This window comes from Setaria viridis, chromosome 3 (assembly GCF_005286985.2).
Source record: "Setaria viridis chromosome 3, Setaria_viridis_v4.0, whole genome shotgun sequence".
Classification (NCBI taxonomy): Eukaryota; Viridiplantae; Streptophyta; class Magnoliopsida; order Poales; family Poaceae; genus Setaria; species Setaria viridis.
In genome coordinates, this window is record NC_048265.2 from 35,874,503 (window position 1) to 35,946,340 (window position 71,838).

General features: G+C 44.2%; 4 protein-coding genes and 1 long non-coding RNA gene across 6 annotated transcripts; 3 read left to right on the forward strand and 2 right to left on the reverse strand.

The window, feature by feature from the left end:
• Positions 1-14,186: 14,186 nt before the first annotated feature.
• Positions 14,187-14,717, forward strand: LOC140222252 (uncharacterized). Its single transcript, XM_072292421.1, has one exon. It carries the CDS (start codon positions 14,187-14,189, stop codon positions 14,715-14,717), a length of 531 nt encoding a protein of 176 aa, XP_072148522.1.
• Positions 14,718-18,438: 3,721 nt separating this feature from the next.
• On the forward strand, positions 18,439-25,924 carry LOC117847424 (uncharacterized). The gene is made up of 4 exons (XR_004638627.2): positions 18,439-20,181; positions 20,752-24,734; positions 25,249-25,299; positions 25,398-25,924. It is a non-coding gene; the product is annotated as an uncharacterized lncRNA (long non-coding RNA).
• A 2,175-nt stretch (positions 25,925-28,099) lies between these two features.
• On the reverse strand, positions 28,100-31,906 carry LOC117848203 (15-cis-zeta-carotene isomerase, chloroplastic). Of its 2 annotated transcripts, none has more exons than XM_034729534.2 (4): positions 31,331-31,892; positions 28,894-29,040; positions 28,595-28,804; positions 28,100-28,508 (listed from the first exon to the last, which is right to left on the reverse strand). In XM_034729534.2, the coding sequence occupies exons 1-4, from the start codon at positions 31,757-31,759 to the stop codon at positions 28,173-28,175; spliced, it is 1,122 nt and encodes a 373-aa protein (XP_034585425.1). In that variant the 5' UTR covers positions 31,760-31,892; the 3' UTR covers positions 28,100-28,172. The 2 variants fall into 2 exon arrangements, with proteins under 2 accessions (XP_034585425.1, XP_072148945.1); XM_072292844.1 differs by having other exon boundaries at positions 28,216-28,530; positions 31,331-31,906.
• A 786-nt stretch (positions 31,907-32,692) lies between these two features.
• Positions 32,693-40,571, reverse strand: LOC117848202 (zinc finger CCCH domain-containing protein 66). The gene is made up of 7 exons (XM_034729533.2): positions 40,320-40,571; positions 38,490-38,647; positions 37,167-37,229; positions 35,948-36,067; positions 35,531-35,821; positions 34,449-34,775; positions 32,693-33,522 (listed from the first exon to the last, which is right to left on the reverse strand). The coding sequence occupies exons 1-7, from the start codon at positions 40,432-40,434 to the stop codon at positions 33,253-33,255; spliced, it is 1,344 nt and encodes a 447-aa protein (XP_034585424.1). The 5' UTR covers positions 40,435-40,571; the 3' UTR covers positions 32,693-33,252.
• A 19,044-nt stretch (positions 40,572-59,615) lies between these two features.
• On the forward strand, positions 59,616-60,059 carry LOC140222253 (uncharacterized). The gene has a single exon (XM_072292422.1). The coding sequence runs from the start codon at positions 59,616-59,618 to the stop codon at positions 60,057-60,059; it is 444 nt and encodes a 147-aa protein (XP_072148523.1).
• Positions 60,060-71,838: the final 11,779 nt, after the last annotated feature.

Below are 71,838 nucleotides of genomic sequence, written 5' to 3' on the forward strand. Positions count from 1 at the left end.
ACGCTCGTAGCCGGCGTGGGCGTTGCGGTAGGTGTGGAGCACGTCGCGGATGGTGACAGCCATTGTTGATTGAACGAAGCTGCGCGAGCACGACAGCTAGCAGGAGGTATGGGGCAATGAATAGCCGATGGCTGGATGGAAGGGAAGAGCTCCGGAGGCCGGGTATTTGTAGGCCGGCCGCGTCTCTGGAACTAGAGTGATTAACTGCCTGCTAGTTATTTGGTTAATCGTTGTTTTCTTTTGGGAAAATTATTTAGTTATAATTTGGTTAATCGCTTTCTCACTCTTTTTGGGGCAAAACCAGCCGCAGCCCGGCCACAATTGCAAGCGAAAATTAGGAAAGAAAAGCGCGGGAAAACAGGTGGAAAGCAACCGTTTCAAACGGACGCCATGGCTGGGCCAATGGCGGAGCTCCACGTTCTGCAAGCTACGCAATAAACTCTTTTCCTCATATTGTTTAGATTGGCTGGCAATTATTACTGCCTAAAAATTACGACGTATTGCCTAGCTGCTTCGCTTAAAATTGGACTGGAGTAATGAACATCTAATGCATCTCCGCTTCATATCTTCTTTTGGCTGTCTTCTTATTTCTTGGCATGCAGTCAATGCTTGCCAAATTTTATCGAGTGAACTTAGTTTTAGATATATAGGGTAGTCATCGATGAAAAACCCCATCCATACAGGCCATATATATGGCAACAAATTATAACTGGCTAGCTTTGCCATCTACATTCAAATTTAGTATATATTTATCTATTGCCTTACATACGCATAGAGCGCGCCTTTATGCACTGCCTACAAATCCACGACACATATTATACACTACTTAATTAACCACCATTTTTACAAGCAATTCTAACTACGAATTGGATGGTGAGATCAAACAGAATGGACGGTGTTGATCCTCTAGGGAAATTGAGTGCGATAAACTATGTACGGGTCGTGTCTTTTTGTTTCTTTTCCACGCATTCTTACACAGAGATCCGTGAGAAACATACGAAATAACATCTAGGTTTGAGCAGGTCCTCAACACATCCATCTCCAATCTATGTATGACACTACCAAGCTGTTGCATGGACCGCAAAGGTCGTAGAAGCAAGATCTCCTTCCAGATCTGGAGTAGGACTTCAATTTACCGACCAGCAACAATACCCTGTACTTTACAACAAGAAACATGAAAACCTTTCAATGATCATTATTAATCTTGTTGTCGGAAAATTATTAATAGAGAAACTACAACACTACCTCTTGAGTGAATCAAATGGACACTCACAAACCAAAGGCCCGAATAAGGGAAGAAAACCGCAATAGTGTTGTATAAATAAAGACATACCTTCATAGAAGGAAATCTCACAAAAGGGACTTATTCGAACATACATACTAACTAGATCTAGGAATACGGAGTCCCCTTTCCTCCTCGCCACCGTCAATGTGCTCGGATCAGGAGGAGGAGATGGATATGAGGCACCTGGAATCCAAGTTACAAGAGCCATCAGGTGAAGGAGTAGAATTTGAGACTTTGGTTCACATAGCTAGGTTGGTTCTTATATATAGGACGCAACCTCGTAACCGCTTGCGGACCATCCGCCAATGCCTATAGTAACCGTAGACTTTATGGAAGCCCAGCATTAACAAAAAGAGCAGCATGAAAAGCACAACCTGTAATATGGGACAAAATGCCCAACATAATCATCTTGTGTTGATATATACATACCTTTATGGAAGCCCAGCATTAACAAAAAGAGCGGCATGAAAAGCACAACCCTGTAATATGGGACATAATGCCGAACATAATCATCTTGTGTTGATATATACATACCTTCCTAGCTCATTGGATACATCATTAGAGCTAATGATGTCATTTGGACTACCTAGAAATAGGAAACCATAATCATCCACCAAATCTAACAAGCATTGAAGAAAATTTCACAGAGGAGATTATTTAAAGACACCTACTAGATATATGAATATGCATATGGGGAGTCCCCTCTACTTCATACTACAAGCTAGGTTACCAAATCACGAGAAGGGAGGCTGATATGAGGCGCCTAGCTAGGACTCGAGTCAAAAGAACAATTATGTGGAGTAGAACTAAGACTTCGATTTGCATAGATTGGTTGAAATTTATATGACGCATCTCTATAACTGCAATAGTAGTCTATTAGTCGGTGCCGATATCATAGGCTTTCAAGAATCATAACATTAAACAAAAAAGATAGCACAAAAAACACAACCCTAAAACGGGGAACAAAAAATATCTAACATAATATTTTTGGGTGGATAAACACCCAGGTCAAAACCCTAGCCCCTAGACTTGGGTTGAGATTCATAGATGAAGGAAGCCAACCACACTAGAGCCCTTTTGTTGTCCAAGGTTAGCTTATGCTACCACCTAACCATCATCATCTCCCTGCAATGCTGAATCATGCTTGAGTTCTGAAGATGATCATTCATTGCCAATGTATATATGGTGATGATCTAGTATGATCTTTAATTAACAATGTTCATCTCGTTTATTCAACCATTTTGCAACTCAATGTCCTCCTATATTGCTTATATATGCCTATTGGTTATTTTATCCAAGATAATTGATGGTAAGGTATATGGCATATTACCATGATCATGGTGACTAGGATTTTCATGTGGATCCGCGCATAGATAGGTTGGCCCCATATACTAGCAAGGTCTATGTGTGACCTTCCAAACACATGCACTGATAGCTCGGGTCATGATAGGACCACGGGTGTATAACGCAATCAATAGTCAGGAGAGTGACGACTGACGATGATAGGTTAAACAACTTTAGAGATTTCAGATGTAACATGCTCTATGGTTGGAAGTACAAGTTATAGCTATATGGTTAAGTCTCCTAGGTCTTTTATCTGTTTATTTCCCTCCTCCATACTTTGCTCTTATATTTCTTGTCCTTGTCGTTATATCATAGTCATCAATTTTTAAACATCATAAAACAACCTTACTAGATGTGTTGGTTAGATTAGATGATTTCATTTTCCAGACTACGTGGATTTACATTAACCACCTTGGAAAACCCTAGAGAAAGATTATATGATGATCAGTGTGTTTGCTATAATTATATTCATATAAAATTTGTATTTACAGAGGTCACCAACAACTATACTATCCGATTCCATATGATTCTATTTGCCAACGGTCTAGAAATTTACAATGATAAACGTATGATGATGTGGGGCATGTTCCAGATCAAGATAGATGTTGTAGTTGAGTATGCAATACGCGAATTATACAATATATATAGGTCCATTGCCTCATTCGCGTTAGATAATAACCACATATATGCCATGTGTTTTTTAATTGTGTTGAGGTTTTTCATACAATGGGGTACCTAAGCATAATAGTTACAAGGATCACGGAGCTTTTGCTAGGCTAGACCAAAGCACTCAAAGAAATTAGGGTGGTTGATCGCAATGAACTTTAGGACTTCTACTTGATGTTAGAGTCGTTACTCCTTCAGGTGTTAGTACGTACCCCTCGCCTATATGGGCCATCTAACCACCTTAGATTTGGCATATCTCAATATGAGTCCTTCTATCTGCCAACTCTCTAGATGCTTCTTTGGTCGTCTTTGGTTCAAGTCTCGCATGAGTAAGGAAACTTGTGCATACTCACCTAAACCCCATGTATATATTATGGGATTCACTAGTGAACTTACTAAGATATCATTATATCCCTTTGCAGATATTGACTTACAAGAAATGTGCCGATCTATGACACAAATTTTATGACACAGTTGTTCTCGTCATAGATCTATGACATTTCTGGCTTAAAACGTCTTAAAGTTTCACATCCGAACAAATTTAGTGACAGTTATGGAACGTCATAAAAGCTGCCACCCAAGCCAAAAATAAAATTTCACTCACTGTTACATGGATATGAGCTCTGCAAAAACATCATAAACCAACCAGGATCCCACATGTAAGTTTAAGCTGATAAATAGGGTAGTAAAATAAAAAGGAAAATGTGCTCATCTCGTGGGTCGAACATGTTACCGATCGAATGGGGAATCTTTACCACAACCGGGTCCCACATGAAAGTTTTAGGTGAGTTGGTGGCAGAAGTTTTGGTAAGTTATGCTAGTCTGAGATGAAAAAAGGGAAGGAAAATAAAAAGGAAAAATTGTCCATAGCAAGGCTCGAACCTGTGACCTCTTGAAAGTGTTAAGATAGCACTACCACTGAGACATGAACTATGTATTTTTTTTAGAAAGGATACATTTTATATATTTTCTTCTAATAAGTGTGGTCCACATGCCAGTTGCAGGCCCAAGCATTGGCTACATATATCTCATTTCTCGACACGCTGTACACTACTGCAAGAGACTCGCCGGCACCATGCTCCTGTTGGTTGTGGCAAAGACAGCTAGCATCGGTGCACATATCTGCAACGGCCTGCGGCGGGAATGATGCATCCTAGCGGCGACGAGAAGAGGAGGAGGTACGGCCAGATCAGTCCCCTAGTTTGTGCCGCTACTTTCCCCTATCGTCCTATGGAAGGAGATTTCTGGAGTTGGGGATCTAGGTTGAAGATACCAGATTCCACTGTTGCAAATAGCCCGCTATAGCTTTTTTAGATAGGTGCCACGACGATATTGCAAATATTACCGCTAATGCCATTAACTCCTCTATTGCATGAAATAGCACCGCTAAATTTAATAGCGTAGCACTGCTAACTCCGCTATGACTGAGTTACGAACTTATATACTTGTGATTTATGAACTGTGAGTGATGACTTATGACTTATCTTGTGAGTTGTGACTTTTTTATGTTTGCACATACGCCTAGACATGTACTTATGAAATATGAGCTGAAATTCGTGAAATTACTAATGTTTGGGTCTAAATTTTGTTGGTTTTTTGCATAACACTAAATGCCATAGCTGCCGCTATAGCTCATATAGCTTTTCCAAGACCACTCCGCTAAATTCTATAGCCCACGATTTGCAACATTGGTAGATTCCGATTTCGTCATACCCTTAGATTTGCATTCCGATTGGTGTTAGAAGTTGATAGGTTACATTTTATGAAGTGCAAAGCTAAACATTAAACATTGATTTCAAATTACGATGACTTTGGTGATGCAGTTAGTTTATAGTTTGATAGGTTGTTGTATTTTATTGGCTTCCATAGGTGCTTGGAGTCACTGATAGCACCAGATCGACGTCACCTGATATTATCGCTGTGCATCCTGAAAACAAGTGCGAGTATGGGTTTGCTCTCCATGTGAAGTATGATTGGATATTTGATAACCCTGGGCAACAGTATGCATCCTGTTGTGAGGTAAACGATAACTTGTTTTAATTCTAATAAACCTTGCTTGTACTCTTGATGTTAGTGTTGTAAATGGCGAATTGTATGAATGTAATCGATGTCTGCAACGTGAAGGGGAGAAATGCTCGACGTTTAAGTGGGTTGATCATGAATGGGATGCTAGGACTAAAGGTATTCTGGTGAAGCTAATGAAGAGGAAGGCAAAAGCTGAAGAGGAAGCAAGGTCGTGGGAAGAAGCATGGAGAATTGTTAAGAAGGAGGTCAATGACACAATCTATGAGATGCACATGATGAAGCGATGCTTTGGGGAGACAACCATTGACCTGATGAACACGAGGAAGAAAATTAGAAATGATGCAGTGAGGAAGGAGCTAGGAATGGGAAATAGCAATAGCAATCTGAAAGCTGAAAGTGATGCAACGATGTGGAAGGAAGAATGCGCAAAGGATAACATGGAGCTTGAAGCGACTATCGTTGAGCTACAGAAGGTGAAGGGACACCTAGAATAGGCCACCAATGTGGTGAGGAGGGTCAAGGAATCGGTGCTGCAGGCCAAATATATAAGGTTATTCAAGGATGATTAAAAGCATAATGTGATGTTTGGTGTTATTGCTAGGTAGGCGGTTAAAAGGTGGGATCATGCTTATATTTTATTAGTTGATGATACTATCTGGCAAATTATGAAAGCTATTCATGATGATTATGAACTTTGTAATGATGAATGGCTATGACATGCCATCTTATGAAACTTGTTGCTGTTGTGATGTTTGTTGCTTGTTGTTGCTGCGATGTTTGTTGTTATTGCTAAGGTAGATGGTTGAGAAGTGGGATCGTGCTTTGATTTTGGCAGCTGATGGTACTATCCGGTAAATTAGGATAAGTAAGAATGGTGGTTATGAACTTTGTAGTGATGAATGACTATGACATTCCATATGATTCCAGCATATTTACCATTCATAATTCACATATGCTGCATAATTGAGGAACACTAATAATATAGTTATTGGTAGTATATATACAAATGCGTTGTCTGATAATACAATGGGCAGCTACAAAATGAAAGATTACTAATCTACTCATAGCTAGGCAACAAACATGTTCCTCGCGACCAAATCCAGTTCCCAGGAACCTACATAATGCGGATCGCAAGATCATTGTTGACGCCTGCCATATTTATTAGTCCCTGTTGGTACATCCAGTATTGCTCCTTCATGCTGATCAGTTCCTAGGAAGTAAATGTGATTTCCCTTCAGGTTAGGCAAGCCACAAATGGCATGCTCTTATACAGCAATGCACTTGCTAAGTCCAAATAGGATGATCTTATTCTGGAACTCTAGAGCTGTCTCCCAAGGAGTAGGTTGCCAAATGTCACCGATGAATGAATGTAGAGTAAATTCCACGACCTCAACATCTCTCTGCTTGCTATGCATCCTCTCCTCCCGAACAACAAAGAACAATCGGTCTTGACCTTAGAGTAGAGAAGAGTTGCTCATGTTAAGAACCCATGATAACCAGAATTCAACGGCTTGAGGAGGTCCTGGAAGATGATGCCCCAAGTAGATCTGCATGTGTTCAGAAGAACTGCACCAGAAATCTTCTGAAGGTATTGTAGTCCAGTCGGATTGGCTTCCCAAATGCCAGATGCAGACAGGCAATGACCCTAGTGATGAAGAAGATCTCAGGGGCCAAAAGTTGGTTATCACAAGAAATGACTCTGCACCAGTAGGTGTTTCCAAGTCCAAGATACAAGCATCGAGAGCAGTCATATGGCACCATGTTGGAAGTCGAGGTAGGATCGCGGTGCTCCCATCGCTATCTACGGCAACTAGGTGTCCAGAACCGCCGCAACCAATCAACGTAGTCCTTTTCCTAGCTAATGTTGTAAAGGTGACCTCAAAAAGGCAGTAATCCATGACGGATGCGAATGTCACTACTCCAGATTCACCGATATCTTCAGATTTTAGAATCCAAGGGTCAAATGGGTGTGCCTCACCTGAACAAGTGCAGTTTCAACTCTTATAGACAGCCTTGAACCTGATAAAATTTCTTGCATCACTGATCTTATTGGTGATGCTCACAAGATCAGGCATAAGATTTGCCTATCAAGGACCCATGATTGATCAGAGATTGACTGAACAACCAAAGAAGAAGGTAGAGGGAGAACAATGGAGGACTCGTAATAGATAGAGAAGGGGGAAGTTATGGACGAGGCAGAGGTTGCAGTTCCAAGAAAGTGAAATGATGAGGGAGTGTAAGCGGCTGGCGAAGTTTTGATGTATTGATGTTTTGTAGAAAGGACCTTCCTGACTAGCAACTACATATGTCTGTTCGTGTACACCAGATCGTCTTGTTTGACTACTGTTTACCAGACCAGAATTTCCTATATACTCCCTCCATTCTTGTTTATGTTTATAAACTTCTATGCATTAGAGAGTACATTTGATTACAAATCCAACCATATCAAATTTACATTACAAAAATAAAAAATTATTGGCTTAATTGTTGGTCAAAGATTGTAAAATTTTGAATCTTGATATGAGTGTGGGCCTTATAAATAGGAACGGAGGGAGTAACGATGATATTTAGCTATTCATTGGCACATTTACTGTTTAAATGCTATGGCTAATATGCCATGGAAATAAAAACCAATGAAACTTTGCATTGTGTGTGAGCAATTTAAACTATAAATTATCATGAAATGAAATTAATGTATTTCTATATGAAATGCCCATTGATGTGTATTGGAAACCGTGAAATGAAATTAATGTATTGGAAAATGCGCGATGATATGACATTCATGGAGAGATTGGAGGACCGCTTTATGATTTTACATTACATTGCAGGGGCCAGTTGTCAATAAGGGCAGTGTCAGTTTATATTATTATCCCGTTCTCTTCCCTTGTCGAGTAAGCTACTTCTTCATTCTTGCAACCACCAAAAAACAAACCCAGTCTAGTAGCGCACCTCTTCCTCTCCCCATGGTGCCATCGTCTCCTACAGCAACAGCATATGTCACATCCTCTGATCATGAGGAGAAAGCTCCAGGGCTGACGGATGCGAAGCCAAGCGATTCGTTGTCTCCTAGAGCAATGGTGGACACATCCTTTGATGATTCAGAGTTGGTGGAGCAAATCAAAATCGCTGATTAGGTGCCTCTTCGACGTCACACCATCCGCAAGTCAGCCAGAGTGGTTAGGGGCACGGAAGCACCGCCACTTGCCAGGGCACCACCGTCCTCATGCGCGGGGCTTGAGGAGGCAGGAAGGGACCGCCACCATCCTCGTCGGTAAGCGGCAGTGGATCTCTACCATCCTCATCGAGCGGCAACCTTGGACCTCTATCATGATCCTCGACCGACGTCCATGGAACGGCGCTGTCATCCGTGGGTGGCGGCAATGGAGAGTCAGCCTCATCCACGAGCGGCGGCCAAGGAGGTCTGCCATCTTCCACGAGCGATGGCAACGAAGGTATGGCCTCATCGACGGGCAGCTGCATCAAGGCCCCAGACACACCATCGACCAAGAAGTGGCGCCTTGATTAGTGGTACTAGTACAAGAAGAAGAAGTAGTAGTAGTAGTAGCAGTGGTAGTAGAAGTAGAAGTAGAAGAAGAAGAAGAATTAGTGGTAGTAGAAAAAGAAGAATTAGTGGTCAAAGGAGAAGAAGAATTAGTGGTACAATAAGAAGAACAGGAATTAGTTGTAGTACTAGTAACAATCTATTATCATCTTTGAGGGATATGGGTACCTCATGGGTCCAAACCGACCAGGATACTAGTCAGACCTGACAAGTGGGCTCGTCTGACCAGGGCGTGTGGACCAAAGACATGAAGGTACTTGGAGTACAAGACAAGGCAACCAGACAGTTCAAATCTGCCCGAATATTGTGAGACACGTATTGTAGTCCGACTCAGATTATTTTACATGTAACTACTAAGTAGATTAGATTCAAACCGACTTGTAACCCTAGGTCGTCAGCATATATAAGGCGGCCAAGGGCACCTCCTGAGGGCAATCCAATCCAATCTCATACCAGCAATACAATCCAGCACACAAGACGTACGGTATAACTCTCTGGAGGCTCGAACCTATCTAAAACCCTCGTGTCCCTTGTGTTCTCATAATCACCTTCGAGTTCTTGGTTTCACAATCACCTCCACCTACAAATCAACCACTTGGGTAACCCCCTAGTGGACTGCCAGGCTTATAAATCTGATAGTTGGCACGCCAGGTAGTGGTGATTGTGAGATCATCCCTAGCAAGCTCGATAGCATCCCGCCCAGGCGTTGTCTTCCCCGAGAGCATGAAAGACTACCTCACCAAACCGATCCAGCTTTGTTTCGGGACCATGCCGGCGGATTCCGATCCTGCCATTTCTTTCGTCGACTCAGCGTCCACTGCCAGCTCGGCTTCCGTTGGATCTGCTCCGACAGGATAAATTCTCCATCCGAGGATCGTCACGCCGCTTGCCCAGTAGGTCGGCGATCTCTCTCTCTCTCTCTCTCTCTCTCTCTCTCCCTCTCTCTCTCTCCCTCTAAGAGGGTTCCAAGCATCCTAGCTGCTACCCACCCACGCCCTCCGACCTGATCACGAGACTAGATCGCATCAGCAACACTATTGCTGAGTGCCTAAATCTCTCTGAGGCGGTGCGATGCTCAACCAAGTCGACGCAGGTTCGTTCCCTCATCTCCTTTGGCTTAAGGAACTCGGATGCTGCGTTCTCCAGGAACCTCGTGCAGCCCTTCCAGACCCAATTTGGAGACCCATCTAACCCGTCCAATTTTTGAACTGTGGTGAGTTCTTGTCCCTCGCATTGTCCTAATGCTGAATCCCTATGGAAGTGACAATGAGAGCAACTCCTCCACACCAGATCATGAAGCCTTCGTGGTCTCTGCTGACAAGCCACCCAGGGATGGTGAAACTTCTTCTTAGGAAGGATGCCGCAATGCCAAGAACTAGGACCGTGCAGCACGGCGCCAACAGCAGCAAGCTAACACTCAGCAACAACCTGTTGTTAACGCAGAGGAAGTAGGCAACCAGCATGGACCACTACACGACAATGGCGAGAACACCGACTAGGACGGTGCCTAGGCCAGGTGCAGGCGCCCTGCGCGTGCCCGCAATCTATAAGCCGACCTCAAGCAGGCCGGCCATGACGTCTTCACCACACCCCAGGCCATCTTGGGAGTTGTTTTCACCAACTTGAAAAACCTTCCAGACTCGGAACAACTATAGCGGATCCGGGCGCGTCTCTGCATCGCTAATGCCCAGATCGAAGAACGGGCCCACAGCCAGCCCGCACATTCCCGGTCCACAGCTACCTAGCACTCTCGGAGCTGATCCGGGCATAGCAGATTCGACCACCACCGAGGTGACCACGACAACCGCGTAGGAGGTCCGTTGTAGCCAGTCCGTGAAGAAGAGATGGAGCAACCTGCTAACACACCCGCCAACGACAACGCCAACAATGACAACCATGACAACCGATGCTGCGGTAGGAGAGGCGATAGTGAGGACCACGGTAGACCAGGTCGGCAACGTGACCTCCGAGAAGAGTTGCACAACCTTCGCGACCACCATGACCTCTGCCCCGACCTCAATAATCATCACCAAGAGCGGGAAGAGGCCAAGTTCCACCACCGCTCCGAGTACGACCATGACTACGGCACTCCTAGACTCAACTGTGACACAAAACGCGAGGACTGCCACTGCTAGGAAGATGAGATGCGCCGCCATGCTGACTACAACCACATGTACGGTGCCCCTGAGGACGCTTATGACCCGCCCAGGTGTGACAGTGGCAGATGCCCAGGGCCCCACCCATTGAGTACAACCTCAAAAATGATGATGACATGGCGATCGATGGCTTCGCCGCTTTCACTCCACGCCTCAGGGTTGTTGATTGGCTGGCCATATTCAAGCCAGCCATCAACGAAAAGTACGATAGTCGCTCCGACCCCACCATCTGGTTCAAGATGTACAGTACCACGGTGAAACCACCCATGGCACTTACGACCAGATGGTTGCCTACTTCCTAGTTGTAATGGGGCTACCCCGCTCCTATGGCTAGAGAACCTTCCTCCGAACAGCATTGACAGTTGGGGTCATCTCGCTAGAGCTTTCACCCAAAATTACAAGGCTACCTATAGCTGACCTGGTAACATGGAGAAACTCAGCCAAGTCTGCCAAAGGACGAACGAAACTATTCGAGAGTACACCAACCGCTTCTCGAGAACCGCAACAAGCTGGCTGGCGTCAAAGACCACGACATCATCTGGTACTTCCGCTTCAGTCTGATGAACCGCCCAATGTTCTGCAAGCTGTATGAGGCTGCCCGCAAGACAATCGAGTAGATGATTGAAGTTGTCAACAAACAGGCAGACATAGAGGAGGCGGCGACAGTATAGTTCCAGGGCATCAAGCGTCGCAGAACAACGAGTACGATCAGCCAATCTATGATGAACACCAATCTCGACTAGAGTCCCAACTTTAAAAAAGGGCCCTTGAGGTCCTCGCTGCTAAGGCCGACCCAATGAGGGAGACCACCTCCCTTCGGGTAGAGTTTGACGACACTCTCAATGCTCCATGCCCCTTCCACAAGGACGCACATCATAATCTTCGGCATTGCACAGTCCTCAAGAAAGAGCTCAGCGCCCCGGTGGAGTACAAGCAGCCTTGCCGCAACGACTACCGCAGGGATGACAACCATCGCGACTACCACTGTCGTGATGACCGCAACGACCGCAATGATCACCACCGTGACGACTACTACAATGATGACCGCGACAGCCGCCGCGACGACCACGATGACCGCCGCCGCGATGACCGCGACGATTGCGACAACCGCCAACATGATGACCATGATGACCAGCACAAGAAGGAGCACCATGACCAGCCAAACCCAGGTGCCAACTAGAATAGGGAGTTCCAACAACCGGAATGGCAGGTCAACATCATCATGGGCGGCCACAACGCTTTCTGCAGCAACTGCAAGCACAAGCTACACTAGCGAGAGGTGCACTTTGTCTCCATATGGCCAGTCTAGTATCTGCGCTGGTCAAAGCAACCCATAACCTTCTCCAGGGAAGATCATTGGGTCCACATTCCAGAACTCGGGTCCTACCCGTTGGTGGTCTGCCCGACCATAGACCAAGCCCTACTCCCCAATGTGCTGATCAATGGTGGCAGCAGCCTCAACATCATCTTCACCGAGACCTTGAAGGGCATGGACTTCAACTTCAAGCGGCTCCAGCCCTGTGAAGAACCCTTCTACGACATTGTCCCCAACAAAGGATCCTATCCGATTGGCCGAGTTGTTTTGCCGATCACCTTTGACACGCAAGCTAACTACCGCACAGAGTACCTCACATTCAAGGTCGCCAACTTCAAGACTTCCTACCATGCCATCCTTGCTAGGCCCATGCTGGTGAGGTTTATGGCGATCCCGCACCACACCTACCTCGTCCTCAAGATGCCGGCTCCAAACAGAGTCCTCTACGTCTACGGTGACATTGAGATGTCGTACAAGTGTGACACTGAGGCATTTCAGGTCGCGAAAGCCCTAGAGTACTCAGCCAAGGCCACCGCCATGGTAGCCGAGGCCCAGAAAGTGGATAAGGACCAGCTTAGAATCCCTGAGACGGAGCCGACGCCCACAGTGCTGCAGCCTAACCCCAAGGTCAAGAAGATCTGCCTCGGCCTAGAAGACCCAACCAAGACGGCCCTCATAGGGTCCGACCCCTCTGAGAAATAGGAACTCACGCTCACCAGTTTCCTCCGGGAAAACTCGGACATATTCACATGGAAGCCATCCGCTATGCTCGGTGTCCCAAGGGAGCTGGCTGGGCACTTCTTGGACTTGAGCAAGACTGCATGGCCGGTCAAGCAAAAGCTTTGCTGCTTCCCCCAAGATCGCAAAGAGGCCATTAGGGTAGAATTAAATAAGCTCTTAGCCGCCGGATTCATTCATGAATTTAAGCATCCCGACTGGTTAACAAATCCAGTCCTTGTAAAAAAGAAAAACGGTAAATGGAGAATGTGTATCGATTACACCGACCTCAACAAGCACTGCCCTAAGGACCCCTTCCCTCTTCCGCACATCAACCAAGTCATAGACTCTACGGTTGGGAGCATCCTGCTTTGCTTCCTCGACTGCTACTTGGGCTATCACCAGATCGCCCTTGATCTTGCCGACCAAGACAAGACAACGTACATAACATCCTTCGGCATCTACTGCTACAACACCATGACCTTCAGATAGAAAAATGCTGGAGCCACCTACCAGAAGGCAATCTAGGGTTGCCTCGTGATGCAGCTACATAGGAGCATCGATGATGTAGTTGTCAAGACTAAAGATGAGGAGAGCTTCATAGCCAACCTCGCAGAAACTTTCAACAGCCTCTAGGCCTACCGCTGGAAACTTAACCCAGGTAAATGTGTCTTCGGTGTCCCGTCTGGAAAGCTCCTAGGCTTCATGGTCAGCCAGCATAGTATCAAAGCCAACCCAGTCAAGGTGGACGCAATCAAACACATGGAGAAACCATCCAACAAAAAAGATATCATGAAGCTTACTGGCATGATGGTGGCCCTTAGCTGCTTCATCAGCAAACTCGGAGAAAAGGGTCTGCCCTTCTTCAAGCTGCTCAAAAAGGTGAACAAGTTCGAGTAGGATGACGAGGCTAGCAAGGCACTCGAAGAGCTCAAAGTTTTCCTGACCACTCCTCCCGTCATGACGGCCCCGGCCAACAAAGAAACGTTGTACCTCTACATCTCTGCAACGACGCACGTTGTCAACACCGTGCTAGTTGTGGAACGCCAATAACCCAGCCATGCACACATGGTGCAATGACTAGTGTACTATGTAAGCGAGGTCCTTAGCGACTCCATGATCCGCCACACACAGGTTCAGAAATTGCTCTATGCAGTTCTGATCTCATCAAGAAAGCTGCGCCACTACTTCCAGGTGCACAAAATCTACATGGTATCCTCGTACCCCATCGGCGAAATACTCCACAACAAGGACGTCAATGGCCAAGTTGTCAAGTGGTCCGTGGAGCTCAGCGAGTTTGACCTCGATTTCTGCCCGCGTCATGCAATCAAGTTGCATATGCTAGCGGACTTCATGGCCGAGTGGACAGAGATCCAGAAGTCATCTTCCCTGGAGAGACCAGAACACTGTACTATGTACTTTGACGGCACCCTCAACCTCAAAGGAGCCGGTGCAGGGGTCCTATTCATATCCGTTAAAGGCGAGCAACTCAAGTACGTGCTCCAGATCCACTACAAGGCCACTAACAACGGCACTGAGTACGAAGCTCTCATCCACAGCCTCCGCATTGCCATTTCCCTCGGGATCAAGCGCATTCTTGCGTACGGCGACTCCAAGGTCGTCATCGAGCAAGTCAACAAGAACTAGGACTGCACCAAGGATTCCATGGACGCTTACTATGTGGAAATCCACAAACTTGAGGCCCACTTCGATGATCTTGAGTTCCACCATGTCCTAGGGACCACAACGTCACCATCGATGTCCTGTCCAAGCTCAGCTCTAAGCGTGTGTAGGTTCCAGCCGGCATCTTTGTATAACATCTCCGGAAACCATCCATCAAGGTTCTAGACCCGAACCAGGCCAACAACAGCGCTAAGGCCCTGGTCGACCCAAATTCCACTGACATTATGATGATTGAGGCACAGGAGGAGTGGCACACCCCGTTCATAGGCTTGATCACCAACCAGATGGTGCTAGAGGAGGACAAGATAGAGCACGAAAAATTAGCTCGGCAAAGTGCAAACTACGTCATCATCGGCAAGGAACTCTACAAAAAGGCCGCATCAACAGGCATCCTGATGAAATGTATTCTGTGCAGTGAGGGCCTCGACCTCCTGCACGAGATCCACTTGGGAACATGCGGGAACCACGCCACCTCGGGCACTTTGGTTAGCAAGGCATTCCATTCTGGTTTCTCCTGGCTAACAGCGGTAGCCGATGCAAAGGAGCTCGTCCAAAGGTGCAAAGGGTGCTAATTCTTCTCCAAGCAGCAACATCTACTAGCTCAAGCCCTGCACACTATCCTACCATCCTGGCCCTTCGCATGCTAGCGGCTGAACATTATCGGACCCTTCAAGACCGCTCTGGGCGACTACACCCACATCTTCATGGCAGTTGACAAATTCAACAAGTTGATTGAGGTCAAGGCTGTCACCAGCATGGAGTCGGCCAAAGCCACTCAGTTCGTGGAGGAAATCACACACCAATTTGGAGTGCCAAACAGGATCACACACCGCTCAACTCGCTCTGGCTTGCACGTGGCACGGCGGCACTGCGCTAGCCGGTGAGTTGGCGCGCAGCTGGATTGCACCGGTGGCACTTTGCTCTGCTTCGCTCCCCCCCCCCCCCCTCGTCCTTTCAACCAAAAATTCAGCTCACAAATTCACCCAAATCCAAATCCAAACTCTAAAATTTCCTTTAACCAAACTTGTAGAGGATCCCAAGTACTCCATTTGATAGTTTTGCTTCAAGTCAGAAAGATCGCTCTAAGGCTACGAATTTCGAGCTCCAAAGTTCGGGCAAAACTGAAACTATTAACTGAATCATGTGATTCAGTTTCATCATAATTTTTAGAATTAGAATGACTTAGTTATAACTTTTTGAAGTTGAAAACCTTTTCCAGAATTTTAGTATGATAGGCGAAAACAAGAAACAAAGAAGTTAGCAGTTAACTGGCCGTAGGCCAGCTGCAATCTAGATGCAAACTGCCACTAAGGTTCACAAGTAGCTTTGGAAGGTTTTTAGGCTGGTGGCTAAGCTGTCGTAGGGTGTTTCTAGTTTCTGGGGTAAAAACTGTAAGCTCCGACTTTGGAACCGGAACTTCCGGTTTGAAATAGGAATTTCTGGTTTAGGAAAACTAGATGCTCCAGTTTTGGAGAACTGGATGTTCCGGTTTGAAACAAGAAGTTCTGGTTTAGAAAAATTGGATGTTTCGGTTTTCCATGGGTAGATCTCTCCCCTTGGGAGATCTCTTGGGAAGGGCTTTGGATGGTTATGGGAAGTTAGGGTTCACCACTCATGGGTTTAGGGTTTGCTTGGTTGGGTTTCTCTCAAGTTTCTAGGGCTCCTGCAGGCTGTCTTGGAGAGAACCGAAAGATCCGGTTTGGAAATCAGAAGTTCCAATTTGGAAACCAGAAGTTCCGGTTTTGCTAGGGGTCCGGCTCTGACGGGCTTCTCGAGCGCAAGCACGCGATTCATGTCTCAGTTGCGATGGAGGTTTGTCCAGGCGAGCGGAAATCATGGTGCTCACCTGGTGGGCTTGCTGGTGAGGGGGAGGTGGCGCGGTGATGAGGTGAGGCGGTGACAGCGGCATGAGCTTGGTGTTCTGGCGGGCAGCAGCGGTCTCCCTCTTCTCCAGCATCCTCTCCCCGCCCCCTGCGCCCCCTCCTTCCACCTCCTCTTCTCCAAACAGCGGCGGGTGAAGGGGAAAGCTGTAACACCCAGTGTTATTAAAAGCCTAAGAAGGTAATTTAGAGGTTAATGATGAATTTGGATGCAAAGGAGGTATTATGGACCAAAGTCAAATTTGGGTCAAATTTGACCAAAGATGCAAATTCAAGATTTAAAAATTCAAATGGGCTCCCACAACCAAGAGTTGGGCGACAACTTGAGAAATGGAATCTTTAATCTATGGTTAACCATTCCGGAAGTTCTTGGCCCAAGAAACATGAATTTAGATTCCCAAATTAGAACTCAAAGAGGGGAACAAGTTACTATCGAGCTATCTGCTGAGAACTGAATGGCAGAGCACCCGGGGTGTTAAAAACACTCAAGAATGGCCAAGAATAGGATATGACAAAGACTTGGGGGTTAATGAGCTTTTATGGCCAAAGTCAACTTTTGGTCAAATTTTAGCCAAAAATGCCAAATAAGAGCTTCAAATTCAGAGAAAGTTGACAAATGCATGAATTTGGACCTTATGGACGTTTGGAACTCAAAGAGACCATTTGAGAAGCAAATGGACTTTAAATTATCCAAAAATCAGAAATGGAGGATGTTACTGTTCACTATCAGGATATAGGCATAAATGCCTTTGAAAAACAGTACTAAATGGAATGAACTTTGATTCAAGAGATTTTGTAGAAATGCTATATGAGCCTTTAGTTTTATGGGCAAAATGGAACTTTCATGTCAAGCATAGCATGATCTCCAAATTTGGCATGAAACAAATGTCATTTGAAGTGTTAAATGGGAATTCAAAGTTAAATGGTGGATTTTGGTACTGTTCTGTCGAGATTGAAGACATTCAGTGCAATTTCAATTCAGTAAAAAGCAAGAATTAGCAGCCAGCTTCAGGACCAGCTTTGGAAGGGAAAAAGAGAGATTTAGTTTTTGAGATGAATAAGAGAAATGTAGGGAAATAGGTTCTCTACAACTTCTATAAAGGAAGTTTTGAGAGTTTAAGTGAAAAAAATGGAGTAAACACAATCTGAACCTTCAGCTCAGAAAAATTGACAGTTCTGTCAATACTGGAGGAATGAACAGTACCAGTTGGTTTTGGAAGCAAATTTCAAACCCTTAGAGTCAAAATCAGCAGAAACTCCAAATGTATCAAAGATAGTCACAAACCTTTCCTACAACTTTGTTTAAGGGCTCTGAGCAAGCCTCTGTTGAATTTTAGCCACGAAAATCGACCTCAAGATAATCTGTCAAAGGCTTAGCTGTTAAAAAGGGAAAAGTAGCAGTCAGGTTCAGAAGGAAATTCCCCTCGATTGGTTGGGAATCTGAAGGAGGTGTAGTAAGATGAATTGAAATTCAGCAAATTTGCTACAACTTTTATAAAGGGACTTTTGAAAGAGAAGTTTGGATTTTTGTCGGCTGTTGAAGTTTCTGACAGCAAGGTTCAAAAGGAGAAAATTCAGTTAAGTTGAAGTTCAATGTCCAGAAAAGTTCAGAGACATTTTTCATGAGGAAGGGGTGAGATTCAGCCAAATGTGCAAATCTATGAAAGATAGAACTTTTGATTTCCTCCAACTTTGATAAAGGGAGTTTTGGATGTTTGAATTGAATTTTTGTCGCTATTTCAATCTAAACTTTTCAGCTGTAAGGGAAAGAAGAAAGAAAAGGCAGGGGAGGGACGGACGGCACAGCAGTGCTGCCACGCAGCTGCCTGCCTGCCTGTTGCCGGCGCCACCGCCTTGGGTCGCCTGATGCTGGGCAGCTCCTCACGTGTATAGTTGCGCTCGACCTGATCCTTTGCAACCGCCTCCTCCGGTTTTTAAAGACCGAGCTGCCGTCGTTTTCTGTCTTTTTCCCCACCGCAAGAACACAGCTAGCGCCAGCTTCCTCTGATTTCTCTTTCTTGCGCCACAGCACCTGCTCTCTCTGCCCTCTCCTTCTTCCAGCGCAAGCTTGAGCCATCCCTGTCTCCTTTTTTCCTCCAGCTCAGGAAGCAAAGCAGCGCAGCAAACAGCAGAGCAACAGAGCAGCGCCTAGCCTCCGGTCCGCTCGATCCGCTGGCCTGCACCACTGCCTGCGCGCCTTGGCTCGCCGCCCCACACGCACCATCTCCACCAGCGCCTGGCCGCCCGTGCTCGCCCTGCTCCTGGCCTCCACTGTGTCTACGCGCCCGTCGCCGCCGCACCCCTCTCCTCCTTGTTCTGTTCTTCTCCCCACCGAGCAAACAAGCAAGCTGCAAGGAGTAACCTTGCTCTCTCCCTCTCTCTCCAGTAACTCAAGCACGCCGCCCCCTTTCTCCGTTTCCTGCTTCGCACGAACAAGGACCACCAGCTACGCACACCACCGTGTTGAGCTCCTGTCTATTTCCTTTCTACGAAGCAAGATAGAGCAACCGCTCCCATTTCCCCCCCCCCCTTCTTCTTTGCCTTCCACCCCGTCCACAACCTGTTCGATAAAATGCCGCTCAGAGGGTTCGCGCAAGATGTTGTCTCTTATGCTGCACTGGTTGAAGGACTATGTGAGACAGGGAGGATTGATGAGGCACTGGAGTTGTTCAGGGAGATGAAGCGACCAAACATGCACACATACGTGGCCTTGGTGAGGGGGTTGTGTGATGCTGGAAGAGGGAAGGAGGGGCTCTGTATGCTGCAGAAGATGAAGGAGCTGGGATGGAGTCCAAGCACTCATGCTTATGCAGCACTGGTCGATTTATGGTGTAGGGAGCGGATGGTTGATGAGGCTGAGAAAATGATGGAAGGAGATGGTTTAGCTGCTGATCAGTATACTTGCAATGCGCTAATTGATGCTTTGTGTAAAGCTGGGAAAATCGATGAAGCTTGCTTTTATTTTGATGGCCTAGAAGATAAAGGCATAACACTAAATTATGTGACTTTCAATACACTGATGGATGGGTTATGCAAAGCTGGTAAAGTCGATGACGTTTTTGGAAAAGATGACCTCAGCAGACTGTTCACCGGATACCTATACATACAGTCCATTCATTGAAAATCTATGCAAGACCCAGGGATCGCGAGAAGGATTATCCTTTACAAATGAGATGACTAAAAAGAGGATAACAAAAATTGCAGGTCGTACTATTGTTTTGCAGTGAGGCAGTGTCAACCAGAATGTTATATTTATTTTGTCTCATGTTACTGGCCCATTGGAAACCTGAGTAGGCTGTGAAGGAAGAAAGGAGACCTCACGATGGTTATGAAATGAATGGAAAACAAGATATCATTACTCAAGTTAAGATGAATATGGTGGAAGTTCAGCATATGTTGACATAGGCAACATGCTGATCAGTAGGCTGTTATGTTAATAATAGGCTGGAGGCTATCTGAACTGAATTAAGGCACTTCAATTTGCTTGTTTTCCCACAATTTTATGCCAACGAAACATTGTCAGAACCGGGAAGATGCTTTGGTTGCGGGTGAGTGAGAAAGGTTTTTCCGGGGGTTTTGGATAATCATAGGTTTTTCTTTTGCACATAAATAGTTTAAATTCGTTTATCACCATTTAATTCATTAGAAATTATAGGTTTGACCCAAAAATAGTGAAACCAATTTTATTAGGATTGTTTTATTTTCCTTTATGCATTAAAAATTCTTAAACCCTAGGAAATATAATAAAATTTAGGTATTTATTTAATGCCTTTTTACTAAGGTATTTAAATAAATGCCTAACCTTTATTAAATGCATAAAATTTTGAATAATGTTTTTATATTCACAAAATATTATTAATCCATAGGAATTAAGTTTTGAGATTAGGAAATAATTATAATGCTTTCTAAAAATAAAAGAAAAGGGCCTAAGGTAGGTTAGTAAAGAGAATAAAAATGGTGGGTTAATCTTTATGGGTAGTTTAGTGTTGGCTTGCAACTTTATCATGAAGATAGGTTGTATAGTCACTTGTTGGCTTGCAACTTTATCATGAAGGAAAGTTGTATAGTCATGTGTTCAAAAGTTTGCATCTCTAACTCCTGCATGTACTAAATCGTAGACGTTGAAGCTCCTGAAGTGGAATTCGTGGAATTCATCTGAAGATTTTTCAGAGTTCGAGAAGTGTTGAAGTGCTTCTTTTACTAAAGGGGGTTTCCGAAGGACTAACATTTGTTGATCCCAGGCAAGCCCCGGTGCATCTATACCTATCTATTTGGAAGTATTATTTCATGTGTTCAATTACTGGTTATTTTTCTGATGAATACATTAAGTCTAGGAATTGATTGAAACCTATTCTTGTGCATGATCCTGCCTTATTTTAAGGACATCTTTGCTACTTGTTCAATAATTAGTAACTAACCCATGCTTAGCAATGCTTAGATACTTAAGTAACTTGGTTACCGAACCTTAAGATAAATTGTTGAGTCATACATGCTAGATATGGAAAGTTAGCTTGGAATTTGAAAAAGCCGACAGAAGCTAGAGATGTTAGTTCTGTCTGCTAGATTAATTTGGTTAAGGCCCGATCGTTGTCTTAACCTTTGATCAAGTGAATGTCACCTGGTTGCTTACTGGGTATGGGACCAGTAAAGCCCGGTAGGTTAGTAGACTCTCTGATCGGGAATATTTCGTACCCGTGCTTGACGTGCTGGAGATTGGCAGGGGCGTAGCCTGAAACTCACATGGAGATTGGGCTAGACGTGGGGTCCCATGTGGGGGTGCGTCCCTGGGTTCAGGTAGTCTTATTCCCAATCTTTGGGTATGCTAATCGAAAGGTCGTTATGTACGACCCGGATAGTTGTACATAGCTGGTGATCAGGGTGCTCTCCTGCAGGATGTAAATTGATCCGGATCACAGCAATTCTTGGTTATGAATGCACTTGATCACTGTTAAGCATCGTAGTGTAATCTCATGAATGCAATGTCTTTCCAAAATTAATATGTTGTATGACTTAATTTCCTATTGGTTGCAAAAGCATTTCTTTTTCACCATCTAGACTGGTTAGGTAACAACTCAAATTGAATTAAAAGCCAAAGTTAAGGTTTCACTTTTAGTAAGCTCTTTTGGCAAAATGTGAGTCAGCCAGCCCACTAAACAGCTAGCATGCAGTTCCAGAAAAGCTATTATATTGGTTAGTCGGGTTAGTCTTGCTGAGTACCCTGTACTCAGGGTTATCCCTCGTTGCTATTTCAGAGCCACAGCAGGAGTCCGCAGAGGAGGAAGCCCTGAAGAACTAGGGTATTTTTACGAGTCTCATAATACCCTAGAAATAAAACTTAGATGTTTATCTCAGTTTACGTTTTGAACTCTTAGAACTGTTCTAACCTGCACTATTAAGTTTGTTTCAAACTATGGTCTGTAATAATTCGTACCCCGGTATGTATGTAAAAATGTAATGTTTGTTGATACCTTCCCATCGAGGAAGCAATCCTGGTGTATGGCTATGAGACACGTCGTGGATCTTTCGAGGGATCCTAAGGACACTCGACGGACTACCGGACTTATGCTGTTTTAGGTGCGTTTTGGATAATTGCTGTTCCGACAGCGATTAGGCACACTTAAGTCAGTTTAAGTTGGATGGTTCCGCCACAAAAACCCCAAATGTGGATGTGGATGGGAGTAGATGGTGTGGGGGCTCTAGTAGGCGGCGGCAGTGGAAGTTGGAGGATGCGGTCGGGTGGCGTGGCAAGCATCTAAAGGCGCCTTTGCGAAAAAGTGGCCAGGGTAGGCCCGCGTCATGCACAGCGCGCATGTCGCTGTCACACCCGTGCCGCGCGCGTGAGCGCCATGTGGAAGAAAGGTGTACAGTGGTGTGGGTGGCTGACGTGTGGGGTCGGGTAGTCATCGACTGCAACGCAGAGGTGGTCTGGATAGAAAACCGGAGGTTCCGATTTTGGAAGACCGAAAGTTTCGGTTTTTGCACCAGCCTTAGCTTGGGTTGTTAGATAGGTAGGCTAGTGGGGTCAGCTGGGTTGGTTTGGGCCTAGGTTAGGTTTAGGTAGCTTTTCTAGTTTGATTTGTATTTGAATTCCAATTCAAATACAAATCCCACCCAACAAATCCAAATAAACTCCAAATATTCACACTAGCACATAATGCACCTTAGCAATTCAATTTAGTTTATAATTTAATTCTAAGAATTTTGGGGAAGGTTCAATGAAGACAATCTTATAGTTCAAAAAAATTCACACCACATCACAAAATTTTTTTTGAAATCCACATTTTTGCAAATTCAAACATCTCGTAAAAGTACGGGATGTTACACGATGAGTCAAGGTGTTTCCTTTGTAAGAACATTGTGCACTCGCCTATTTATTGAGCACATGCGAGCTCGGTGTGGCAGGCCAAAGTTGCAATGAAAAACGTGAGATTCTCATAATATATTCAGGCCTAAGCCTGCCACAAATCTAGTTAGGAATCTTCGGTTTTGCCCATTGGTTACATGTGTGCACGACGGATGTCACGGGATAAGCCCGATGTGTGCATGTATACATTTTGCTGGACTGTCCGGCATACAACACAAGACATTCCTACAAAACAACTCATGCAAGATTATGAGAGATAGGTTCCCTTTTGATGGTGAGTTAAATGTAAGAAAGATGTTGCCACCGTTCATTTGTGACAATTATAAGCATCAACTGCATCTAGAGAAAGAGAATAATTGTTGGCATGTTGCACAAATCGATAAGGTCGGATAGTCCTTACGTTGTCAAACGCACGGTGCAGGATGTCATGACTAGTCCAACTCATCTGTGGTGCGTCACTGAAAACGTCTTCCAAGGGCATGGATTCCCACTAGATGTTTCTTGCATGCCAGCGGAGCCTGAAAAACGTGAACTAGCCGATGCGACTAGGCCTAGGCGGAATATGGCGGACCAAATACCACCAAAGGGCGGGAATCAAGACTAAAAAGGCATTTTAGAACAGGCCGTTAAAGACTTGTAATGGGCGTTCATCACCACCACTGTCGAAACAACGTGCATATCCGCACTGTAGGGACGTGTCGATTCAAGACTAGTAACGGACGTTCACGAATGGCCATTTCGAAATGACACACTCCCACCAATAAGAGGTAGTGTATCCACGAGTCGATCATTGTCATTAGCAGTTATAGCATTACACACTACCATGTTCCCTTCATCGCAAGTCGGCTTCTCAGTTATCAAGAAGTTATCACCATCCTAGACAGAATTCTCATAGAGGATTTTGTGTTTGTGTGTTACCACCATCCTGAAGTTATCAAGAAGATACACGTGCTTGCTTTAAAGAATGTTGAGTAGAGATTAGAAGGCCACTGCCAGGGTCCGCTGTAGTTTTAATGTTTATTTAAGTGTATTTTATCATGTAAATAGTCGATACCGTATATTAATTTGTTGCACTGAAGCACATTTGTAATGCAATAGCCAGATCATCCTGCAGACATGAATCTACAAAGGAGGATAATCCATTGAGTGCTCATCAATGCCATGATGCCACGCACTGTCCTAGACTCTCTTATGGAACCGCTCGTCTACGTAAGGTCACTAACGCTTGGATCCGAGTCCCAATCGGTCCAACGTGCAAGTGACCCAAGTCTCATGGCGGTTTCCAAAAAGTTTCTTCTCCCGCTACCGAGCACAAAGGCGGGATATGAAATTTTGAATTCCCCGCTCCAACTCCGGGTCCTCCCCCGTTATATGTAGTAATATAAATAAAAGAGGGGATTCAAGCCTCCCACATCCCTCCTGGTAATTCCAAACTCATCCCCCTCTCCTCTTCCCGTTGAATAGCCCTAGTAGATCTACGGCAGTGGCAACAAGCGTGGTCTCGGCAGCGCCATCAAGCTGGACACACGATGAGCTACCTAAGCGACTTTCGGTGGGCTACCTCAGCGACGGGCTTGAAGCTGCGAGATGGGTCCATGCCGTCGCTCCGTCAGCTTCCCCGAGGCTATCACTGGCGGCTGCCGTGCTCAAGTATGTGTGAAGACCGAGGAAGCGGTGTATGCCCGGGCTGCTCCATCGAGGTGGCATTCGGCACCTCCTTCTCTCCATATTCGTCAGGTCGGTGGTCTCCTCCTCGTATTGCTAAATTCAATTATTAGATTGCTTCCCCATGCTCTTTGACTTTCAATATTGTAGTTGCTTTGGGGAATATGGATCTGATGTACCCTATTACGAGAGTTAGTAAAAAATTACTGCTCCACCAGATCTTTCAGCTTTTCCAATAATTATTTTTATGCCAAGTCAAATTATTTATGTGGTTTGTAGAGCTTAATAGATGAAATTATTAGATTGTTTCCCATGCTATTTGGCTTTCACTATTGTAGTTAGATTGGGGATGTGGATCTGTTATACCCTATTGGTAGACTTGGTGAAAAATTAGTGCTCCAGCAGATCCCCTTTATCTTTCACTTTTTCCAATAATTATTTTTGTACCAAGTCAAATTGTTTACGTTGTTTGTAGAACTTAATAGATGAATTTGTTTCAGTTTGCATATGTGCTTATTTATTTGTCCACTCTTAATTTATACTTAAACAAATGCATCAACTGAAGTTTGAATGTATCCTGTTTCAGCCGACCAGAGGGTCCACATCTGTAGTCGCTTCTTTTCAGTCTAGCTCCAGGGTAACAAACTAAACACATAATGATTATTGATGTTCCTTCATTCATTAGTTTAAATCAATTACAAGATCACAATCTGACTTCGGATCCACTATTGCTAGCTAAAAGTTCTGAAATCGATGGTGCTTTTTGCAAAACAAGAACGTGATGTGGCAGCGGAGTACTCAAGAAGCTCCGCAAAATCCCTATGCGGCAGTGTTGATGAGGAGCAAGTTGGTGCCGATGAGTAGGATAGGGTACAATTTTGACAACAGTTTGTTGCTCACCAGCAAGAGTTAGCTACCTTGAAGAAGAAGACAGAAGATTCAGAATCAACTCTCAAATTGTTATCAGCCAAGATTGAGAAATTGAAGAAGGTAGCACAAGATACTAAAGCACTCCTTCGTCAACTGCTATCCTCTGCTAGAGGTTAAAATCAATGCTCTACTTTATCTCTTGGGCTTATGACCTGGATGCAGCTTTGTTAATCTCTGTTCTTTGTGAAACAGTTATCTTGTAATAGTTTGTGATATATGGTAGTGGTTGTCTCTATGGGGAACAACAATTTATTTTCTTGTATAAATAAATATGTGTATGTTTATTATTTTGCCAACCGGATTGAAATAGAAATGAAATCAATTATTTGTCAGGCCCAATTAGTTTAATTCATGTCTGCCTTAAGTGGGCTTAGCCTACATATAATTGGGTCAAAGTGTATTTCATTTATAAATCAAGACTAAAAGTGCCGCCAACAATATACACAACTTTTGGACTTGACCCAACAACAAATGGGCCTATCGGAATCAATATTGGGCTATCGAACAACATTGGCCTGTGGGGAACAAATTTAGGCTCGACCCAACAATAAATAGGCCCACCGGAATCAATTTTGGGCTATCGGAACAACATTGGCATGTGGAAATAAATTTGGGCTCGACCCAACAACAAATGAGCCAAATTCATTTTATGATGAAATAATTTGTCACAATTGTCATGCCACATCAGATTTTGTCCATCGTGGCAAAACAGTAGGAGCCAATTTATGATGCTTCTGTTGATGGTTTCGTAGGCGTCATAGATACAATGACGCACCAAAATAAGGAGCGTCACTAGTCGCGGTTTATGATGCTCAATTAATGACAGAGGTTTTTTGTCGCTTGAGTGTCATAAATCATGATTTATGACGCAAAAATGTGTTTATAATATTTTTTGGTTCGTCGTAGACAGGAAGATTTCTTGTAGTGTAATCAAGCTCTCTAGAGGTATTCTCCGTTGCCAAGAACAAATGCATCACCTTAGACCACCTAGTGATAGCACCAGACCTTTTCCATCTATGTGATCTACATTGTTAATGCAAGCCTTTCAATATTTACAAGCTCTAGACCAACATACACTTTTAGAAGAGAATGACTGGTAGACAAATATGTGGGGAAATGCTCAATTTGATTAGCAAAAGCATGTGCCTACTTTATAGACCACCTACATTCAGAAGATTCAAGTGAGTCACTCAATAATTTCACCACCCGCTCCTTAAATAAACGATCTTCCTTAAGTTCATTTCCTCTCGTGTGCAAATGACCAAAGGTATGAGTGAGAGCAATGTAAATGATGATGAATTCAACTCTAAATCCCCCCCCCCCCCCTCATGATAAATTGTTTGAATTGATTAAAGACAAAAAAAGCCTCAGGGAAGTTCAATGTCATTAATGACATTCAAGCTACCTTTGTCTCTAATTATTAAAAACTTCTTATCAAACTCAATTTCCTTGACAAGAAGCATTATTAGCTTAAGTCTAAACTTAAGGACATTGAATCTCAACTGAACGCCCCAAGAAACCATGTACCCCTTTAATTTCAATCATGCTTCCACTTGTTATGATAATTTGATTGATATATCTCCCTCACCTCTACGAAATGAAAATTATGTTAATAATATATTAAGGAAAATAATGAGCTAAAGCAAAAAGGTAGGAGCTTGGCAAGAACCACTTGCAAGAGTAATAACAAACCTCCTCAAGATAACCATGAAATCATAATGACAAGTTTGTGGAGACGTCCAATGCTAAGCAAATCAAGAAGAACAAGAAGATGAATCTGCACCAATACCAACTACAAGAATAAGTTCAAGAGCAACCACTACAATATTAGGAAGTTGGTTGCACAATAGGTTGGAGGAAACAATATAATAGGCATGGAACTGGCTGATTTGGGTACCAAGAAAGTCAACTAAAGCATGAAGGAGTCTCAAAATGTTTGGGTTCTAATAAAAGCTTGAAACGCACCACTTAAGGATGATTGATTTGGAAACTTGGCTCCGGACAAGAAGTGACGTTTTAAACCTGATTCACAAGTTTGAGCAAGTTGATGAAGAATATTGATCATCACATACCCCAGATCCCCTGTTCCAAACATAGTTCAGGTAATATGTAACTAGATTTCAGTTCGTACAATTCTTTTACATCTTTGTTTAGGCTTGCATACAGTTCTTTTGCACCTTATACCTATGCTCGTCTAGGATTGCAATCAATTCATTTGCATCTTGTACCTATGGACACAGATTTGCATCTCAACTACATTTCTGAAAAGCCAACCCCTGCAAAGAACTAAGTGTTCAACAAACCATAATTTTCCTGGGTTTCATCCTGCTTATCGGAACTGAGCATCTTGCGACGGACACCTTTAGCATTACAAACCGACGACAGGTAACAGCCACCAAATGTCCACCCCACAGGAATCCACCAACGCAAAGGTGCGCTAACTCATTTGAAGGACGATACCACAGATTAATATTTGTACGTATAAGATTATGGTGTTCAACAAAGTATACTGGAGAACAAAACTTCCATTTCTTACTTTGTTTTCTTCAGTAATGAACATATGTACATCTGTTTATACTACTACCAGGGAAGTTGGTAGCTGGATGCCTGCATCAAGGGATGAGCGAAGTATGCACCCAAGGTTAAAGATGTGATTGCGAAATAGGGTAACCGGAAGAACTCCTTGTAATAATCTTTGGGCAGTTTCTGCCGTCCATCAACGATTGCAGCGAAAGGAACAACACTGGTTCTCTTCTTCAGGACTTCAAAGGCTTCACCATAGCGTGATGCCAGCCTCCTGTCGCCGTTCCAAGCACCAAACAGGTGGTGGCCAATCAGTCCAACGGAGGCTGCGACAGCAACCGAGTTGCCAATCCATAGTGTGTGAGCAAGGCACCAAATTACCTGGCCAACCATCTATACAAGAAACAAAGGCATGCTATTCGTCAGCGGTATAGTAAACTTCCATGCACTTTATAGAAAAATTTCAAAGAACAACCTACCTGTGGATGTCTGGTGATTCGCATTATTCCAGTTTCCCACATATGCAATTTGGGCTTGTCTACAGCTGCCACTTCCAATAGATTGAAAGTAGATGGATAAAGAAAGAAGAAAGAGATGAATGATGAGAGCCAAACAAGTTCATGGATGCCAGTGATGCCCTGAACTTGCCACAATTGAATGCCATCATAGCGATGATTTATGAAATATACCTAACAAGATACAACAACGCTATAAGATGCACTGAGATTCAGTCATTGAGGTACAATCTATCTAAAGGAAAAGAATGGCAAGTACTCACAATAGTAGTAACTGCTAAAGGCAATGAGATTCCAGCAAACAGCACGCGGTAAGCACGCTCCCCTATTATTTTTTCCCCGCTTTCCCGTAGGCTTGCCATACCACTATGGAATACAGCAAAAATGATGGTAAGGACCAACATAACAACCTGAAATGGAATTGGATATGGTCAGGATATTCATCTATTTGATTATACAAGAAATCAAGTAAATTGAATCGACGAAGGCAGCAGCAAAGCAAAAGAAAAGAAAAAAGCGAAACAATAATAAAAAAAAAGAACTGAATGAAGGAAATGAAGGAATACAAAAGCACCCTGAGTATAAAGTCCCAAAACATTGTCAACGGAACTGTGGTTGTTTCTAAACACTGAAAGGATTAACATGTCAAGAACCACGAAGCTCAAATTCTGTGCATCTCCCACAAGTAACAACATCAGGTCTACAGTATTATCAAATGACCATGGGCAATCCAGGGTAAAATGGATATGGGAGGGAATAGAATGGCCAAACATGATGTGTTTGGGTGCGGACAGGAACTGGTGTGTTGATACCCTTGCCACTGACATCCTACATAATGAGCTTGACTTTCCAATACCTGGAGGCCCAAAAACTAAATTAAAAATAAAACTCTCAAAGGGCCACTGCCATTGAATTACTGTTAGTTTTTTCCATTTATGTCCAAGAAGATGGGAGAAATCTTCAGTATTGGCATTTTTCTGCACCGAAGTGGAATGGAAGACAGGAAGAGAGGGATTGTATCTCACCTTATGGCAGATTATCACCCAGGGGAAGAAGCAAAAGCAACAGCAGGTATCAGTTGGTGGATTGTCATGTAATGTCACTGTTAGGATATCTGGAACTGTGAAAGGGCAAGAATAAGCATCCCCCCAAGACGTTATGGTTGCCACAAGATCACCATGGTGGTGGGGGAAGAAGACAGCAGATTTTCAGGAAAACAAGATAGTGGTGCGGTTTTATGATGCCAGCTGCCAGCTCAATAAGTTGCCACAACTTTGTTGAGGTCAAACCTCAGCAGCAACTCAAATCAAAACTAAGGGGAAAGGAGGAGCATGACAAGGGTGCTGTGTAGATGGCAACTTTCGGAGCAGAAAGAGCACTTGAGAGGAAAAGGAACATATATGGCTGGAGCAGTGGAGCTGAATAAAGTTGCAGAGATGGGGAAGAGAAGAAAGCTTCAAGAGCAGCACAGCCACTTCTAACCCCTCACAGACAGCACTAGCAAGAAACTTGAAGCGCAAGCGCTTTGCATAATTTTTATCTTTTCCAATGTTTGCTTTCAATAGAAAAGGGCCATTAACAACTGCCCCAGCCTGAACATTCAAGATGCGCAGGTGACAGGGCTCAAGCCCTGATCCACCAGGCTTCCCCCTCTGTTTTTTGCAACAGTATTTGCAAGCTGATCTAGGTTGCAATGGTACTTCCCTTGATACCATGCAACACCACTGATACAATTTGAATTTTTTAAGTTGAACTGCCATATTTGGTTTCTGGAAAGTGGAAAGTTCAATTAGGTACGTCATGCAAAAAAAAAAGATTGTATTGAGCAGTTATTATTGCATTGGAGAGATTGCCAGCATTAAGGATCTTCTTTTTCAGGTACATTCACAGCAGACTTTTCTTTGGAAAAAAGAATTGACCGTCAACATAGTTACAGTGTTACACAGCGTGCATACTCAGGAATTATCATAACCATTATAAGAACCATGTGCTCCATTATATAGTAAATTACCTCAAACCCAGAGTTTCAACAACCCGGCAACAAGAAACCCGGCTACCCTTCCTTGCTGACAAAGTTGAGCTCATAACTAAACATAGCTTGTCAGCAATCTTGGTGTTGATATGTATTCCACTGTTAACTAATTGCCACCCCAAGTTGCCGAGCACATTGACTAAGCAGAGTTGCGTAGCATGAAAAGAAAACCTTTGGACATGTTATCGAGGTAAACCATTTGTGCTAACATTAAAAGTCTTTGCAACTTCAACATTAGCAGACCACTTTGATCCTGGGAAGCATCATTTTTAATTTTTTTTATCACTGCATCATTTTTAGTTGTTGAAAGTTCTGACATATATCAGGATCTACATTAGCTCGAGCAGAACGGAAGATGCATGGGACAGACTCCAAGCATCACATTCAGTAGCCACATATCAGCACAAAACAAGTTTGCATAAAAGGAGGACTCAAAAATGAGCTCCCTGTCACAGCGTACATGAACAGAAAGGACAATTGGATAATAACAATTAAACCAGTAACAAGCCAACAGTAGCCTTAGCTGTTCCAACAAAAGCACACCAGGATTATCCCAATCCATCACAAACACTAGAACTGGAGTAGTAGGCAGGAGACGGACACCACGAAATTGAATGAAATCCTCTGAAGTTAAGTAAGGAGAAAGCCCTGTAACTAAGCGGGCGCACCTCGTGGCTGTCGGAGACAGAGGCGACGGCGTCGAGGAACTTGGTCCCGACCCCGGCGCCGGGGTCGATCCACAGCACGTTGAGCGCCCAGAGCACGGCGGCAAGTATCGCGGCGAAGTACGCCCACGACGCCACGCTCTGGTCCCCGAGCCGGAACGCGGCGGAGTCCTCCCCCACGAGCCCGCCACCGCCAGCGTCCTCCCCTTCCCCCTCCGCCAGCCCCGCGCCCGCGCCGTCCTCCGCGCCGCCCCCGACGGCCCGGGCGCGGGAGAGGAGGAGGCGGGGAAGAGGGAGGAGCGGCGCCAGGGCGGGGTTCAGGGAGGGGCGGCCGCCGGGCGGCCGCGGGAGGCGGGGGAGGTGGAGACGGCGGCGGTGGTGGAGGAGGAGAGGTGGTGGGGCGGCGAGGTGGAGGCGGAGGTGGGACGCCATGGCGCGGGGAGTGCGCGTGCGGGTGGAGTGCTGGGCTGGCCGGGTGGTGGAGTGGGCGGGCGGTGGTGGGAGCTGAAATGGGGCAGCGAGGTTTAGAGTGGTGGTGGCGGCATCTCTGGGGAAGGGATGGGCGGAGGATGCGGTGCGCGTGGGATTTGGAGGGTGGTGCCGGTGCGGCCGGCCGAACGTGTCGGCTTCTCATGCCGCTAGTGTATTTTTAAATTACACGTCGTTTAATTTTTCTAGATTTATACATTTTTTTTTCATTTTTAAATATAGTGTATATCATACCTGAATCTAAAAAGTTAAAACGAATATAATTTGGAACGAGGAAGCAGTACGCCGGAGCACCCGCGGGAAACGAAAAGGTACAACGAGCTCTGCATTTCCCTCTCAAAAAAAAAAGAAACCATGATCTTACCTAACAAATCAAAATTAAATCTTTGGAAACTAATCATAAAACACGTTTTACCTAAGATGATCACTGAATTCTTCATCCAAACAAACTTAATGTGTTTCCTTGTTAGCCTCGCAGCTTTGATTGTCCCAGTGGCAGTTGCTTTCTCTTTACTCTGGAGTGTTTGATTTGTATTACCATGTCAAGGTAGGACCCATCAGAAAAACTCGTTAACTTAGCTGAACATCGTCTGAAATGTAGAGCCGTAGCTGCATTTCACTGATTTTGCGACGGGCGATCACCACTTGAGGCAAGCGCTCCAACGTTGGCAATGCAAGAGTAGCAGCTACCTCTCCTCTGCTTCGTCTTGTAAAATCACCAAGCTGTACAGAAACGTTACTTGAATTTTTAGACGTGCGCAGTGAAACATTTGAAGATTTCGATGTCCACATCGAAGTTTATATAAATGCAAGATCACATCAGGTCTCCAAGAAGCACCAATAGGAATTGGCCGAGTGATAAACAAAATTTCATGGTTAGATCAGATGCCTCAGGCCGCAACCGCGCTCGGCGTCTCTTATTGCAGAAATAATTCAGTGAGTAATGCATAGATTACAATTATTACATAGAAGGCAGGGTATTATTTCCGCTGTTTTCAACATGCACACTTGCGCAAGCAGCACGTCCTGCCCTCACAACCTGCCCAAAAAGGAAGAAGAGAGAAAGGAAAGAGAGGAAGAGATGTTGCATCCCCAGTACAGTCAGTTTGGTAAGCTTTGTCCACCGCAGGTCACCTGTATAACTACAACAAAGGGATCAGGGAGTGAGTGTATCTTGTGTGTATAGGTACGGATAAATAAGAATGGTTACCCCATTTTTATTTTCAGAGGGCAAACGGGCACCAGGGTGGGGTAAGCAAGAACTTTTTCCTGCCTGATTGTGATACACGGCAAAGCACGGGATTACAGGAAGCTCAAAACAGCGGAGGAAGGATGGGTGAGGACCTGTACAGCTTCAGCTCTTTGAATGTGTTGGGATATAATTACTGAAGAGACAAGAATGGGAATAAGCATGAAGGAAGGCTGAGGAGGGCGGCTTATGATGCCTCTCTCTCAGTGCTTCCATTGCCGGAGGGTATTTGCTGGGAATCAGATTGGGAAATCCTATGAGACCTTCCGGACCCTCCGTCAAGCAATCTTTCAGAATGCCCTGGTGATGATGCCAACTGGTAATGCATGGTTGGCGCATCACCTGTCGGTGAGGTTGAAGTTCCATACATAAGGGTTCCCATAGGGTGGTCAAATTTGCAATTTGGACCAAACTTGCAGATGCCGTAACGAGAATAGAAGGTGCAGACAGGTTCTCCCTGTTAGCAGCAAAAATGCAAAAGGTGGTTAGCATATAAGTCCACAGGTCTTACTTGCAGATTTACTTAAACACTCCAAAAAGTACTTGTGAATAAGATTAAAAACAGGTCATGTAAAGAACCAAAATCCAGTGACGTATGTACCACATGCAATCAATGGCTTGCCAAATGCTTGATAACATGAGAGTATAATTGGCAACAAACTCATAGAACTGACATTTAGAGGAATGGTTGAACAAATTGGAAATTGCTACTACTGCACACTATATGGGAAATGCACTAAAGCAGCCCATAAACAACTGAGTTCGACACACTAATTTTAACCAAATATAGCATATTTTTCAATTGGAAGCTACAAAAGGACAAAATAGTTATTATTATTGAGTTCATTGACATCAGGATAACTAACTGATTTGTTTTGCAGAATGATAAGCTCATAAACATCCTAAATCTTAGGTGAGAATTTAATAATAGTCTAATGGAGATCTTTAGTTTCTTTTTTACTGTAAGTACCTTCTGGTTAAGTTTTTACCTTCCCTAGATTCCACAATAGCTATCTCAAGTTCATCACTAATTTCAGAGAAGTAACACAGATTAGAAAATCTATCTGTAGATAACTCGATGCTAGAACCTGCGAAGATTATAAATTTTTTTTTGCATCTCTACGTTCTTCACGGCACCTTAACTTTATTTAACACAATGTCAAAGCAGTTTATCTTCGCATTGTCATCATTTCATAATAAAGATCCAAGCAAATTTTCACAAACATCTGAATCCATGACAAAGTCTTCAGCTGTTAGTTTGAATACTTTTGAAAGGGTTAGTCCCCAAAATCATATCATTTACCCAAGCTCAAGGACAAAAATAATAGAACATACACACAGGAAATTTGCATTATTTTTTTTCAAATGAAAAAACAATATTACCGGACGAAGTGGAAGACCCAATGGACTTAATGCACAGTTTGGAGCAGGAATCAGCCGCTCCTTAGGGTGATTAAACTTGCAAACAGCACCAAACTTGCAGTCTCCGGTTTTCATATAGAACTGGCACTCAGGCTGGTCAGGTCTTTCAGGAAATATGTTCTCGCCTTGTACTGCGTAAAGTCCAACAGGAACAGAACCTGCTTGGTATGATGGATACATTCCATGTTCACCCATACCAGTTGTTTCACTTTGATGTGAGCTAGTGTAGTATTGATTGGTTCCAGGTGTTCGTTGTTGGTCATCCGGAGAAGATGAGCCCATTTGTGCCTAAGATACATAAATAAGATGCTGACCATGTATAAGTTCCAGAAGAGGAATACCAAATAGAACTGCTAGTAAAAAGCAATTGAATTACAGATGTCCCAAAAAATTATTGCACATGGCATGGAATTGCTTTTGATCACAAGGAATAAAGGCTCATGAGAAGTATCAACTGAAACTTGTCTGCAATAGGGGTGTAGACAAGCAGGTTTCAGTAGTCAGGCTAGTTAAGCACAACTGCAAGCAGATCACACTAGATGGGAATGGACAAGAAGTAGGGGTGTAGACAAGCAGGTTTCAGTAGTCAGGCCAGTTAAGCACAACTACAATGTTTTGATTGTACCAGATGGGTAGAACAATTCAGAGGTACGACGGAGGAGTGACAAAAAGTAGTAGACATTACTAAGACCATAAATTGGAGTCTCTATTGGTAAAGGGGCAGGACAAATATTATTATCAAGTAACTTATTTACCAGTTCCTAGATAAAAAAAAATGAAGATCCTTGCCTCTGATGCACTGGAGGTCACTAGTAAACAATGCTAGCATAACACATGACGAATAGTGGCCGAGTTATAGTGCATGATAAGCATTTCACAGTAAAATGCCTTGTTACACGCTGCCATTGGTATTAGTACCGCTGTCAGCATAATAAATATAGAGAGAACACAAAAACATGCGTCAACATAGATGAACATCATACAGGTTTCACCCAAGAAAAAGATTCTATTGAAGTATGAAGAGAATGGGTTAAAAAACATACAGCATAAGGAGTCCACCCGGGAACCTGAACAAGGCCCTGGGGAACAATCACTTGTGCGTAGCCTGAATGACCAGGCCACCGAGGACTTGCAATAAATGATGCAGATCTTGACAAAGTCCAGTTAGTAAGAGCCCCAGGATAAGCACCAGGAGATGTTGCAGATTGCCCAGGTGAATAAATAGAGCCGCGTACAGCAACCATCGTATTGGAGGGCGGTGGATGATGAAACTTACATGTGCTTGCAAATTTGCACTGCCCTGTTCTCAAATAATAAGCACATTCCTTCTCATTCTGCAGTAATAAACTGCAAGTGAATGAAAGCTAATCATGCAGACAAGCTAAGAGATTTTAGGGGAATTATTGTTGAACAATGAGCAATTGAGCAACAACTAAAAACAAAGGAATATCAGAACAAACCGGTCGTATTGGGTAACCTAGAACATTCAACTGTACTCGTGTTGCAATTGCAGCCTTTTCTCTGGGGTGATGAAATTTGCATGTTGCTCCAAACTTGCATGTCCCGGTCTTCAGATAATACTGTAAATGAATCGAGTATATTAATATTTGTAGGACCATAGTTCATCTAGGCCCAAATTGAAAGGCCAATCCAATCAAAAGAGTAGTCAAAGCACTGTGGAAGATTGGCCATTTGATTCTAATTCAATTTTAGTGCATAGCAATGGAAGGTAAATGAAAAAAAAAATGTGCCTACAGAGAGAAAAAAAATGTGCCCGTTTGGTTACATTTGCTTATTTTTAGCACCAGTCACATCAAATGTTTAGATACTAATTAGGAGTAGTAAACGTAGACTATTTACAAAACCCATTACATAAGTGGAGGCTAAATGGCGAGACAAATCTATTAAGCCTAATTAGTCCATGATTTGACAATGTGTTGCTACAGTAAACATTTGCTAATGATGGATTAATTAGGCTTAATAGATTTGTCTCGCCATTTAGCCTCCATCTATGTAATGGGTTTTGTAAATAGTCTACGTTTAATACTCCTAATTAGTATCTAAACATTTGATGTGACACGTGCTAAAAATAAGCAAAGGGAACCAAATGCCCCCTAAAATGGATTATGAATTCTACGATGAGGAAATGTTTTATAGGAGTTGTAGGCTAAACAGCAGGGCATACAGAGGAATATTTGATAATTTTCATAAAGCTAAGCTGAATTATTGATTAACAACCAAACTGTATCTAAAAGCATTATTAGGAGCTTGGCTAAAAAAAACTTGGACATGTAAATGATCATGCCATTCACCCAAAACTTAGCTCAATTCTTCCTGTTGCATCTGCCTCTTACCAAGAAACATGGTAGTGCAGCTTTGAGAAACGAAAACATGGATGCAAAGGATACTTATTATAGAATTATTACTTAAAGCTGTTTTCTGTGGACTAAGCAGGGAAATCAAGCAAAATGCCTGCCTGCCTGCCTGCCTGCCTGCCACAAAGAATCATCTAGTAACAACACTGAAACACCATATATAACATAAGATTGATGAAAACCATCAGAAATATTTGTATTCTGGAAACTGGCTAATTTTAGTCAATCGTACATCACATGGTTTCAAAATTTTAAATGAAGACAAAGGACGATCTAGGCAGCCACTTAAAAACTAAAAACTCACTTGACACTCAGGTTGACCAACTCTATAAGGATACTCCCCTTTCATCCTTGCAGCAGCAACAGCCTAATTTAACCAAAAGTAACTGAAGTCAAGACCACAATTAAAATCAAGTAGAAAGTAACAACGGATAAAATTGAATGCCTTTAAAATTAGAATAAAAGCTATCACAATTTCGCATACAGTTAAAATGTAGGGAGCTTCATCAAGCATAGAATAAGAAAGGAATGGAAAATATCAGTTTCCTTTTTTTCTGAATGAAACCAGGAGGGAAATCCTAAGCTAGAATACTTTGTGTTCTGAAACTAGCAAATTGCCCGTGCATGGCAACGGCACACCAAATCAAACAATTACATAGTTCATGTAAATGGTGTCACAGAGGAAGCACAAATGACAAAACATGTATATGATTACTGTTATGTGCAAATGAAATAACAAATAAGACAGCTAGCAAAATTCCCAATAATCAGACTCGGGGGCAAGGGTGGGTAAATAATGCGAAGCTTATGGGCAGAGTGGTGGTGATGGCAGCCACACCATCACTACCAACTCAATTTTTTAAGTAGTAAAGATAAAGATATTTGGCAGAGCATAGAAAATATGGCTGGCTCAATGCATCAACTAAAAAATATTATCTTTATTATACGAGTGCAACAGTTAAGTCAGTGTACACATAACCATGTAATATCAGATAGGAAATGTTAATGAGTAACAGAAAGAAGAAAACGATGCATCGCAACATCACCTTGCATTCTTCAGGTGAACCTAATTAAGGAAAAAATATTTCATAGAAGTTCATGACTAATCAAATTACATGGCCTCATTCTAGACCTCTACTGTAATAGACAGATCACAACTTCAAGGTTCATTTGTAATACAAGAAATGAACAAAAGACAGATTTAGTTTAATTTGCATTTTCCATCACTAAGGTACCATGCATTAGAATATCACCTCTTTAACAAACTAAATATCAGTAGTAGTAACTTCAAAGGAAATAACAAACTAAATATCAGTAAAAGCAACTTCAAAGGAAATAACTATTATATTGCCCTAATTATCTTAGTTAAGCTATTTGGTTCTTCCAAACATGGTAGAAAACAAAATAATAGAGTTGGAATAATCCATAAAGATCTCAAGGGACCCTTTCAGAAGTATTAAATTATGAGCCTACATAGCAACAATGGCCAAAGGGGTTAGAAGAAGAATGGAAACTAATAGCATCACAACACCTAAGAAGTAACTTTCCAGAAGTCTATAATATATTAAGGTATAGAAATGACAATAAATTTCAATACATTGCAGACAAAGGTAAAGTTTGGGGCTACCAGCTTCCTGTTTGGCGGGTGATTGAACTTGCAGGTTGCCCCAAATCTACAAAGTCCAGTCCTCATATAATAACTACAGTCAGGCTCTCCAATTCGCTCAGGGAAGGGACCATGTTCCATAGATTCTCCTCCTCCTAAAGTCATTTGCCACATGGCCTCTGCAATCATTAAGAATTTGCTTTAGCGACTAGCTATTGCTCTACATATTCACAGCTGAAAACAACATCAGCACAATAAAGAAGCCAAAGAACTTCTACATAAACACTTCCAGTGATAATATTGGCATGAAGCCATCCATTTCCAAACTCTATAGGGTGTTCATATCTTTTATCAGATTTGTACAAGATGGAGTCCAACATGCTAGTCAACAAAGTATATTGTTTTCCTCTGCTTCCATTGATAATATGTAATAGCACATTGAAACACGTACATCTAATTTCTTAGTCTGGCACCCACTACTTATACTGAAATGGAAAAGGGACACTACAGACAAGAAAAGTACATGGCACCAACACATGTCCAAGTGCACTAGACAGACAAATAATCAATCAGACTAAAGATCATGACTGATCCAGAAGACAAAGAAACATGTCACCAATTGTGTCAGATGCCAGACTAAAAAGAAAAGATTTCCGCTGCAGATATAATTGCAAAGCTTCTTTGAAACCTTTTCAGACCCAAACCAACCTAGTTTGACTAACATGGAGCACAGATGATAGAGAGCACTTATCATTCGGTGATGATCATAAAAACAGCTGAGCGCACTCATACGCCTACCAAGTTCTAGAAATACTAACAGGTGAAAGTGCAACTAATAATCGGAAGCAAAAGCACCTGCACAAACAAACTAAACCCGAACTCAACTCTGTTCAAGAAGATAATAATAACAATAATAACTTGGTTCTGGGCATTCAGAGCATCATATCATAACTGAGACAACCAGTCCTCCCGATGCTTGAAGCAGAGGCAAATTACCATCAGCACCTCATCCAACAGCTGAAAAGGCAGGGTGGTACACCATGCCATCTGAGTGGAGGGCAACAGTAAATCCACCAAAGGGTGTCACCTTTAGCTAAAAGTCAAGCATCTGTCTGTTTGTCCCCTAATTCTTGAAACTGGAACTGTAACCAAACACATTCCAGTATTTGGTACTTCCTTCTTTCAGCAATCAAATGAGGAGCGCAGACTCTGCTTTCCCCAGGATTCCTATGCTTACAGGTGCATGCCCCAGTGTTACTACCTTGAACCCAAGAGACGCAGATGAGGAAACCTATGGACAGGAGAATTAAAATTTTGTAACCCCAACCTAGCACGAAGGCACAGACATACAGCATTGAAGCCACCGACACAGAAGAAAGACAACCGACAGGTCGAGACAACACGAAGCGACGATCTCGAATCAAGCACCAAACCGCCAATCTTAACCCACCGAATTCCAATTCAACCCAGCTCGATCGATGCACCTTCCACTCGGACACCGAAAGCAATGCCGGAGCACCACACCCGCAGCAGCGCAGGATCGTCGCAAGCGCGCACCGATCCCCAAAGCCGCTTGATCAATTCCGGGCTGCCGAATTCGGCGAAATTCTCCGCAACCAAGCCGAAACCACGAACTAATCGCCTGCGTCCGCACGATTGACGACACGCATCGAGCTCCACGGTGACCCTCACCCCGCTCCCCTGCACCAACCCCCGCTCCCGGCCGCACGCCCGCACGCGCGCGACATTGCACCGCCGGCGCCGCGGCACCCCAGCGACGGCACGGGGCAGCCGCACGGAGGAGAGGAGGGCCAGGCCCCCACGGCTGGAAGGAGAGTAACCGGCGCTCACCTTCCGCGGACCCGTGGTGGTGGGGCCCGATCGCGACGCCCGCCGGGGAGGAGGAGGACCCCTCCCCGACCCCGGTTCCCCCGCCGCCGCCCGCTCCAGCTCCCGCCGCCGCCATCAGGGCCTCCCCGGCATCAGATCAGAGGGCGCCGCGAGGGAGTGGAGTGGGGGAGAAGCGACGCGAGGCGAGAGGAGGAGGAGGAGCGCAAGCCAAGCGGCAGGCGTCCGTCCATCCCGGCTCGGACAGCCAGTCGTTTTTGTTCCGCGCCCACCTGCACCTCCCCCGTTTCTCACCCGCGCGCCCCCGCAACTGCAACCGAAACCACCCGCGGGCGCAAATTCCCGGGCGCACCAAGGGTGTGCACACAGCCACGCAGCTGCAGGAATACTTCATTTATGCCACACCAACGAACTATAAACACAAAGTGCATTGCTTCGTATGCCGATTTTGAATGTTGCTTCCCTTTTTGACAACTAAAAGATGTGTATAAATTTTAGCTCTATTGGAGCCCAACGGATATTTTTAAATCGAGATACGTTCGGATATGGGTCAAATTTTAGGATAGGATGCATTGATGTGGTGGTGTCGCGGAACCGCGTTGGCGGTGGTGTGTTGCTTGAGTGGAGCACTTATTGTTGTGGATGGATGCCATGATTGTGATGCCACTAAGTCCTTGTTGGCTATATTTGTGCCACACGGTGGTTACCCATGATATGGTTGGATATGGTAATGAGTTAAAGTAAGAGGGGGAGCAAAGTTATAAAATGTAAGCTTTGTGTGTGTTTCCACTATTTTTAGTGGTACATTTGATAGTGTTGGTATGGTTCAGATAAAAAGGACAACGGTCTATCATAAACTGCTACATTTTTAGTGTTTTATACTATGTATGTACTATTCTAATTCAAGTCATGTTGTAATTGAAATCATGTCCACCTCAAATGGAAAAGGGAAACAGAGCAAAGGGGTATCTTTGATGCATGTAAAAGATCGTGTGCTTTTGAAAACTTTTTCTTTAACATGGACACCTTTTATTCATGGTGCTTATATGAAAGGTCTATATGAACATAGATCCTTCTTGGCTGCTCAAATTTACTGCCAAACAAGTAACTCACATGAATGAATGAGATGTGGGCATATAATACTCATCTAGGTATTCCCAAAGCAAGTTTTTAGGTAAACCCAATTGAATTAAATTCTACTTAGATAATTACATTTTTGGGAGTAAGGCTCTCTTTTCATATACATGATCTTCATGAATATAAGCATTTATTCACTTTTCATAAATCAAACTTTTTAAATTTGACTGATAATACAAAAAGATTCATAAAGATTGATAATGTAAAACAGTACTACTAGATTCATCATAAAACAAACTAATATGTAACTCTTACTATTTAAAATAATTTATTTTATAGATATTGTTGATTAAAATTTAAAAATGATTTAAGATAAATCTAAAAGTACTTATATTTGTGAATCGATCAAACGTTTCACTGGACTAACTTTTTTTGTTGGATCGATCAAACCAGAAAGTCTTCCTAACTAGCAAAGCAACACCGTATATGCTAAGCCATCGCCATCCTATGCACGATGCGGAAAGAATGATGTGGTACAATGTGCGTGGGAATCTATCGCTATCTGATTATGTGAAACTTGCTTTAAGCTAATAAGTATGGACAGCGACTCCCTTCTTGATTAATTAATTTTGGAAATCAAGTAGCATGTCCCAACAACACATTTTTCTTTTTGCGACTAATGGTTCATGCAAAACAGTGTTTGTGGATACTGAAATGCGCGCAGTTGAAGTTAATGGGCGTTCGGCGGAGTACTGCATGCTCAAGCTCCATATAACATGGTTGGAAATGTTCGTTAGCTGGTGATGGGCATCACAACATAGGGAGGGATGCATGATAGAGATGGGGTTTTCAATCCCTCCTCCATAATATGGTTAAGCTACATATCTTCCAGCCCTCAAAACCCATCTAGATTAAGTTCTTAACCACTACAGTTAGATATGAGCATTTTAGGTCTAGCCAGGCCTAGATATAGGGCTCGATTCGAGTCCACTAGGTTTTGGCCTGCCCACCCTTTCTGTAGTGCTAGACTTGGTCAGTGAGAACCAGATCTGAAAAAAAATTAGGTCGGTCCAAGCTCATCCAAACAATTATTTTATTTATTTTTTACTTAAAAAAGAACGGGAAGCCCGTCTGACAGCGCACATGGGATGATCATTGGCACATATTTTCAGTCCGAAATGAACTGTGCTTTTTTCAGCCCGACCCACGAAATAATCAGGTCTAAATAGCAACTGCCAACCTCCCACCACGGACACCATTTAATTTTTTTACACTTGATTAAATAATCTGCAAGCTTTATGACAAGATTTCGGATAGGCTAAGACGATCAGGTATATGTGTATACATGCTTGCACCCCACCTCACCCAGACTGTCCTTCGATGCAAAAGTTTCAACATTTCTTTATAGCTGATTCAACAATCAACAAATCCTAACTTAATATTTCGAATAGACTAATCACATGAGGGTTAGCTAGTAGACACTGCTTTGCTGGTTTGATCATGCATCTACTATAGCACAGATCTCAAATATTGGAAGATGTGTATGCTAAGTTCTTGCGAAAGTTGGATAGAAAATTCAGAGACGGGACAGGATGGAGAGCTTAGAACATCTCCAAGAGTGTCAAAAGAATAAAGTCTCAAAAACTAGTGTTGGGAGCATGCCAAAAATTATTGGGATGAAAATATACCCCTCCCACCAATGGTTCCAAAAAAAAAAGTTGATCCCAAAAAGACTCGATTGTTGTTACATAATAATCCATTTGTGGGTGTAACCCCTTTTTTTTTTCAGGCGTGAACATTGACTTGAGCGCTCAGTAACTTGCGGAAGTTTTGTTTTGTCTATCCATCATTTTTTTCATAGAAATGGGGGCACAGCGAGGAGGGGGGGGGGGTTGAATTTGGCTCAGGATGGAGTCATTATAATGCACACGAAAAAATTGGAAACGAGATTGAACAGCTATTTAGGTTGTTTTTTCACCTTTGTGTCCCCAAACTAGTTATTAGGAGCAAAATATCTTAAATTTGAACATATTTGGATCACACAAGTATTATGAAAATTCGGATGGTGGACAGTGATTATAAAAAACTAGATTATGTATAATAATAAGTTATCATGTTTTGATCCTAGGATTATATGAGTAATATGGATATGGGGTTAGTTGAGAAGCACAGTTGTATATAATGCCCTTAGTTTGGATAGGAAATAAGGTTTGGGGGGTGCGGTGCAATCTTCCTTTCCCAACCCATAATCTCCAAATAACTAGGTTGGATAGTAGGATTATTAGAATAAAGTTAGTTGGATTTTTATAATCCGCATTAAAATCCACCCGTTTGAATCGCTTAGTGATTTTTAGCTAGATTGTATAATCTTTATAGTGATCCAAATGGACTCTAGGAAGAGCTATCCATCCTATACAAAGTACTATCTTTTTGATTTCTCCTGAATTTTCTATCATCCTGTAGTAGTTTTACCAATTTTTTTTTTATCATTTTCATATACAAAGTAGCGGCCAGTGCCCCGTAATGGTAACCTCTCGTGCAACTGCCCTTATGCGAACAAGGATCGTAAAAGGGGGGAAAAAAACTAGGCTCGTATTGCTCCCACAAGCCACAACCAAAGCCTTTTCGTCCCTGTTGAGTTGAGATTTGAGAAATATCCAGTCTTGAGCTGGAAAAAAGGACCGACCTTTTAGGGGCACTTGCATATGAGCTTTTCGGGTGTGCGCTTAGCAATACAGCCGCCCATCGCCACCACGCGAAAAACGCCGCACGGAGACACGGACGCACCGAAGACCTCGCCGTTATTCCAAGGGAAAATTAGTTCCGTACACTACTTCGCCGTTACGTAAAATAGCACCGAAAGTGGAGACCCGTTCCGAAAAGTACCATTCCGTTACTTTTTGCAGGTAAAAAGGTATCTTCCTTTTCTGTTGGGCCACTGAATTGTCGAGCTTACCCTCGTATTAGTTCTTCTTCCTTGTGTTATCCCTTTACTCTCCCTCATTTAACAGTAGCATAATGCGACCCTCACTTCCCCATGACTAACACGGCTCCAGCATGGCAGTGCTGCAGGATGTGACGGTGGCCTGGGCGTAATGCCCGGCTACACGCAGCTGCACGAGCACGGGCACCTCATTTGCTATTTGCCCTGCTTGCTCTGCTGCTGTTCGCAAGGGAGGGGAGGAGCAGAGCTCGTGGTTGGCATGGGGGAGGAATCGAGAGAAAAAAAGGAGATGGTGGTTTTCGTGTTTTTCAATTGGCGGTGCCGTGGATCTGCTCTGGCGATTGCTGATTTGAGCTACAGCTGCTTGATTTTGTGGTGCTGCAAGAATCGATGGAGATATAACAAGCTGCTAGCCTGCTACTGGTGGATGTGCAGCTCGGCTCATGGGGAAGAAGAAAGGAGATGACCCACAGCTTCTGACCACAGCTTCTGCTTGGTAAGAGGGAGGTGGAGATGTGAGTTGTTGCCTGCTGCCCTGCTGAATGCTCTGGTGGAGAGGAAGCAGCTGAGATGGGATTTAGCTGTTGCTGCCGTGAAGAAGATAAGGGTAAAAATGACAATTCCTTTTACAAATGGTAGAGGAAAACATCATCTTAACTGCAAAAGTAACGTAATGGTATTTTCCGGAATGGATTGTCAGTTTCGGTGGTATTTCACGTAACAATGATATTTTTCAGAAGTAGCGATCTTTCGATGCTATGAAATTAATTTTTTCCACGACGGTGAACAAACTAGCAACAAATTTCCCTCCGCTCCGTTCCTACGTGAGCGCGCGTACAGCTTTCCAACCACCACTCAAACCCCGCACATCGGATCGCGGATCAATGGTCGCGGGAGGGCGACACCCCACCCCTCTGCGACCCAAGCGTCGCTACCGCCGCTCGCCACGCGCACGGCACGTGCCCACGGCTGATGTGGCCCGGACGCGATGCGGGGCACGTTGAAAGCAGACGGGGCCCATCCGGGAGTCCCACCCACCTGTACCCAACCTCCACCGACGCGTGCTGTCTCGGTTCGCTGATGGAGGGACCCGCTGTGACATCCCTAGTAATTAAAAGGCTAAATCAAAGAAACATCAAGAAATTAAGCAACAAATCAAAGTGTTGAGATTCAAAGCATCTCAAATTTAGCTACGTGTTAAAAACACCCCCTAAATGGTGCTCACGTGGGTAGAAAATAAAAATAGATTTTATATGAGAACTTAAATTTTGGCCAATATAAAAGTGGTAGATCTTTTTAAATTGAACAACTTTCATAATTAGTACTTTTTCTGATTTTGAGTGGAAGGTGCTCAAAAACTGGGTTAAAGTTCGGTCAAATTCAAATCAAATTCAAAAACAGTTTTGACCGGCGTTCTACCAAAGTTCACACGGTTTTATCTCCAAATCTAGTATGTTTTTCACTCATCAGCCTTTATAGAAGTTGGAGTCCATAGTTTGAACTCAAACTTTTGTATTTGAAGTTTTCCTCACGCAGTTCAAAATTTGAGGGGAAAACTGGCACAAAGAATCCCCTCGTGCGCCCCCCGGAACACCATGTGCGCCCAGAGCGCGGTCATCGCGCACGGCGAACTCGCCAGCACCACGCGACGCCGCTCGTCTGGCTCCGCGTCTCGCCTAACCCCCGACCGTTGAGCGACAGCACGAGCCCGGCAGCTACCCAACCCGCGCGCGCATGATTTCCCCCTTGGCACGCCATATCCTGCCCGTCCAACCCCTGGCCGTGACGCACGGCGTGCCGGAGCACTGCGCGCCACTAATGGCAACTCTCGGCGCACCCCCTCCTGCCACCACTGCCAGTGCACCGCCGTCTGCGCCAATGTGTGAGAAGGAGCGCCTGGACATCGCCTACTCATCCCGCCTCTTGCCGCTATAAAAGGACCAACTCCCATGCCTGCCGGCCACCCACACCAAAGCTCCGCCGTCGCCATTGAAGTCGCCTAGTCGAGCTCCCACCTTCGACCACCACCAGCGCCACTCAAGCACACCAAAGCCCTTCTCGACCCTCACTCCACCTTCCCGACCCCACTGCCAGCCTTCATCGCCGCCGCCCTCGCCGGAGCCCGAGTCGGAGCGCCGCGCCTGACACCTCTCCGTCAAGCCCCTTGCTGCCCTCCTCCGCCCTCAACCCCTATAGCGGAAAGGTCATCGGTGAACTCCTTGGCACTTCCCCGCCTTTAGCTCACACCCCCGCAGCCGGACCTCGTCGGATTTCCACCGCCGCGCCGCCGGTCAGCCTAAGGGCCACATTGCAAGGCCACGTTTTGTTCCAGGGTCCTAGGTGCAAAAATATAGGAGCCTCGCTGTGAGGTTCTGAAAAGATCAAGGGGTTCTGTAAGAGTGAAATTCAGATTTGATTAAAAATGCATTTAAAAGTCTGAAACTTGGAAAATGCTTAGAAAATTGTATAAAAGTGAGAAAAATGTGAAACTTGTTTTGTTGAGTTCCTAATGATGTCTAGTTTAATTTAAAAATATTTATGTGCATGTTACTGTCCTGCATCTAGTGCTATGATTTATTTTGTCTAAAAGTCATTAAATGCTTTATAAATCATATAGTGATCTAAAAATTGTGAAACCAATTTTGTTAGCTTCCATTTAACATGCCTGTTCCAGATTTGCAACTTGTGTTAATGGAATCACTGGTGTTCATACTGTTTTAAATCTAATTGCCTATTTACTATCTTAATAATGTTATTTGCATGATAATTAGTGGAAAATCGATAAAAATGCAAAATAAATTCTGTTAGGTTCTTGATGCTCATGTCTGACTAGCAAAAATACTTGTTCCTGTGAAATATGTGTTTTCACTACTTAATGAAAATACATATTCTTAATCTCCTTATTATTCGATAAATGGTTCTCACGCTCATAAAACCTTGAAAAATTCACAGTAGCATATGTTAGTGTTGTTAACCCTTCTGTAAAATTTGTGGAACTAAACCGATGCTATAACTCAGGTTAAAAATCATTCTTCATGATCTGCAATTTAACACTATTTGGTTTTTAATAAATTCTGTAATTGTCGAATACACCTCAAATTTTTACAGTAGATATCTTGTGTAGGGGAAAGCTCCTTTAAAAATTTCATGTTCATATCTTAATAGATGCTTCCTGAAACATTTATTCATATTGCATGCTAGTTTAATCATTAATAATAAGTACTATTAGGACTTGTAGGCTCACAAGTTATTAGTGTGCTTTTGTTCAGTGACATGATCACCCTTAAGAAGGTTGCTAAATAGGACCAACATGACACCACCCTTTTTCTTTTGAATAATAAGCTTCTAAGAATCTTATATGTGTACACAATCATCATCAAAATAAAATCCATGTTTTCTTCCCAACCAACCTTGTTTTGTGAAGAAAAGGAATGTTATAGGTGAATGTGGCCAAAAGGAAAGAAAGGTTTATAAACTTGTCTAGGTGAATGTGGTTGAAAATACACCCTATGCTTTTGCAATGTTTAACAAAATGCAACCTACATCATGAACGGTTATAAATGAAATCTTATGCATATGCATCTCGTGTAGAAGCTAACCTCGCTGACAGCACATAACGAGCTAGTCCCGGAAGCTGAAGAAGAACACTATACTATTGCATTGAACCTGATCGAGACGACCCAAGACTCGAACCTCGAGTCGGAAGAGCCCAAGGCTAACTTAGGAAAAGAAGGCAAGCCTCGGAGCATAACCCTGATTTCCAAATTATGCAATACTTATGTTACTTATATTTGTACATTAAATTCATAGGAGTTGCTTGAAACCCTAGTTGCATGCTCCTAGTACCCATGACTTGAATACTAGCATGTTAAGTCACGTAGTCGCCATGCTGAATAGGGACACGGTAAAAGTCAAGTGATTTGACTGACGGAGCCTGGTACTCTGTTCTGAGATGGTTGATGCCCTGTCTGTACTCATGACTTATGTTGGAATCATAAGGTTGACTGGCGGAGCTTGGTACTCTGTTATGAGATGGTTGATGCCTTGTTTGTATAGAGGAGAAACTGCTAAGGTCGAAACGTGTAGGAGTCTTGGTTAAGTTTTTGGACGTACTAAACACATGCTGAGAGGATGGGGAATCAGTAAGCCTAGTACCTGATTGAACCGGCGTGGACCTTTTCCCCACTCTCTCTGAAACTGGGTTCCCCTGATGCATCATGTGGTACAAGTGCGGCCATGGCACGACGTCATTTCGGAGATCGGTGGGGCCTTGTATCCAAGGGAAGTGGGCTTTGGACAAGCGTCGCTTGATGGGAACCGTTGATATATGTGAACCCGTCGTGGTACACATATGTCGTGTGTTTAGGTCCACCTTGCAAGGTTAAGAAATTCGATTTGAATCGTCTGCTTCTCACAGTTTGGGACTGCTTGACCACCTTTCCTGCATTGAGTAAGAAGGTGAACAAGGATGACACTTAATATTGATGCTTGATTAAATTGCTTGTTCTACCATGCTTGCTTAGAACATATGCTTACGTAGAATGGTTAATCAACTAGAACTTGATGCTAAAACTTGAAAGTAAGGATCTACTTTAGAAGCTTTTGGCAAAAATAAACCCCTCAGCCAAAAAGCCTCGCATGTATAGGAGTCGGTGGATTAGATACCACCTGACGGGTAAGTCTTTCGGAGTATTAGTATACTCAGCCTTGCTTGTGGCTATGTTTTTCAGGTAATGTTGATGTTGGTGACATGATTGCTAGTGTGACTTGGTCGTACCAGATCCCTCCAGGATGGACGGTCGAGTTGGACCCGTCCTCGGTGGGCGAGGACCGTGGTGATTGATATCATGGATGGCTTTACCATGATATCGTGTATCGACGTTAGAAATATCGTTTATTTCCACTGCTTTTGAACTCGAAAATACATTATGCATTTGAAACTCGGTTTGTAATAACTTAATTGGGACCTCTATAATATTCATCTGGATTGTTGTAATCTCTGGGCTCGTCGTCGTACGAGTATTGTATGCTTGTTTCAATCGGAAATACGTGGTTGTATTGGGTGAAACCCGACATACTACCATTATGATCCGCTTAAAGTGTCTGTTCGCATTTGAGGCGATGTTTAGCACACCTTAGCCGGGTTAATTTGGGTGGTTTTACCACACCCGCAAAGTGGTAGGCCCACATTTCAATCTCTGTGCGGGGTTCGCGAGGGGGTGAGGTGTGAAGGAGGTCGCGTCGGTTAGGTTTAAAGGACGGCAGTGAGAGTGTCACGTGGCGGCGAGGCAAAGGGGGCCCCGGACCTAGCGGCGCTTGCTGCTGCTCTTGCGCGCAATCTTGTGCTTGCGCGGAGCGCGTGTGTGCTCCGTGGTCCGCACCGACGTGGTACGATGGCTAGTCGTGACCTGGAAAGGCCACGGACAGGTGGGGCCGACGTGGGACCACCGACGAGACCGGTGTTAAGAGACGGTTAGTCTGGCTGCTATTGGTGAATTATTTTTAGGACGACACAGGAATATTTGCTAGGCAACTGACATGAGTACGTTTAAGAATTAATAAAAAGTATGGTATATTCCATAGATGTACGTGTCCATATGTATGCCTTCTTGGGATCAAATCGCGAGATGGCTTTTTCTATATCTATACCTTATCTATAAAGAGAGGACCGTTTCTGCCGTCCATTGACTTTCGTCGTCCAAAATTGCCAGGATCCGGTGCTGAGAGTCAAAAACCTAGAGGACCGTTTCTGCCGTCCATTGACTTTCGTCGTCCAAAACTGCCAGGATCCGGTGCTGAGAGTCAAAAACCATGTAAAATTCGCGACTAGAGTGCAAAAACGGAAAAAAACCGCTATTGATAGGTCCAAAACCGGAGAAAGCCGAGTTCTCACGGCAAAACGGCCGCCCAACTGAAAAACCACGTGCTGCGCGCCGGCCCACAGTGGGAGACGCTCATCCGGTCCTCCTGCGAGTGGACTGTGGACATCCCTCCGTCCCTGCGTAAGCAGATTTTTAGTTTACCCCTCTATCTTTCATCTATTCTTGATACTATTCCTTGAGTCTTTCTAAAATTGCACGTAGCCCCTCTAGTACATATATAGATATACTAAATCCGATCCATACATTGCATATCTAACCCTCAAAATTTATCATTTTCTCAAGCACTGTTCACTATATCTTGAGAAATTGTCTACTATCTCTTCACATCTATGATTTCATTTAAATTGATGCAAAATTTATTCTTATTCATAACCCACTAAAGTTTTTTGACGTTGTTCATTGTATCTTGAGAAATTTTCTAATATCTCTTCACATCTATGGTTTCATTTAAATTGACACGAATTGATTCTTGAATATTTGTATCAAAGTATATTTTATCCATGTTCCAAATTTCATGAAATACTAGAAATGCCCCTTCATTTGATAATTTCATATCCTTTCCATCCTAACTCCGTTTCAACGTGTACTGTTATGGTTGGCTTTATATAAACTATTTTTCATAGTATGATGTAAATGTTTAATGACTTTGTATTCTTTTTTTAGGTTCACCGTCATACACAACCGTCGGCGCCAACGTTGCTCTATTGTAGTTATTGAGGAAGGTGAAGGCATGCGATACAAATAAAGCTAGGGTTTTGGGGGGAGATTGGCATATTCGGTTTCTGATTGATACGGGTCTGGAATTGGGCATGTGGGGCTTTCTGTGTCGAGTTCATGAGGTTGAGCTAAGGTTGTCTTAACACATTATTATTAGATGGATTTTATTTTATTTAATAAAATCTAAACTCTGTGCTAGAAAAATGTAAACTTGTTATAAGCTTAATTAAATTAGTGGCGATGTTTGCTTCTCTACTACTGATTCAAGTTGCTTAATTTTCCTTAGAGTTCTAACACTATATGTTGAGATTTTTTACCTCCTTACTCCTCATTATTTACTTCAATATTGACCACATTTATTGGTTCGACTAGCCTGACCTCCCATAGCATCGCACGGGCACACTTAAACATTTAAACATATGGTAGGTTGCAATTAGGTACTCATATGGCGTAGAATTTGAACATTTAAACTAACAGAAAAAAATAAACTTCTCTCTCAGCAAGGGTGAGAAATGTTCCATACTTCATTGTCCGGTTTCTTCTTACTTATGGAGTATCATGTGTTATTTTTTGGGGGTATAGCTGATTTGAGATCATTGAATGAATTCTTGCAAGCGGCACCAAAGAATATCCCGGTACATTGTATATTCATTTTATTAGATTAGCAAATTCTATGAGATGTGATTGTGATCTTCACCCATAGCAACGCACAATCATGTTTGCTAGTAATATAAAAAAATTAGTCAGAAGTTGACCTTGCTTAATGGGATGCAGATGTTGGGGGTGGGAGTGGACTCGGACCTTTAGTGGTGTAGAAGTATTGATGTTTTTGGATGTGTTTGGTTACCTGGTTAACTATAGTCAATTTTTTAGAGCCAACTAGCTTACGTTTGGTTTCCTATTTAAACCGCTTAGCCAGGTTCTGTTAATGCAAGGAGGGAGACTTAGCCAAGCTTAGCTAGTATGAGAAAAATGATCGTCCTAGCAAGTCAGGCTTGCATAGCCGCCTGCTGTAAAGCGATTGAGTCATGTCACCTCCATGTGTCACTTTTCCAGAGCCAACTAGTTTACTTTTGGTTGCCTGTTTAAACCACTTAGCCAGGTTCTGTTAATGCAAGGAAGGAGACTTAGCCAAGCTTAGTACGAGAAAAATGACCATCCCAGCAAGTCAGGCTTGTATAGCCGTCTGCAGTAAAGCGATTGAGTCATGTCACCTCCATGTGGCACATCTCCTCCGTCTCCACCTTTGACATCACATTGTGCAACCCCACCTCACCACCGCCGGCAACCTTGCGCCTCACCCATGCGCACGGATAGCGGTGTCCCAAGCGGCGGCGCTCGCCCACACAGACGGTGGCGCCTCAAGTGGTAGCGCCCCCACTATCGATCCCCGAGCGGTGCCGCTCGCCCACACAAACAACGGCACCCGCGACGGCTCTCCCATGGACAAGCCTTGAGCGACAACAGAAGAAAGAAAAGGGAGGAAGAGCTTAGCGCTAGGGAGGAAGAAAGGGAGGTGACGAGCAGTAAACTCACCTCATGGAGCAAGTAGGTGACCTTATTCAAGCCAAGCTGCCCTAACAAATAAGAAGTGTCCAAGCAAGGCTAACTTTGTATAGGTAACCAAACATCGAGCAAATGCATTGCTTAAGCTAGGCTTAGGCAAGCCAGGCTAAGATTTCTAGCCAGGCAACCAAACACACCTTCAAATACAAGTTTAGTAAAGAACATGGTACACACCGGATAATATTTCATCTGTTCTTTGTATTGCTCTTGCATGAGGGTGACTCAAGGGTGTCCCTACTTGCACCACTAGAAGCTGGTGAAGTCAGCGACGGTGCGCCCCTCCCTGGTTGCAAGATTGCCTTCCCTAAGTCTCTCCTCCACGTCATTGGGGGTGGTTTCAGCTCACCCACAGCCAGATCCACCCCTCCTGCTCCGGACCTAATTTCCTCTTGTTTGGAGGGACGGCCCCTATTGTCATTGCTATTGGTAGTGTCATTGCCACCGATCACCTGTCACCACCACTGCCAGTCGTGCCCGTCATCACTTCTATCGTCTCTCGCCACGCCCTTTTGGGCAGATCTACACTCCTTGGTCTGCTCTTTGTGGCTGTTGTGGTGGGAGGCCACCACTGCCGGTGTAGGCTATCGCGCGCCATTCCATTGCCAAGGATTGCCGGTGTGGGCCACTGAGGCGGTGTGGTGGCACCTTCTTCCCCACATCAGGCCGGTTCGTGCCATGGTCATCATGCTCTTGCATTGTTCTTCTCTGACGACCATCGCTTCTACTCTAGGGAGGGCTCCCACCTCTTCTGTGTCCTGTGCGTGTGCGCCCTCATTGTTATAACTGCCCGCCGTCATCGTGTTGACTACTTGATTGAATTTTTGCTGATGGCTGTTTTGTGAAGTTGGGGTTTGAGGTGTCACGTGCAGAAAAAGCTCTGCCCGACATTTGACGGTGCTCACAGGCATAGTTTACTTTGCCGATGGCATTGTTGAGGTCACCCTATCTCCTTCATTTTGCTGGGTGAAAACTTGATCCAATTCTTGGATGGACAGACGACATTGACGTCTTTAGTAACTGACCTCCTTGGAGGCGGCACTTGCATAACCCTCCACACTCTATCTTTGGTGGCATACTTTATGGTTTAGGCGGTCTTTTTAAGTAGTCATGGTTTTTCTCATTGTCTAGGGTATCAATAGTGTTAGGTCATTTTTGTAGGTTGTGGTGTTGTGATTTTTTCCCCTTTATTCTTGTTCTTGTTACATTGCGCTTCGGGAACTCGCTGTAAACTGCATCTTTATGATTCTTTTCTTCTTAATAAAATGCGTGGCTTGGCATGTTCGGATATCATAAGATGACTCTCTGCATGGAGTTTAAAGATAACGGACACTACAATCTGATTTGTATTACTCTGATGGCTCAAATCGAAAATGGGCGTCTTAGATGAGGTTTACAGTTTAAAAACCATGCGCAACCATTGCTGGTCCAAAACAAATCTGCGGCTGAGTTTTCTTGAAAAGTGCAAGAGGCCCAACTGGTGTCAGCCTATCAAATTTGGCCTGTTTATGACTATGCTTCTGGGCTTTGCTCTAGTGAAGAGCGCACCACCCTGTGATACTCCCCCGTCCCACAGAGAGTATCATTTTAAATTTGTTCTAAGTCAAATCATCTGATGTTTGACCAAATTTATATAAAAATATATTAATGCTTTTGATATCTAACAAATTTTATTAAATTCGTTATGAAATATATTTTCATAGCACACCTATTTAGTATTATAAATATTAATACTCTTCATTGTAAACTTGGTCGAACTTAGAATAGTTTGACTTAGAACAAACCTAGAAGGACACTCTTTCTGGGACGGAGGGAGTACTTGTCTGGCATTCAAATGGCTAGGTCTTCTAGAACTATTTTGGCATTTAATAATTTTGTGGCGTCCCGCCCGCCTAGGGCCGGGCCCGCTTACACTTGGCAGCTCTCTAGGATATCAAGAATTCCCTCACAGACCAACACAAGTCAAAATCTGCGTACTTTGTCCTCACTCGTGCGCACCCGGGAAGAACCTCCCGGTCGATCACCCATCCCGAAATTGCTCCGGGCCAAGCACGCTTAACCCCGGAGTTCTTTGAGGATGAGCTTCCGGTGGTATGAGTATTCTATCAATCCTATTAAGCTTTGGGCCAGGATGTCACAAATTTGACACTCAATGCTATGTGTCATACTCTCCCTCCATCCCAAATTACAATTTGTTTTGGTTTTTCTAGACTTTGCTATGTATATAGACATTGCGTATATCTAGATGCATAGAAAAAGTTATGAATCTAGAAAAGTCAAAACGAATAGTATTTTGGAATGGAGGGGTAGTCGTTAGTTGCGTACTTGCGTACCTCACCAGGCATCCTTTAATTATTAGAAAAATGTTAAACTTTAAAACTTCCGACAAACAGCTTAGCTAAATTATGCTCCCTCGGTTTAAATATATGATGTTTTGAATTATTTTGCTTGTTCTAAGTCATATATTTAAAATGGAGGTAGTATGTCTTTCGTGTACAAAAGTCGATGATTATTCAATTATAGTTATATTCAAATGAAATTTAATATGATAGCAACTTTTATCACAACTAGTTCTAGTAATACGGAGTATATCACAAGAGAAATCAAAATAAAGGAAAAGTTCCGACGAGTTCCTAAAAAAGTGTGTTCTATATCCACTCAAGAAAAAGTATGTTCCATATTGATGGACGACGGATGCTTTTCTCTAGCGCAACAACATGAACAAACAGGTGGCACAGAGGCCGAAGATCGTCCCGAGCCAGAACGGCAACCCAAACATCTGGCTTCCAACGGCGAGGAAACTCCCATCATGCTCGGGCGGTCCGACCACGCCGTTGCCGTCACAGTACTCGCCGTGAAGGCCAGGGTTGCCGGCGAAGCTGGAGCAGGGGAACGTGGAGAACTGGCCACCGACGGGGACCAGGCCACGCAGCCTGTTGTAGGAGACGTCGAAGCACGACAGGAAGGTCAGCCTCGCGAGCGACGCCGGCATCTCTCCGGCGAGCTCGTTGTTCGACAGGTCAAGCGTCTCAAGGGCGCTCAGGGTCGCCAGCGTCGCCGGGATCGGCCCGGACAGCGCGTTCCAGCTCAGGTTCAGAATCTTCAGTGCCCGGAGGCCGCCGATCTCCGGCGGGATAACGCCGGTCAGGTCGTTCCCGCTCAGGTCCAGCGACGGCGGGATGTAGCGGTCGTACCAGAGCTGACCCCGGTCGACGTGCCAGTTGTACAGCAGCACGCCGTACTCGGACATGGACACCTGCGCGCACGGGGCGTCGTCGCCGGCGAGCGACCTCAGGCGCGCCAGGGAGAGCGGGATCTCCCCGGTCAGCGCGTTGTTCGAGAGGTCGATCCGGTAGAGCGAGTCGAAGCCGCCGAGCCACGGCGGGATCTCGCCGGCCAGCCGGTTCCACGACAGGTCCAGCACGCTCAGGCGGGCGCTGGCGCGCAGCCACGGCGGCACGGCGCCGCGGAGCGCGCAGTTGGCGATGCCGAGCAGCCGCAGGCTTGGGAACCCCCGGATGCCGGCGGCGGTGGCGGGCATCTCCTCGCCGTGGAAGCTGCTGGTGAGGATTAGGACGGCGAGGGCGCGGCACTCCTGGAGCGTCCGGAGCGCCTGCGCTATGCCGGCGACGCGGTTGATGCCGATGTTGAAGAAGGACAGCGCCTGCAGGCGCCGGAAAGCTGACGGGACCGGCCCGGAGAAGTTGTTGCGGCGGAGGTTGAGCACCCTGAGTTCCCGGCATCGCGAGAGGCTCGCCGGGAGGTGGCCGCTCAGCCGGTTCCAGCCGAGATGGAGGGCGCGGAGCCTCGTCAGGCGCGAGAAGTTCAAACCGAGAGTGCCGTGCAGGGAGTTGTTCGCCATGTTCAGGTACTCGAGCTCCGAGCACGCCGACAGCGAGCTGGGCACGACTCCGGTAAGCTGGTTGGACTCGGCCGAGAACCTCCGCAGCCGTGGAAGCCCGCGAAACACGCCGGCCCGCAGGCTCGTTAGGTTGTTGAGGGAGATGTCGAGGTGCACGAGCCTGGAGGCATCCGGCGGCGCCGGCTTCGCGCCGCCGAGCTCGCCGGTGAGGTTGTTCTCGCTGAGGTCCAGCACCCGCAGCCGCGGCATGCGCAGGAGCTCCGGCGGCACGGCGCCATGGATTGAGTTCCGGGAGAGGTTGAGGACGCGCAGCTCGTCCATGCGAGCCAGCGTGCCCGGCAGGGCGCCAGCAAAGCCCCGGCCGGCGAGGTCCAGGCTGACCACCCGGAGCCCATCATATGCCCCGAACCGGCGGCAACGGACCCCGATCCAGCGGCAACAGTCGCCGGTGTAGATCTCCGCGCCTGGCCACCCGTTGATCGCCGCGTCAAGATTGTCGGCGAAGCTAGAGAGTGCGATCCGGTCGGCGGGAGCGCAGCTCCAGACGCCATGAGGGAGTTGGCACATCAAGGAGAAAATCAAGACCGAGCTTGCTACGAGAGGGAGCTCACTAACACGAAGCATTGCGCTGTTACTGTCAATGCGAGAAGACCAACCATCATGCAAACATTGTTATAGCTGGAGTCTGGCGAGGGGATGCACAATTCTGCACGTTATCAATTTGTTGGGGACTGCCCCATAAACGCCCCTTGAACGGAGCCGGCGCGGAGCTCTCCCCGACACCAACACTAACTTCGTGGTTACACTCTTCCCCGAAGGTATTAATTAACCGAAGCTAACTGGTTCAAAGATGTTCGTTCTGTGATTTTGTAGGCGAGGATTCCCGAAGCTGAAACCTCCACGGAACTCCTAGGGACTTGACTTCGAGGAGATGCCACGACCAGAGTCCGAGGTTAGTTGATCTCGACCAACGAAGGTGGAGTACGCACGGAGGCGTACTTGGTGCGGGCGAAGCTGACGAGTAGGGAAAGGAGAAGTCAGGATAGTCCTGGAGTTGCATCAACTGAGGAGCACTTTGGTAATAAAGATTTTGGAAGGGGCTAGAAATGTAATCTTACTTGAAAGCGACATCTTGAGTAAGGGTCAAGTCACTGTCTTGTACAGGATATGCCTAGGATGTAGTTGTTGGGTATGGGTATAACGAGGATACGGAAATATAACTTTATAGCACTATAAAGGGAGGTGAGCCGTCCCCTCTAAAATAGACACTATTCATTGATAGGATAGCTACAGTTACATTGCTTGAGATATTTTTACCTTCGTGTTGCTACTTCGTCTTACCTTTTGTTTGGTGAAGACCCAACAATTGGTGTCCACCGTGGTCTGACCCGACAAGTAGCCTACGATGCTGCCACAATAGAAGAAGAGACTTGCAGTACAAAGAGAAGTCGGCACAGTGGAGACCGGTCAGCTTATAACTCCCGAGGCCACATATCAGGTTCTTTCGGATAAGGAGGAACACCTTGCAAGAGTCGAGCAAACCCTAAGGACAAAAGCAATGAATAAGAGACCTGTACCTGAGGTCAACCACCAAGGCCAACAATCCACAGCAAACGAAGCTACCAACTGCACTGACGGCCAACAGAGCCAACAACCCACAATGCCCGAAGCTACTGGCCCCAATGACCTAGACAATGAGCTAGACTCAGTCCTTCGGGAGATAGAGGAGGTCAAAAGAAAAAAGGAACAGTTAGCACGACAGGTGCAACAACAGAGGGAAGCCTCGAGCAGACTATCAAAATTGAACGAAGCCTAGCGACAGCTGGAAGCATTACAGAATGAAATTGCGAAGCTTGAAAGCCCACATGAGAATGCAAACCCAGCCGTAGCTTATTTTCACCAAAGCCCCACGTTGATCAGGCACAGTTCCAACCCAGTCTCAACTTCGGGCAAGGCACCCAACATCACTCATCATGGGTGTCTCTTGTGGTCGACACCACATCACCGCTCTCAATCGGGCTCCAAACCGCATCGTGGCCAGCAACATACAAGCCAACCACCCTGCCCAAATTCAACGGACGGACAGATCCACGACAATTCCTAATGAGTTGCGAAGCCGTCGTAACTTCGGCCGGAGGAGATGATGTCGTCCTCGCCAAGTCCTTCATAATTGCTTGCAAAGGCGCTGCACTCAATTGGTACTCACTACTCCCTCCACACACGGTGATTAGCTGGCATGACCTCAAGGCAAAGGTCACACAATACTTTCAGGGTTTTCATCACCCCCTAACGGACCAAGCAGACCTTTTCCAATGCAAACAAAAAGACAAGGAGCCACTTGCAGAATATGTAAGAAGATATGTCCAGCTTCGTTCCCAAGCGCCGCACATTGAGGAATCCGTAGCAATATCCGCATGCATCGCGGGCCTCACCCCTGGCCCAACAGCGTCGAAGCTATCAAGGAAGGAGCCCAAAACGATGAGTGCTCTTTTCAGCAAACTCGATGAATATATCAGGTCCGACGAGGACCACCGCAAAAGAGTGGCGGAACGTAACAAGGAACGGCAAGCAAACCAGAACCGAAGTTGGCAACCTTCGCCTTACAACAAGCCTCAAAACTCTAACAAGAACCGTGTCATGAACATTGAGGGAAACCAAAACCAAAGCCAGAGCCAAAGCCAAAACAACAACACCCAAAGAGGAGGCCACTCTGGTAGAGGACGAGGTCGAGGAAGACATCAAAAATCATTCTACTGCGTCAACCATGGCTACCAGAACCATCATAATACAGAGTGGTGCCCAAAAAGAAAGAAGAAGAGAGAAAGGCTATAGAAGAAGCCGCGAAAGCAGCCGCGCAAGCACCCAAAACAATCCACCACACAGCTTTTTACCCGCACCCAAGATTTTATCCCAACCAGCCTAGCTTCGCCAATTTCCAGCAACCAATGACCTGGCCTCTTCCGCCACACATACAACCGTACCACCAAACAATCCCGCAGCATGCCAACCCAACTCCACCTCAGAAGCCTCAAGAAACACTACCTCCACCCTCAAGCATCCCAGCCATAATGCCCAAACCAGAGCCAAGCACGCAAAACAACAACCAAAATTCCTTACCTACCTTCGGCATGATAATGCCAATCACCGGGGGCTCCTCTTTAGAGTTCGAGAACAAAAGGCAGAGGTGAAACTATTTTAGAGAAGTCAATGTAATCATACCCGACGGACCCCCAACGAAGCCAGAATGGGCACACATGCCCATAACCTTCACAGGGGAAGACTTCAAGCTCAAGACAACCTCGCACAACGATGCGATGGTCATTAAAGCGCTGGTAGCGGGCTGTTCAGTTGGAAAAGTCCTAGTTGACATGGGTAGCTCCGCGGACATCCTCTTTGCAAACGCCTTCAGAGAAATGAACATTGACATGAACACGCTCGACCCAGCCGACATCCCACTTCTCGGCTTCGGTGGAAAGTCAGTGAAAGCTTTAGGAAAAATTGCTCTCCTGATCTCGTTTGGGGATCGCGACAATGCGAGAAAAGAACACATCACATTCGACGTAGTGGAGATGCACTACCCCTATAATGCAATACTTGGTCGCGGTTTCATCACCAAGATGGATGCAACAATTAGGCAACTGTACCTATGCATGAAAATACTCGCGCACAAGGGGGTCATGACAGTGTACGGTGACTAGCAAATGGCAACAAACATAGAAAGAGGGGTAGCCCCGGGCCAAAAGAATGTCCACCACCTAGCGCCACTGTTTGGTGAAGACCTTCGTGTTGGATGGACATGTCGTGTCCACCAACTAGCGTCACTTTTTACCTTCGTGTTGCTACTTTGTCTTACCTTTTATTTGGTGAAGACCCAACACAATTCCCCACGAGATGAAATGGATACTGACGGACATGTCGTTGGTCTGAGACCGGGTAAGCGTCCCGTACGCCTGAATTTTCTTCCATGGATAGCAGCTGCGAAGACTTCAGCTTCAGAGTGAGGCTGGAGTGTTGGACGGGAATTAATTACCTCTGGATTATTTGTCAGGGAGAGGAACCAGTCCTGAATGTCCGTTTCTTTCTAGGAGCTTTGGAGATTTTGGCCTGGTTTGGTTACTCCTGTTTATTTTTAGCACCCGTTATATCGAATGTTTAGATACTAATTAAAAGTATTAAACGTAGACTATTTACAAAACCCATTACATAAGTGGAGGCTAAACTATGAGACGAATCTATTAAGCCTAATTAGTCCATGATTTGACAATGTGCTGCTACAGTAAACATTTGTTAATGATGGATTAATTATGCTTAATAGATTCGTCTCGCTGTTTAGCCTCCACCTATGTAATGGGTTTTGTAAATAGTCTATATTTGATTCTCCTAATTAGTATCTAAACATTCGCCCATGAACTGATCGCTTCACAAAACTGTCGCGTATATGGACATCCAAACATGAGATGGTTCACGGTTTCCAGGTTCCGTTCACACACAAGGCAAAAATAGTCATTGGGCCATCCAAGCGATCGGCTGTCCACATTCTGTTTTGCAGTAGTAAAAGCCAAATGAAAAAAACTTACATCTTGAAGGTGCTTAAGGCTTTGCAAGTTTGTAATGTCCTCGTCAGCTAACCTTCCTCAGTAGTATGTAGGCCCACACGTAAGTGGGAGAAAGAAAAAAGAACCTTTGCCGACTCAACTTGGGGTTCACGCAGAGAGATGACATGGCAATAAACATAACCTGTAAGTGCGAATTTTAGTAATTTAAACTTGTCCATTTCATCATGGAAACAAAGCAATGGCTGAGGCATGATTAAATCTTAGGGGCTTGCTTCTTCTTCCTCATCCATCTCCACCTTTTTCTTTTTTTCCTAACTTTTTCCTCTTCTCCACATCTTCCTCCTTTGGCTCCAATCCAACTTTTTGGGTGGGGGCTAGAGCCACCCTACCCCTCTCAGATCCACCCATAAAATAAAGAATACAAGACATGCTGATACTGGTAGAGAACTCACCTTCAATCTAATATTTTTTTGTCCTAGTTGACTTTGGACCCGGGACTAAAAGGCCTTTAATCTTGGTTCAAATGAACCACCGCGGCCACCGACGGGGGGAGCTTTAGTCCCGGTTGGAAAGACCAAACAGGACTAAAGCCCCCTCTTTAGTCTCGGTTGTAACAGCTAAAAATCTGACCACCGTTGGGAGCTTTTATCCCTGAAAATTCACCTTCTTCCTCCCCGAGCCCCAGCCACTCACCAAACCTTCTTTCTCCTCCATGGCGAGCAAGCAACCTTAGGGAGATACTGCTCGATTTTTTTTCCTCATTTCCGAGGGAATTTCACTCATCCAAAGTATTTTAAAGGTTAGCTACTTCATCCTCCCTTCATTTATTATTATTATTATTATTATTATTATTATTATTATTATTATTATGCTTTGTTTTATACTTTAGAGATAGAGAAAAATGAGTTTTTTAGAATGAAGGAGAATGGAGAGGATTTTTATTTATACATGTTTTTTAAGCTAGAATTTGATGGATAGCTTGCTTGTTATATATGATTCGTATTAGGTAAAGAACTTGATCCATATTATGTATGGGAAAAAATAGAGTAAATGTGTTTTTAATATTTAGTTATGCAATAAAATTAAGGGTGTAAGAAATAGAATTTGGTCATTGCTACAATTTTTTCATGTCACTCTAATTTAACAATAATTCTATTTCTTTGACTAATAATTTATTTATCTCATGTTTATTGTAAGGACTAAATATTATAAACATATTTACTCTATTTTTCCCCTATCTAATATTGATCAAGTTCTTTATCTAATACGAAATCCTATGTTCATTTTTCATGTAATACGATGCAGATGGACCGGCAATGGATGTACCACCTCCGCTCCTCCAATCACTACTAGGGAAGTGGTCATCAATGACGCTCCCCTTTCGTCACCGAAGACTACACAATCGTCACCGACTACTTTCTGTGACGAAGTGGTGACGAAAATAGTTTCATCATGGAATGAGCGTCATTGATTACGTATGGTGACGAAACGTCCATTTTTCGTCACAGATGTGTTTTCAATCAATGACGAAATGTGCATCGTCACATAAAGGATTTCATTCTATGACGAAAGGTTTTCGTCGCCGATGTTCCCTGTTTTCGTCATAACATACCGCTGTGTTAGGCTGCCAAACGGCGTTTGCTACGCTGGCAGCTGACGTGTCCCACCATGTGGCAGTGACGTGGTTGATGACTGGACTGACACGTGTCGCTGAGTCTACTGGCACGTGTCGCTTGCCGTGGCAGCTGACGCGGTTGTCACGTGGTGGATGACGTGGCCAGTGGATAGAATGTCCACGTGTCACTTGTTGTGGGGGCCACGTGGCATCCTGTGATTATTCAACGTGTCGCGCTGTTGTAGCTTCTCATTTTCGTCACAGAACAGCATATGAAGTCATCACAGAACAAAATATACAATCGTCACAAAGACAACATTTCTGCTCAGATGGTCAGTCTGATTTCATTAGAAAATACAAATAATATAGACATCACCAGCAGCTAACAGATCCAGTATTCCAATTACCATACAACTTAATCAAGACTACTAAACTCAGTTCATTAGCAACTAAACTCAATTCAACAAACTCAGTTCACCAAACTTAGTTCACCAACAGTACAAACATATCACATACCATGGATTTCATCACTACCAACTTAAGTGCTAAACAAAATGACCAACCACCAGCAGGAAACTAGAAGCACCAGCTTGCCAACAACTCAGTTCACCAAACTTATTTCACCACCAGCACATAAGGATTGCATATCCATCAGGAGCACCAGCTTGCCAACAACTAGAAGCTACAGTTTGTGGTCTTGGCAACCACCAGCAGCGCTCATGTCGAAGAAGCATTGTTGAGGGACAAGATACGCTTGAGCAGCGCATTGTTCTCCTCCATTGCCTTGGTGTTAATCTCAGTCAGCTTCTTCATCTCCTCCAGCTCTCTTTCTGTCCTCGCCAGCTTCTCCTCAGCTTCTTCACTTCTCTTCTTGAGATCCTCGAGTTCATCTTGTACAGCAGCCTTAGCTTCAGCTGCTAGTTGTTCCCGTAGCTCGATTTCATTTGATGATGATGATGCTTGGGAGGTTCCCACTGGTTTGATGCCAACACTCTTCAGGAAACTGTTTGAGCTGTTCTTGGGGAGCACCTGGGACACAACCTGCACACTTGATACTCTTGTCTCACCTTCAGCCACAGGTTGTGCCCTCAAAGCTTCCATATTAGTCTAAAACAACAATGATCCATCATTAGTTGATAATTATTGCATTAATCTGAGGAGGAAATATAAGTCAAGATGTATTTTATAAAATAAAAACAGCAAGATGTGTACTAGAGGTAGAATAAAATATAGCATAAAGGACAAAAATATGTCTCTATTTTAGTAGCAGATCAGCACCACAAGCCAATCCAATGAAATGCAATGATTCTATTGTACTGTTACCAGAACATGATCAGCCTGATCAGCATGCTTGTTTCCAATTGCTAAGGCTGCAGCATCACTAAGCTTAAATATTTTAGTGTAAAATTCAAAGTGATGATGTAGACTAGACATCCTTAAGATTTAGATAGCAGTGCTAATTTTATTTGGAAATTCAGATAGCAATGTAGCATGTAGTATTAAAGTCAGAACCCTTGCAGTAAAAATCTAAAAATTGTAACCTGGTATATGCATATGCTTGTACTTGCAGTGTAAATCTGAAGATTGTGGCATCTATGAATAATACAAGCCAAATTGATTGTGACATCAGAGAAGTATCAATGTGGATTACTCTAGTGTTGTCAAACTTTTGAACAATTCATTCTCTAATCAATCTAGATACAGTTTCAAACTACATATAATCAATCTGGATAACCAATTGCAGCCATTCTCTCTTATTATCATCAACTAACATGCATGGATACTTGCTTTTACTTGTACATGACCATCTCAACTATATTTTTGTAATCAATAATCCTAGCAGGGTGGGTCTAGTGATGGAGCTAAAGGTGATTTTACAACTTTATTTTTGTAATCATCAACTAACATGCATGGATATAGATGCAGAGACTTACAACTGCTTCTCTTGTTGGTTCACTAAGACCATGTTTGGAGCTGATATGGCAGGAAGTGAAGGCCTCCACCACATCAAGTTCTTCATGGGTATCTGTGCTAGGTTCTGCATTGTTCCTCTGATGCTTCTGTTTCACAGAGAATCAATTGCAACAAAGTGTCATCAGTCTTATGATACAAAGTCAGTCTTATGTAGATAATCAAATACTTACATATGCATGTAAGTGTGCCACATAGCTGCGAGAACCCGTAGTCTGATGATACTTGACTTTACCACGATTCAGCTTGTTCTTTTCACTTGTTTCCTATAAGAGAATTAAATGTCAGATGAGATCATTGGTTAACATTGAGAAGATAATTTGGAAACTGACTGAGAAATGATAATTGACAAGAATAAAATATACCATGTTCTTTGGATCAGACCACTTTGCAACTAGTGCCCTCCACTGTTCATCAGACATGCAGTTAACTAGAGAAGTTTTGCTAATCTCATTAGCACTTACACCATTGAAGTATTTCTGCTTGAGCCGATAACGCCTTTGTCGCACCCCAGAGCGCATCACATCGGTGCAAGCATCGTCTGTCGGCTTGTCGTTAGTGTTAATCGCCAAGCGCCCCTAGTCATTTGACAATTCCATAAGTTAGTTAATTTAGGTTTAGCAGGTCTACAAGTTTACCAAGAAAACAATATTGCACTTACAGAGAGCTTTCCCACAAAATTTTTGTAATGTTGATCATCCTTCTTATATAATTTCCAATGTGGTAGCACAGGAACCTTATCCCGAATGATGACAGCAGCCTCAGATGCAAACTTGGCTGCTTGAACAGGTTCATGAGGCCTTTTTTTCCCTTCAGCAACAGCTACGGGCATTCTCCTTCCCATAGCTTTTGTCATCCTGTCCAGCTGTGTTCCCTTGGTGGGTGGCCTGGGTCTCCTTGGGGCTCTCTGTGCAGGAGCTACAAAATATAATTTGCAGTTAAATGATTTAGTTTCATGGAAATCAGCAAAAGAGTTGATCTATTTCAATGATAAAGAAACAATAACTTGCCTTCAGTGTCTACATCAGCATGTATCATGTCTTGAGCACCAGCTCCACTATCTTCCTCTGTGGCTATAATGTCCTCAACACCAGTTCCATTGCCCTGCTCTGCATCTGTAAAAGAACTTGGTGGTATTTCATCTTGACCATCTGTAGGAGCATGTTCACTCTGCCCATCTCTTGCTGACAGTTGAAGCCTTTTTGATGTTCTTAATTCGGCCCTAGTAGGTTGCACCTGCGAACCTTGAGGTTGAGGTGCCCTCACTCTCTTAGTAGCCCTAACTCCCGGAGCCATGTTGGAAACTCTCTTCTTCTTTGAAGCGAGGACTTTTCGCTTATAGCCTGCAGGACACTGTGGGAAAAATGTAGTAAGTCATGTGCATTAATAAACAAGAGCATATATTAAAGATCATGTAAGAAAGAAAGAATAGGTATCTACAAAGCAAGGGCATATATTAAAGAATAGTTTAAAAACAATCTAATGCAATGCAAATTTTTCCTAGCCAGTATTTTGAAGATAGAAGAAGCACCTTAGTGGGTTGTGGCTGCTCATCAGATTCAGTGTCATCATCATCACTATCTCCTTGATCATTGTCCTCAAGGAGAAATTCCGATGAATCCGAATCTTCACTATTTGTTTTCTGGTTTGCTGATTTTTCCCCCTTCTTTGTTGCAGGTTCAGGTACAGAATTATTAAATTCAGTAGATAGATTTAGCAGTCCAAGTGCTTCAAACACCTTAGCATTCTCCGCTATTTGTGCATCCCGCCTTCTCTCATAATCAGTTTTTCGAGGTTCTTTACTTTCATTTACCCTTGTATCTATTACAATAAGAAAGTACAGCAGTGAAACAGTGATTGACGTTAACTTGCTACTACCAGTCCATGTTGGAAATTTTAGGCAGTAAGAAATTTCATTACCAATGCAACTATAAGAAAGGTGACACATTCAGATCAGTGGCACAGGACATGTATAAATAAAATAGCCATCTTGCTACTGTAAAAGTTTGGGCTCAAAACAATAAGAAATACTAGGAGTGCCAGAAATTAGGATTGTCAATCCTTTCAAAATGCCTAAGTTAATTATCCCAAGAGGCATACCATTATCATGATTTTGGAACATCATAAATACACAACCACTATTATGATTCAACCTCTTATTCAACTGCTACTGCACCCATTTTAAAAGATCTAGGTTTTACTTTACTGCGCAGTGCAATTGATTTCAGATAACTAAAACAGGAAAGGATAAGTGGATAACAGCCACAAAAATTCATCAAAGTGTTGTTGCATTGTACTGTGTTGTTGCATTATATCTCATGTATTGTGCACCTAAACCAGAGCACCAACAAAATTGTAGTACTACTTGAACAAATAACAGAACACGTTGTGGCTTACCTTGATCTTCTTCTGCAGACCTCTTCCTACCTTGACCTCTTGTTGCCACCATTGCGGTTGTGCCTTAGTTGCGGATGTAGACAAGTTTCTTGGCGGCTATAGTCATCAAAGTGGAAGAAGACGTGGTGCGGTGAAGCCTAGTCGACGGGGAAGCAGATCCACCGGCGGTGATTGATGGCGGCGGCGACGCAGCTCGTGGGAGAGGAAGTAGGTCGCTGGCGGAAGTGAGCCACCTGCGGCGGCTAGGGTTCCAGAAAGGGGGAGGGATACAGAGGACCACTGGTGGACGCAGCTCGTGAGGAGGTCGTCGATGGCGGTGTGCCACCGGCGGCGGCTAGGGTTGGAGACTTGGAGAAATGGATCGGGGTGGGGGGAGTGGATGACTGGAGGATGGGTTGACGAGTAGTGGGGGATATGGATAAATAAATCGGTGTTTTGGGCTTTTGGCGGTATTTTTTTCAGGAGTGAATTCTTTTGGCGCCCTCGGTGGTTGCGCTCGCCTCTTTTAGTCGATGCTTTATATATTACATTAGTATAATAATGCTTAATGATTAACCTCAATTATTTGAGAATTCTTATTACATGATTTTTCTTTTATTGTAGTTATTTTGTGAATACATAAAGGATAAAATCTAGAATATCTTAAGATGGATAAAATAATCTTATAATGATTAACCTCAGATTTTCATTCATTATTCATAGATTTTCATTCTATCGTGCCGGGCTCATGGGCTCGGGCTTTATGCCCATCTATAAATTTGGCTTTGTGATAATGTGCAAGAAAACTATCTTAGATTGAAATAAAATTTTGTTATAATCATTATAGTCCAAAGTGAGGTGTCCATGCAAAGCTTTAGAATTTTTAGCTAGCTTAGTTTATTTTAAAATTTATTCCTTCACTAATCCAACAAAAAGTTACAATAATAGGGTAAATTGGTCCAAAAATCACATCATAGACACACAACATCATAGTTTGATTCCACAAACATCCCATTAAAATTTCAAATTGTTTTGACAAGGTGGTACTATACAACTTGTAAAAGCATGAACAACTCTCACTTAGGTATTAGTTGAAACTTTATTGTCAACATTATGCACAACCCTCACTTAGTTTTTTAGCTATCTTAGCATATTTTAACAATTATGCTTCACTAATCCAACAAAAAATTCAATAATATGAAAAATTGGTCAGAAAATCGCACAGATGCACAAAGCATCATAGTTTGGCTCTATAAACATCCCATAAAAAATTCAAACGATTTCGACAAGGTGGTAGTATACGTCTTTGTACAAGCATGAACATGGCTCACTCGTGCCAATGATACATGTGAGGTGCAATATTAGTGCATGCCCATTTTCTCAAAATCATTTCAAACTTTGTTTTAGTAGTAGCAATATTAGACAAATTAATCATCTACCAAAAAAATGGAGCATAAAGAAAAAAATATAACAAAAAATTGGCTCCAACAGGGTTCCTTGGACCCTCATTGCGCTTCCTTTTATTTCCAGTAATGTTAGGATGCTTCCCTGGCCTGACATCTTTCACCTTCTCTAGCTCCTCTAGGACCTCCTCCAAAGTGAACTTGCCTGGCTCATCTTTGTTTTCACGCTTACCATTGAAAGCCAAACTTCTCCGCCATGCATGTCCCCGAAATAGGTAACGATGGTGTCCAATGTAACATATCTTATTCCTTATTGCCAGAGACAACGGATCCTTGTCGCAATGAATACATGCATAATACCCTTTTGTTGTTCGCCCGGATAACGTGCTCAGCGCTGGATAATCATGTATACACCATAGCACGACAGCACGAAGGTCAAACTTCTTACCAGTACAAGCATCAAAAGTGTTGACACCTTTCCATAGATCAATCAGGTCTTCAATTAGGGGCTCAAGGAACACGTCAAAATCCTTTCCTGGAGATTTTGGACCTGGGATGAGTAATGCCATAAAGCAGTTTGCTGGATTCACACATTCCCATGGTGGGAGATTCAGCGGTGTTAGAAGCACTGGCCACATACTGTACTGGGTACTCATGTTGCCAAATGGATTGAATCCATCGGTTGCTAAGGCAAGCCTCAAGTTCCTCGGGTCTCGTGCAAAATCTGGAAATTTCCTGTCAAAGTCCTTCCATGCTTCCCCATCAGCTGGATGGCTCATTACATTGTTGACTGGCGTCCTCTTTTTCTGGTGCCATTGTGTTTCTTCAGAAGTTCGCTTTGAAGCAAAAATTCTTTTCAACCTTGCCACAAGTGGAAAATGCCTCAACACTTTCTGTGGAACCTTCTTGGTCCCAGTTTCATCTTGCCATCTAGATGCCTTGCATACTGGACACACATTATATTCATCATACCTCTTCCGAAACAACACACAATTGTTCGGGCACACATGGATGTTTTCATAGCCAAGACCCAATTCTCTAAGATATTTCTTGGCCTCATCATATGATTTTGGCAACTCACTCTGAGGGTATCCTTCTGACATCAACTTGATCATCGCAGAAAATGCTGTATTGCCAATTCGATAACGAGACTTGATATACAACATCCTCACCAAAAAAGAGAATTTTGAGTGCCTAGATCCTGGGCTAAGTGACTTCTTCGCATCTTCAAGGACTCTTGCAAACATTGGTTGTTCTCCCTCTGCCTCTGCTGCAGCATACAACTCACCAATCATCTCTGGTACTCCGTGATCCTCATCATAGTCATCATCGGCCACATCCGCATGTGTCCCAAAGTCATGATCCCTTCCTTCGACATGCTGCTCCAAATTCTCAACCACTTCAGTATCCGCCGACTCCCCATGATGAATCCACCTCGTGTAAGTAGCTGACATTCCATAAATGTGTATATGGTCACTTGCCTCATGCTAAGACTGCATTTTTTGATTTAGACATCTGCTGCACGGGCAAAGTATCTGGCTGTCTTTGGGGTATCTTTCACTAACAAATTGCATGAACTCTTCGACTCCTTTCACATATGCAGGTGTGAACGGTGCCCCAAAAATCCAGCTTCTATCCATCTGTTGTGACAATACAATAAACATTGTGCAAAGTCCTTAAATCCCAATAATATATTCAATGAAATTCTAAAACACATCAAAGACATACATACATGTAAAAAAAACTAAACAAAATCAAACCTTGTACTGTACTTGTGCCACTCACGCCGCCGCAGCTCTGTTCTAGGCGTGGCGCCGCTGATCGGAGCTCCTCTGCTCGCACAAAGTCGCCGGCCAGACCTGCTCTGTCCAACAGGCGCATCAGCTACTAGGTGCTCCTCCACCCAACCAACGATCGCCGGCGTCGCCGCTGCTCTATCCCACGGCCGTCGCCGCTGCTCTATCCCACGGGCGCCGCCGCTGCTGCGCCCTACGGACGTCGTCGCGATCAGACGTCACGGACGTATGATCGCCCAGTAGCCACGGACGTATACACGATCGTGTACAGGGCCCATCAGGCCCATCGATAAAAAATATTCCAAAATAACTTTTTATACCTACAAAAGGAAAAACGTGTACATCAGGGACACAAAGTGTCGAGAGCTCCAGCGGTAAGGCTCCTCCCTTTCTAGCATCAGGTCTCGGGTTCGATCCCCCTTGGCCCCTTGAGTCATTTTTTTGCAAGGGAGGGGGCAGACTGCTAGTGGACCAAGGGCGTGGGCCTACGGCGCCACGTGTACACCGCCACGACCCGCTGGTGGGACCACATGGCCACTCCTCCATGTGGGACCCGCTGGTGGGACCACAATGCCACATCCTCAAAGTTGGGACCCACTAGTGGGTCTGCTTCGCCACGTCCTCCAGGTGGGACTCGCTGCTGGCTCCATTGAGCCATGTCCTTCGGGTGGTACACGACCCAACAAATCAATGACGATTTACTTTTGTTATTATATGACGATTATTCCAGTTTCGTCATTATTCTTCGCGGCAAAGCTCCGTCACCACTGACTAGTGACGATCCTACAACTTTTGTCATAGAATGCTACCATTCTGTGACGAAATTTGCAACCGTCACTACCTAATCGTCATTGATGAAAACATTTCTACTAGTGAATCCCAGAGAACAGTGTCTGCACATGACATGAATGTGCTTACACTATTCTCTGGTATAGGAGGAGTAGAGGTGACTCTTCATAGACTTGGAGGAACATTCTAAAGAGCTGGTTCCTCTACTCCTCCAATACCAGAGAAGAATGTCTGCACATGGCATGAATGTGCTTACACTATTCTCTAATACTGGAGGAGCGGAGGTGCCTCTCCATAGACTTCTGCACATGGCATGAATGTGCTTCACGTAATAACTTCTTTATTTCTTCTATATGTACAAGTAGCATACAGAAGTGTTTTACTAATCCTGCCAGGACAGACAAGCCATTGCACGGAAATTTCACCTAGTTACTCCAGCGTTGGCCTAGAGCAAATTTGTGATAGTCAATATGAAGGCCTAGAGCTCGACCTCCCAGGAGGTGACAGGAAAAGGACACTAGCAGATGCACTTCACGGTATCATTCTATGGCACAAACGTTATTATCCTCGGCAAGGAGGCATCATTGCTTCCCATAGATCCCCACAGCTACCATCTCCTCAGAACTCAAGACCGTCATCTCCAGCACATCCACCTCCAGGACCGTTGTCACCACTAGGACCGTCGCATGAGGCTCGATCACCATCTTCATATCCATTGAATCCTGGTGGTGCGAGTGACAACGACCAAAACACCCCTCCCTGATCATCGTCGTTAGGACTAAACTCTGGTGCGAGCAAGGAACCTGCAGCACCTCTCAAGAAGTCACGACCACCGCGTTCCAAGCCAAGGCAGCTGTAACAACTTTACCTAAATTAAGTGCTTTTAACTATAAACCAGTGATAAATCCCTAATTAAAGAAGTGAAATGACCTTTATAACCTTAAGAAGCTCTTTTTGGAGTTTGAAATAAA

What these genes read in the sequence shown, in the direction of transcription:
- LOC117848202 (XM_034729533.2), bottom strand. Translation starts at nt 40,434, where the DNA reads ATGGCGGCGGCGGGAGCTGGAGCGGGCGGCGGCGGGGGAACCGGGGTC. An exon ending in ACCCGCCAAACAGGAAGCTG is followed by an intron (nt 37,230 to 38,489) that starts GTAGCCCCAAAC and finishes TGGTTAAATTAG; the next exon opens with GCTGTTGCTGCTGCAAGGAT. An exon ending in CCGGGTGGACTCCTTATGCT is followed by an intron (nt 34,776 to 35,530) that starts GTATGTTTTTTA and finishes TATGTATCTTAG; the next exon opens with GCACAAATGGGCTCATCTTC.
- LOC140222252 (XM_072292421.1), top strand. Translation starts at nt 14,187, where the DNA reads ATGATCCGCCACACACAGGTTCAGAAATTGCTCTATGCAGTTCTGATC.
- LOC117848203 (XM_034729534.2), bottom strand. Translation starts at nt 31,759, where the DNA reads ATGGCGTCCCACCTCCGCCTCCACCTCGCCGCCCCACCACCTCTCCTC. An exon ending in CTGTCTCCGACAGCCACGAG is followed by an intron (nt 29,041 to 31,330) that starts GTGCGCCCGCTT and finishes ATTCCATTTCAG; the next exon opens with GTTGTTATGTTGGTCCTTAC. An exon ending in CTTTAGCAGTTACTACTATT is followed by an intron (nt 28,805 to 28,893) that starts GTGAGTACTTGC and finishes GTATCTTGTTAG; the next exon opens with GTATATTTCATAAATCATCG.
- LOC140222253 (XM_072292422.1), top strand. Translation starts at nt 59,616, where the DNA reads ATGCCCATAACCTTCACAGGGGAAGACTTCAAGCTCAAGACAACCTCG.